This window comes from Lissotriton vulgaris, chromosome 7 (genome assembly GCF_964263255.1).
Source record: "Lissotriton vulgaris chromosome 7, aLisVul1.2, whole genome shotgun sequence".
NCBI lineage: Eukaryota > Metazoa > Chordata > Amphibia > Caudata > Salamandridae > Lissotriton > Lissotriton vulgaris.
Window position 1 is genome coordinate 767,418,481 of NC_141695.1, and position 72,089 is coordinate 767,490,569.

At 45.5% G+C, this 72,089-nt stretch overlaps 1 non-coding gene across 1 annotated transcript; it reads left to right on the forward strand.

The window, feature by feature from the left end:
- Nucleotides 1-25,432: 25,432 nt before the first annotated feature.
- Nucleotides 25,433-25,539, forward strand: LOC147702378 (U6 spliceosomal RNA). Its single transcript, XR_015298477.1, has one exon. It is a non-coding gene; the product is annotated as a U6 spliceosomal RNA (small nuclear RNA).
- Nucleotides 25,540-72,089: the final 46,550 nt, after the last annotated feature.

Genomic DNA, 72,089 nt, shown 5'->3' on the forward strand with positions numbered 1-72,089 from the left:
TTCTAATGGAGAGTCATAGCAGCATGCTGGTGTGATGAAAAATCCCTTTTTTTTAAATAAAAAATATTTTGTTGTTAGAAAAGTATGAATATTTAAGAAATATGCATCATAGAGTTTGAATATTAAGTTAAAATCATGATAAGGGCCAGAAGAATATATAAGCAAAGCATTCTGGGAATTTACTAAAGCCCACTTGGGCAGAAGGCACAGTGAAGATGTGGTTTATTAACATTTTTAAATATGGCCCCATGTACAAATAAATAAAATTATTAAAATCGGGTACCTAAATGTTAAAAAGTTTAAAGAAAAAAGACATTAGTGGAACACAGACATCAACATGAATATATTGTATAATAATGAATTATATGTAATTATATTTTCTTAAAGGAAATATTGAATTAATGACACAATGGTAGAAAAACAGCAATGTTACACTTTTGGTTGGCCACTACAAAGTGGTGACTGCAAAAACTATGTTTATTTATTTATAAAGTTTTTTCCCTTCTATTATCTCTCCAACATGTATTGTTAAAAAGAAGAATATACGGCATGGTGGGCATCATGCTCCAGTTGCGTGTGAGCACCGAAACGAGTAGATGTAATGTCTTTGCCTAGGAGTGAGCAAAATTGATATCAAACCTTACAACTTACTCCGGAGTACTAAATTTAGGAAACTGTAATTATTTATGTAAATCAATACGTGGTGGAGCACGGAAAATCGAGCACCATCGGTGATCGGGAAGCATGAGCGAAACCCACTGAACATAGAGGACACACACACACACACACACACACACATATATATATATTTATATATATATATATATATTTATATACGCTAGTCATGACACGGCATAAGAGAGACCACACCACACCCCCTTTTGTAACCATCACAGTTCACTCAATAGGTTGTAGCTTTTTTTGAGCAGAGGTGAACTATACTCACTACACTATGTCTTCAGTATCTCTGCACCCGCACTTTTTTCTGAAATCGCAAGGTGTACATAGTCTGTCATATAACATTTGTATAATGAATGTATAGGCACTGCCATAATACAGTCAGCCTGAAAAACAATATAACATCCAATCTTATCAATCAAAATAATTTATAATATTGGATATATGTGTATGGTTTTACAACTGCAAAATCTCTATTGAGGTGGTTTTAGGTACTTATACTGGGATGTTGTTTTAACTATATTCGCTTGTAATTTACAAATGCTTTAGACTATAAGCAGTGAGTTGTAAACAAATCTATATAGGGTTTTACAACAGAAGCTGTCTTTTAGATCTATGCAGCCTCTCTTTTAAAGAACACATTTTTTTAAAGGAACTCAATCAAACACTAAACACTAAATGGTGTTTTTAGTATCTTTACAAAGAGCATTGTTTCTGACCTCCAATCAGCTGCTTCTGTAACAGTATTTTTACTATGTTTATGTATCTTACATCAATTAGCACCTTCCACTTTAAAATGTAAGGAAAAAAATGGTTTAAAAGTTAGCCAAGAACTGTGAAACGCGTCATGTGATTAAGGCCTGACAGGGCTGAAGCGCGTCATGGCTGTCGTTTGTGAGAGCTGCCAATAAATTACTCACTGCACATACAGGTGGTCCGGGCTCCTGTTCATCGTTAGGATCGTCACCATGAGTGGAGTTGTTATATATATATATATATATATATATATGTTTGCAGCAAAAAGCCCTTGAGCTTTGGAAAGGCACACACCGCTCTCTCGTGCCATCCGGCTGTTTGTGCTTCGCCATTGCATGCCTTCTGTTTTCCGTGATGAGATTAAAAATCCGACGCGTTTCGAGGCAGAACGCCCCGTATTCATGGATGAGTGTGGGGGGAGTGATGTCTCCATGTTTGCATGCAGCGCATGCTGGTTATTGAAGTCCATTCACACGGAGTGTTGTGTTCAAACCTTGAGTAGGCTAGTCCCCCCTTTCTATTTGCTTCCGTTAGGATCCTTGAGTAGGAGTGGAAATACAGGCGGCAATAAAATCACCTGTCGAGAGTGCGGGCTTGAAAAGGAAAGGAAATGTTTGTCTCCCAAGCCGCTTGCCTTTTGACTGGGAAGTCTTTCAGGATGCTGGTGCTCTTTCCCACGGCCAGGGCAGCCGTGTAAAATTGTGTTTGCAGCAAAAAAGCCCTTGAGCTTTGGAAAGGCACACACTGCTCTCTCGTACCATCCGGCTGTTTGTGCCTCGCCGTTGCATGCCTTCTGAAATCCGACGCGTTTTGAGGCAGAACGCCCCGTATTCATGGATGAAACGGAAGCAAATAGAAATGGGGGACTGAGCCTACTCAAGGTTTGAACACAACACTCTGTGTGAATGGACTTCAATAACCAGCATGCGCTACATGCAATCAGAAGCCCACACCCACTTAGGGCGGTACGAATTCACCAATAAAATGATTGCAAACATGGAGACATCACTCCCCCCACACTCATCCATGAATTCGGGGCGTTCTGCCTCGAAACGCGTCGGATTTTTAATCTCATCACGGAAAACAGAAGGCATGCAACGGCGAGGCACAAACAGCCGGATGGCACGAGAGAGCGGTGTGTGCCTTTCCAAAGCTCAAGGGCTTTTTGCTGCAAATATATATATATATATATATATATATATATATATATATATATATATATATATATATAAGTGACAAAGGGAAGGCTATTCCCGAAACGCGTCGAGTGGGATGTGAAATAAATCCAGTTTGAAATACATTTGAGGCTTGGAAGTCGTTCTTTGAAACGTGGACGAAAGGTTGGAGTATTTTGGGACTGGCGATCCCGTCCAAAGCCCGCCGCTGTAAGGGGCCAACACAGCTTAGCGCCAAAAACTCGGCTGGAATATATATATATATATATATATATATATATATATATATATATATATATATATATATATTATATATATATATATATATATATATATATATATATATATATATATATATCCAAAAATTGCAGGGTTGCACTCGTTAGAAGAAGCCACTCGAGGAAAAATATTTTCACCAATTTATTCAGCAGTTTGTGCACACGAACAGTTCAGGTGCTGACAGCAAGCTGTTACCGCTGGACCAGTTTCGAGAGCAAAGCTCCCTTCTTCTGCAGCGTTCTCAGGCAGGTAGGTGAGCACAGTTCACAACGCACACACTTTATGATGTGTACCCGCCCCTGGGCGTGGTTACACACACGGCATCCTGGCTCTTGTAGTGCGGCGTCCATGTCTTTCCCTGGTGGGCTTGCATTCACTGTTCCGCATATGCCAACTATTCATCCCATGTGGGTAGATGTCTAGCACAAAAACTTCCGTGCCCCACTCTGTAACTGCCAAATGAAAATGGACGGGCGTTTCCTGCACACGCCAGTCCGCTCCTCGATCTTTGCAAGCAATTAAGTCTGAAAGGCTCCGCTCTTAACAAAAAGGGACGATGGGCTTCATTCCGCGACCGTGACAGGCCGCAAACATCCAAAAATTGCAGGGTTGCACTCGTTAGAAGAAGCCACTCGAGGAAAAATATTTTAACCAATTTATTCAGCAGTTTGTGCACACGAACAGTTCAGGTGCTGACAGCAAGCTGTTACCGCTGGACCGGTTTCGAGAGCAAAGCTCCCTTCTTCTGCAGCGTTCTCAGGCAGGTAGGTGAGCACAGTTCACAACGCACACACTTTATGATGTGTACCCACCCCTGGGCGTGGTTACACACACGGCATCCTGGCTCTTGTAGTGCGGCGTCCATGTCTTTCCCTGGTGGGCTTGCATTCACTGTTCCGCATATGCCAACTATTCATCCCATGTGGGTAGATGTCTAGCACAAAAACTTCCGTGCCCCACTCTGTAACTGCCAAATGAAAATGGACGGGCGTTTCCTGCACACGCCAGTCCGCTCCTCGATCCTTGCAAGCAATTAAGTCTGAAAGGCTCGCTGTTGTGTTGTGTGGCACGAGTCAGCGCGAGTACACGCTTGGTGCGAGGCTTCCCTCGTATATTCTCCACGTGGACTCGCGCCGACTCGTGCTATTGTTTCCATTCAACTTTGTCTCGAGTGTTATTATTGTTCAATTGTGCATCACTCGAGACCATCCTCAGTTGGTTGTACATGTACTGTTTGCTCTAACTGTAATAATGGTCAGTTACCCGCTATCTTCTTAGAGATTGGAGCTGTATGCAGGGAGTGCTTCATTTGTATGAATAAACTTGTTCCAACAACATTTACTTGTTGATATTTACTCAACAATTTGGCGACGAGGGACGGAGCATTGAACCTTTCCAGAAAGAAGCACTTCCTGTCCGATTTTATACCAATTTACGTATTTTTTCGGAACTTTAAAAAACGTTTAAAACGTCTTCACTGATGCTTGTACCTACATAGAAAGCGATGAACAGTCTCCTGAAGAGCTGATTTCTCTGATGAACAGCCCCCTGAAGAGCTGAATTTTCATCCGAAGAGCTGATTTCATTTCATCTGCGTGTGGATATGCGCGTCTTCATTTCTTGATCGCGCAAAATGAATCCTTTCTCTACACGCATTGGCTGATGATAAAGCGGAAACTATTGCTGCATTTCGCATGAAAGTTTGAGACGCCGCTTTTCATTGGATTCCTAGTTTTGGGTGAAACTAACAAGGTGACTTTGTTTCTTTTCTCTGACAACAAAAGAAAAAACGAGGAGTTTTATTCAAATAACGGAGTGGAAACTTGAAAGGCAGAGAAACGGATGGTGATTACCAGAGAAACGGATGGTGATGAACAAACACAGGGAAATGTTCTAATTTTCCCAGGATTCATTTGACTATTTTTTTTGTTCCTTCTTCTGCTACACTCAAGTATTTTTTTTTTACCCTTGTTACTAAGACTATTTTTTTTTGTTTATTCTACTTGCTAATGATATTCAGTGTAAAGTAACCTATATTTGCTTATTTCTATTACTATGTGTGCTCAAGGCTATACCCTTTCGCCTCCACAAAGTTATTGGTCAGCTGGTAGTTCTCCTTGTATGCCTTGGATTGAATGGAAAGCTTACTTCTTAAATTATATTGAGACTTTAGATGCAAATGGCAAAATGAAAGCCCCAGAAAAAAAAGGTATTTTTTTACACTGTTTGGGACCTGAAGGATTAAAAGCCTTCAATCAACTTCCTACTTCACAAGCAAGTGGTGACATGAATGTATTTGATACGGCTGTATATGATTTTGATAAGTACTGTTCTCCCAAAGTATGCATAGGAATTTCCAGGTTTAAGTTTTTTCAAAGAAAACAATTAAGTGAGGAGACTGTAGATAACTTTGTCTCATCACTGAAAACATTAGCCCTAGATTGTAAATTTGGAAATCTACAAGAAGATCTTATAAGAGATCAAGTAGTCATGCACTCTAAAAATGAGACCATACAGGAAAGACTTTGGATTAATGGTGATGAGAACTTAGATTTTGTATTGTCCATTGTTAGAAAAGCCGAACTTTCCTGTAGAAGTGCATTACAAGTTAAAGGGAAGGATGTTTCCGTCAGTAAAAATGTTGTTGCCAAAATTAATCCAAAGCATGATACTAAAAATAGGGTTACCCTCAAAAAGAAACAAATATTTTCTTCCAAAGCTAATTCTGAAGTTTCTAAGGGTAATCTTAAATGTTTTAGATGCAACAGCAAATCACATTTAGCAAATGATAAAACTTGCCCTGGCTTGAAGCAGAAGTGTTCCAATTGTGGGTTAAAAGGACATTTCACTTCTGCTTGCAGAAGGGGTAATGTCAACCAAAAGGTCAAGTGCATTGAATTAAATGAGAATAGTGATGAGGATGATTTCACAGATGATTCCAATGACTGTTCATTTGTTTTGAACATAAAAGATTCTGCAGTTTTAAATGTAAATGACCATTCCATTAAGAAGAAGCCATTGTGTGACATGGTTATTGGAGGGGTAAAGATCAACATGTATGCAGACTCTGGATCACCCTATTCTATAGTGTGTGAATCTGTCTGGAAAAAATTATTTGTACCTAGGCTATGGAGTCATCTGGAAGAAAGTGATATTAATCCTGAAGGATATTCTGGTGGAAGGATAGATATTTTAGGATTCAGAACTTTAGTTTTCAGATTTAAAAACAGAAAGTGTATTGCGAAATTGTATGTCTCAAAGAAGGGTCCTTCAGTCCTTAGTTGGTTTGACTTTGGTAAGCTTGACATTGTACTGGATCCTAATAGTCCTAATCCAGTGATGTTGATTGATGAGCAAAATGGCATTTCTTCATTGATGCTAAGTAAATTTCCAAATGTTTTTTCTAAAGGCATTGGAAGGTTAACCAACTTTAAACATGAAATTCGTTTAAAGGATAATGTTTGTCCCAAAATACATAAAGCTCGAAATATTCCCTTTGCTGTCAGAGAGGAGGTTAAGAATGAATTAAATGCTTTGGTAGAAGGAGGTATAATAGATAGAATAGAGTCCTCTGAATGGGTTTCGCCCATAGTGGTTGCTAGACGTGCTAATGGCAAGGTGAGATTATGCATTGACCTTCGTCATCTTAACAATAATATTGTTGTAGACCAATTTCCTCTTCCTCGCATCTCCGAAATGTTATCTGTGGTTGGGGGGTCAAATATTTTTTCAACAATCGACCTGTCTGCTGCGTATCACCAGATAGAGTTAAATGAGAAGAGTAAGGACTTGACAGCATTTATTACACCATTTGGGTGTTTCAGATTCAACAGGATGCCTTTTGGTTTGGCGTCTGAGGCAGCAATTTATCAGAGGGTCATGCAAGATATTTTAAAAGATTGTAAAAATGCCATCTGTTTTCAGGATGACATATTGGTTTTCAATGATGACAAAGACAAGCATATTATTGCTTTAGAAGAAGTCTTGAATGCACTTAATGTACATGGCCTTACCATTAAGCATGAGAAATGCAAATTTGGTGTCCATTCTGTAAATTATCTAGGCCATGAATTATGTGCAGAGGGTGTCAAACCTAAACCTTCACTTTTAGAAGCAATTAAATCGGCTCCTCACCCTTTATCTAAAGATGATGTAAGGTCCTTTTTAGGGTTAGTTGAGTTCTACGCTAGGTATGTACCTGACTTCTCGTGCAGAACATATAATATCAGGCAGCTAATTAAGAATAGAGTTGTTTTTGAATGGACTAGTGAATGTGAGAAAGAGTTCTGTGATGTGAAGAATGCTATCTGCTCAGCAAGTGCACTATCTTGCTTTGATCCTTCTCTGGAAAACATTATTACTACCGATGCTAGCGCAAAAGGACTGGGTGCTGTGTTTTCCCAAAAGAATAAGGAGGGAAAAGAAGTTATTATAGCGCATGCTTCAAGGGCCCTTACTCCTGCTGAGGAAAAGTATTCCACAATAGAAAGGGAGACTTTAGCGTGCATTTGGGCTTTGGAACATTTCAGAGTGTTTGTCTGGGGTAAAGAATGTACTCTTAGGAGTGATCATAAACCGTTGGTACGGCTGCTCACTACAGAAGGCATGTTAAGAGCTTCAGCCCGAATTGCACGCATGTCCATGCGTTTGCAGGATTTTATTTATAATATACAATATTTACCGGGGAGAGAAAACGTTTCTGCTGATTTTTTATCTAGGATGCCTTTACCTATTCAGGAGGATTTACATAATGAATGGGACAATTTCCAGATTGCCATGATTCATGATGAGGGTCCCATTTCCATTGACCAGACCTTGTGGAGAGAGAAATTTGAGGATGATGACATTTTAAAGAATGTTGCCAGTTATATAGTTGGTACTTGGCCTGAAAAAAAGTGTTTGGATTCAGAATTGAAAAGCTTCTGGGAAGTAAGGTCAGAACTTTCATGTTGTGAGAACATCATTAAAAGAGGTGAACGCATTGTGCCGCCAGTGGGTGTAAGGAAAATTATAGTTCTGCAGGGTCATGAAGGTCATAGTGGCATGGTTAGAACAAAGCAACAAGTTAAACATTTATTTTGGTGGCCAGGGATGGACATGTTTATTGAACGATTGGTCAGAAATTGTGTGGTTTGTGCCAACTCTGATAAGTCTTTAGTTACTTTGAAACCCAATATGGGTGCACATACTATTCCAAACAATCCTTGGGAAACCATTGGCATAGACATCATGGGTCCCATTGGCTGCGAATCCAAGTATGTTATAGCAGCCATTGATATTTTCTCAAAATGGCCAATTATCAAAATTGTCCAAAAGATAGATACCGATTCGGTTCTGTGTTTCCTAGATAAAGTTTTTATTGAAGAAGGTTTACCAGTAAGGATTATATCTGACAATGGTGTACAATTTATCTCCAAGAAAGCTAATGACTATTTTTCAAGGCTTGGGATTGCCCACTCCACTACTTCCTTATATAATCCTAGTGGAAATGGGGTAATAGAGAGATTTAATAGGGTTCTGAAAGGAGCTATACAGATTACTAGTAATGATGACAAAAAATGGGAGGTAGAGATTTTTAAGAAAGTGTGGATGTACAGGACAACCACAAATTCAATGACTGGGTATTCCCCTTTTGAGATCATGAGAGGGAGAATTCCTAGGACAAAGGTGAATCCCTCGTGGTTGGTGAAATCCACTCCTTCTGATGTGGATCTGAGTATAGTCAGGGAAAACCTTATTCGCACTCATTGCTCAAACAAAAAATACTTTGATGAGAAATGTGGTTCGAAAAAGGATCCCGAAGTAGAAGTTGGGATGATGGTAAAGGTCAAGAAACCATGGAAGGTCAAGAAAGGTGAGAGTTCATTTATGGGTCCTTTTGAAGTTTTAGAGGTCTTGAAAAATTCTGTGAGATTATCCAACAATAAGGTTTGGAATCTGAGTAGAATTGCTATCCTCAAGGCTGACAAGGATGTTTACTGTAAAGAACCTGTTCCTGAACATCCTGATTTTTCCTTTTTGGATGAGGATTCCTGTGTTACAGATACTTTACCTTGTTGCTCAAATAGTTGTTATGCCAATCAGGATTCTGCTCCTACTGTAACTCCTTGTTCAGATAACAGTACCACCGATCAAGATGTTACTGTCCAGTATGGTGTTCCCTTACCCAAAAGAGTCACTAAGAAACCAAAGTGGTTGTCTGATTTTGTTGCTTTCATAACCAGAAAAATGTAATTCACAGTGTTTTTTTTTGTTTTTTTTTCATAAGGGGGGAAGGTGTGTTGTGTTGTGTTGCACAAGTCAGCGCGAGTACACGCTTGGTGCGAGGCTTCCCTCGTATATTCTCCACGTGGACTCGCGCCGACTCGTGCTATTGTTTCCATTCAACTTTGTCTCGAGTGTTATTATTGTTCAATTGTGCATCACTCGAGACCATCCTCAGTTGGTTGTACATGTACTGTTTGCTCTAACTGTAATAATGGTCAGTTACCCGCTATCTTCTTAGAGATTGGAGCTGTATGCAGGGAGTGCTTCATTTGTATGAATAAACTTGTTCCAACAACATTTACTTGTTGATATTTACTCAACACTCGCTCTTAACAAAAAGGGACGGTGGGCTTCATTCCGCGACCGTGACAGGCCGCAAACATCCAAAAATTGCAGGGTTGCACTCATTAGAAGAAGCCACTCGAGGAAAAATATTTTCACCAATTTATTCAGCAGTTTGTGCACACGAACAGTTCAGGTGCTGACAGCAAGCTGTTACCGCTGGACCGGTTTCGAGAGCAAAGCTCCCTTCTTCTGCAGCTTTCTCAGGCAGGTAGGAGAGCACAGTTCACAACGCACACACTTTATGATGTGTACCCGCCCCTGGGCGTGGTTACACACACGGCATCCTGGCTCTTGTAGTGCGGCGTCCATGTCTTTCCCTGGTGGGCTTGCATTCACTGTTCCGCATATGCCAACTATTCATACCATGTGGGTAGATGTCTAGCACAAAAACTTCCGTGCCCCACTCTGTAACTGCCAAATGAAAATGGACGGGCGTTTCCTGCACACGCCAGTCCGCTCCTCGATCCTTGCAAGCAATTAAGTCTGAAAGGCTCCGCTCTTAACAAAAAGGGACGGTGGGCTTCATTCCGCGACCATGACAGGCCGCAAACATCCAAAAATTGCAGGGTTGCACTCGTTAGAAGAAGCCACTCGAGGAAAAATATTTTCACCAATTTATTCAGCAGTTTGTGCACACGAACAGTTCAGGTGCTGACAGCAAGCTGTTACCGCTGGACCGGTTTCGAGAGCAAAGCTCCCTTCTTCTGCAGCGTTCTCAGGCAGGTAGGTGAGCACAGGTCACAACGCACACACTTTATGATGTGTACCCGCCCCTGGGCGTGGTTACACACACGGCATCCTGGCTCTTGTAGTGCGGCGTCCATGTCTTTCCCTGGTGGGCTTGCATTCACTGTTCCGCATATGCCAACTATTCATCCCATGTGGGTAGATGTCTAGCACAAAAACTTCCGTGCCCCACTCTGTAACTGCCAAATGAAAATGGACGGGCGTTTCCTGCACACGCCAGTCCGCTCCTCGATCCTTGCAAGCAATTAAGTCTGAAAGGCTCCGCTCTTAACAAAAAGGGACGGTGGGCTTCATTCCGCGACCGTGACAGGCCGCAAACATCCAAAAATTGCAGGATTGCACTCGTTAGAAGAAGCCACTCGAGGAAAAATATTTTCACCAATTTATTCAGCAGTTTGTGCACACGAACAGTTCAGGTGCTGACAGCAAGCTGTTACCGCTGGACCGGTTTCGAGAGCAAAGCTCCCTTCTTCTGCAGCGTTCTCAGGCAGGTAGGTGAGCACAGTTCACAACGCACACACTTTATGATGTGTACCCGCCCCTGGGCGTGGTACACACACAGCATCCTGGCTCTTGTAGTGTGGCGTCCATGTCTTTCCCTGGTGGGCTTGCATTCACTGTTCCGCATATGCCAACTATTCATCCCATGTGGGTAGATGTCTAGCACAAAAACTTCCGTGCCCCACTCTGTAACTGACCAAATGAAAATGTACGGGCGTTTCCTGCACACGCCAGTCCGCTCCTCGACCCACCAGTGTATATATATATATATATATATATATATATATATATATATATATATATATATGACACCACATACATCTCTCCCAGCGAAGAAATCAGAGGCCAGAGGGGATTCCAGGAAGGAAACACGCTTTATTCGGAACAACACAGTGGCAGCATAAAACCTTCTTCAGCGCCCTGCACTGCATGGAGTCCTGCTTCATGTTTGCCCAATCCTGTTGCTTCGTATATGCTTGCACGCCCTGAATTCTCCTCCCCCAATCAAGGAAAGGAGTCAGCATACCTGTTGTTCGTTGCGCTGAATGTCCCAACTACAACTTCCAGAATACATCATGATTATGTAGCTGGGTTGGCGGCATGGGTAGCAGCAAAACACGTTGGTGCGGGCGTGTTGTTCCTCTGCAGGTAGGTAATGCAGGTATCCCCCATATGAAGTCCAACATCCATGGCCACCTCACTGGGTCCCCTCGGACTGCTGCTACCAAATGAAATAAAACCGCAGTAGAGTAGGGGCCGTCATTACGGCAATAATGCACCCTAATGGAAGTGAAATACCTTGATTCTCACACATTGGCCTTTTCCAAAATTAGTGGTCTCCGGACATCTCGGTCCCCCAAGTCATTAAATGCTGTCAAACAACATGATGACAGTGAAAAGTCTGGGTCGCTTATGCAGCAGGGCATTCTGTTCTGCACCCCTGACCGGCACAGCAAATATGACACAACATCTCTCCCAGCGAAAAAATCAGAGGCCAGAGGGGATTCCAGGAAGGAAACACTCTTTATTCGGAACAACACAGTGGCGGCGAATGCATTTCAGCAGAAAGCCTTCTTCAGCGCCCTGCACTGCATGGAGTCCTGCTTCATGTTTGCCCAATCCTGCTGCTTTGTATATGCTTGCACGCCCTGAATTCTCCTCCCCCAATCAAGGAAATGAGTCAGCACACCTGTTGCTTGTTGCGCTGAATGTCCCAACTACAACTCCCAGAATACATCATGATTATGTATCTGGGTTGGTGGCTTGGGGAGCATCAAAACACGCTGGTGTGGGCGTGTTGTTACTCTGCAGGTAGGTAACGAAGGTATCCCCCATATGAAGTCCAACATCCATGGCCACCTCACTGGGTCTCCTCGGACTGCTGCTACCAAATGAAATAAAACCGCAGTAGAGTAGGGGCCATTATTATGACAATAATGCACACTAATGGAAGTGAAATACCTCGATTCTCACACATTGACCTTTTCCAAAATTGGTGGTCTCCGGACATCTCGGTCCCCCAAGTCATTAAATTCTGTCAAACAACATGATACCAGTGAAAAGTCTGGGTCGCTTATGCAGCAGGGCCTTCTGTTCTGCACCCCTGGCCGGTGCAGCAAATATGACACAATATCTCTCCCAGCGAAGAAATCAGAGGCCAGAGGGGATTCCAGGAAGGAAACATGCTTTATACGGAACAACACAGTGGCGGCGAATGCATTTCAGCATAAAGCCTACTTCAGCGCCCTGCACTGCATGGAGTCCTGCTTCATGTTTGCCCAATCCTACTGCTTCGTATATGCTTGCACACCATGAATTCTCCTCCCCCAATCAATATTTATATAAATTACAAAATGCTTGATGTGGTTGTTTTAGAACACAAATGGAGCCAACAACAATTGCGATCAGTTTATCCTTCTTTTAATTCAAATGCATGTCAGCCATGACGCATTTCAGCCGACACAGCAGCCTTGTTCACAAGGTGTTACAGAGTAATCCTCTAGTGGACTTTACATACCATGTGTGTGACTGGCCTGGAAAACATACTTAAGTTGCATCACTGCTGTTTTCCATGTCAGTGTCTACTACAAAAGAAAATACATCTTTTTTAATAGAAAATACTGTTAAGCTAGTACATTCAAAATCTACTTTTTTCACAGTTACACATTCTCGCTGTGTTTTTCATAAGCCTAAATAGTAAACAGACTTTCTTAATTTGCCACTTGGGAGGATTATATCCTACCAACACTATCTTTATGCAAAGAAAAAATAAATAGATATAGTTGCTATGGACAAGTGTCTACATGTGTCTTGGACTTTCTAGGCTGTAATACAAAAGACAAGTGCCTAAATTACAAACACACAGTTATATAGCTGGAAATCCACAATTGCGTTATAGAATCCTCGGCAAGTGCCCTTTTAGTAGGTCATTTAATTCATGGTATTGGCCAATTCTACACAGAAATTTTCGTTAGTGCGTTCTATGAAAGCACATTTTCAATAGTACACAATCTTTCAGATAATATTTACTCCACATTAAGTAGTTGTCATGTTAGTTAATTCCTCCAATTAATGAGCATAGCAGTTCAAATTACAGGCAAGAGTGAAAATCTTCATCATGATTGAGACCATTTGGTGTTTAGCTGTCCAGTAGAAGAATATAGCATGTCTCTAGGGCGCGCAGCGCTCCCACCTGGTCCCCCCTCTTTTGGTGGGTGGAATTGCATCTATCACAAAATTTTGAGTGGGGTCTCTATTGTGGGTTACTTTGCAATGTCGGGCCACCAGATATGATCTATCCCTATTGGATATCGCCCTCATGTGCTGTAGAATCCTCTTGTGCACCTGTAGCGTAGTACTTCCCACGTTCTGGAGGCCACAGGTGCATGTCAGCACATAAATTGCGAAGTCAGTTTTACAATTGCAGGAGCTTCTAATCTTGATCTCTCTTTTGCTAAAAGGATTGAAGCATTTGATTGTGTTTTTACCAATACTGCAAGCTCGGCACTTGCTGCATCGTTTGAATCCCAGAGATGGTTTCAACCACTCTTCAGTCCTCTCACTTTGAGGGCTTGATTTCACTACAGCATCTTTTAATGAGGGTGCTCTACGAAACGTCAATGGTTGAAATTTGGGAAGATGTCACCCTATAACTGGGTCGGCTTTCAAAATATGCCAGTTCTTAATTAGCAACTCACGAAATTCTCTATTCTGACGAGTGTAAGTAGTCAGAAAATGCATCTGGGGTTCCACTCTCTTATTTTTAGTACTTCTTTTAGCAAATAGAAGTTCCCCACTTTTTTTCTTATTTGCTGCCTCTCCTGCAGTTTTTATGGTGACCTCATTATATCCTCTTTCGAGAAATCTTGCGCTCATTTCTATTTGGCATTTGGACAATTCCTCTTTTGTACTTCAACATCTCGAAAAGGCACCTTTTCAGTACTGACTACATGTGTGAATCTGAGATTCAGATCATTGCAATTAAGACGATTTGCAAACTGTTCAGCAGATTCAATTGTGCACTTCCAGATAACAAATACATCGTCAATCAATCTGGTTCATACAATAATGTTGATATCCCATTCCTGTGCAAAGTCCTTGTGGAGCACCTGCTCCTCCCACCAGCCTATGTGCAAGCACGCATAACTGGGGGTGAAGCAGGTCCCCTTCGCTGTTCCCCTCATTTGTTTGTATAGTGTCTCATCAAACAGGAAGTAGTTATCCTCCAGACATCTTTTTGCCATCTTCAGTACCATCCGAGTATTGATCTATAGACTGACCGGTCTGTCATTCAGATAGAATTCGATCGCTCTTAAACTGTCAATGTGGGCAATGCTGGTGTACAGGGTAGCAATGGCAAGTGCCATCAAGACATAATCCTTTTCCATTGATATATCATATACCATCTTAAGGCAATAGCCACTGTCTTTAACATACGACTGGAGTTTCTCAACATATGGCTTGAGGAAAAAGTCAATTTTCCAACATACTGCAATTAGCTGAGATGACCGGACGAGCAGGCGGACAGGATGCATTTTTGTGCACTTTGGGTATTAAATACTGTACCGGTGTTCAAGGCGTCTCATTCATTAGGAACTTGTATTCATCATGTGACAGTAAGTTCAAATCAAGCCATTGTTCTAGATCCACCTTGAAATCAATCCATGCTTTAACCATGGTTTCCTACTTGCACTTTCAGTAGCATTCCTTTGATTAAGCTGACTATTGGCTTCCAGCATGTACATTTCCATTGGCCATAGCACCACGTTTCCACCTTTATCTGCGTTGCATACCACTATTTGTTTATTGTTCTGAAGTTTATTCACCAGTTCGTGGTACTTCCATTCTATCTTGCATATTGGTTGCTTTATTCATGATTTTCAATCCATCTGCTACTAACTCGTGAAAAATATTAATATTGTCCTTGACATAAAAAATTCAACTTATCCGAAAGGGTGATCTTTCTTTCTGGTGCTGTCGTACCTCCATCGCCTGGTTCACGACTGAGGTCCTCATTGCTAGTGCCCGCTTCAGTGCCTAGTTCATTTTCTGATTTGTTTACTTGGGTGCTGCCAGCTATTTTTGTCCCTTGCTGTTGTCTTTGTTGCCTGTTATCCAAAGGTAAATATCTGGCCAGTATATATATATATATATATATATATATATATATATATATATATATATATATATATATATATATATATATATATATATATATTACCTACTGACAGTCACCAGTAAGTACTTAAACTTAAGACCTTTTTTTCCATAGGAAGAGCGTTTGTTCATTTGCCAATAACTTCAGCGTCGTTTGAAGAATCCATGCAATAAAAAAAACTAGTGTGACGCTCACGTCAGCAACTGTCTTGAAAGTTTCCTGGTGATCTGTCAAGTGGGGGCTGAGAGAAATGAAAGTCCCTAAATGCATTTTCCCCATGTAAATTCTTGCCTGAACCACTGAACGGAATTACACCAAATTTGGCAGAAAGGTAGCTGTTGGTCCAGAAAGCGACATTTTTGTAAATTGGCATACATTTTTTCAGTATTTTTAGGATATTAGGAAAAAAAACAATTAGTATATAAAGGGACATGGAGGCTTCACGAACCCACCCTATCTCGTGCTGAGATCTAATTGGCTGTCAAAACTTCAGCCACAAATTGTTGGCAGCAATCTTTGGATTCGGTTTAAGCCAAGTCCCTGAAAAAAGTTATAAAAGAGAGAAGGGGACAGGATAGGAATAACCTGACCCTCAGGCCTCTTGTGCGGTCCCACAAGGACCCACATGCACAAAAAATGATTTTTTAGGTCAAAATTTCAGTGGGAGCCGCACTGGATCCACAGCTCCAGCTGAAAATGAAGAACAAAAAGAAGCACGGGCTCCTGTGCTTCTGTAATGTTTAGCCCCAGGGTGTGCCAGGTCCTGGGGGCATACACAAATATATGCAGAATGGGGCACACGGGGACCCCATCCTAGGGCTCATAAAATCCCCGGGGACCCTCATCTCCCCAAAACAAATGTCAAATAAATGCCAGGGGCCAGTGCAGCCTTGGGGATCACCACCTCCCTGGGGCTAAACTTAGAATGAAAGCAGGGGGAGTCCGTATAGCCTCTCCCACAGCCTAGGAGACCACCATCCCCTCGGAGCTATATAAAACATTAATGTGTGGGGGCATGTATGGCCTCCTCTGCAACCTCTGGGACCGACACCTCCATGGGGATTATCATAACATTATTGGGGGGGCATGTGCCCCCCTGCAGCTCCAGGGACCACCAATTCCCAATGGGAAATTATTTAAAAATAAGGGGGGCCATGCAGCCCCCCTGCAATCCCAGACACCGCCACCTCCTCTAGGCTGAAATAAATTAATGTGGCGGTTCCGTCACAGACCCCACGCCTGGGGACCAACACATCCCTGGAGCTAACCTCTATGATGGAAGGCCATTTATGGCCCAGGGGATTGACTCCCCAAGGCTGGCTCCTGCTACCTCCCGAGGTGCCCATCCTCAGGAGGTAGCTGTTTGCTTTTTCCTGGTGTGAACTGACAGCTCCCACCAAGTAAAAGCAAACATAACTTTGCTGTATGAAAGCCAGAGCTGTCAAACAGCTCCAGCTTGCAGAAGGCAGAGTTTCCCTGCACACAAATATGCGTATTGGGAAACAGATGAAAACATTTGCTCTGACAGACAGGGGGGAGCTGACGGGAGCTGCCTGTCAGCACCCCCCTGTCTGTCAGAGCAATGCTGGTTCCTGCAGGACTCGAAGAGCCAGCTGGGACTTGCGGGGCCTTGAGGCTCCCCCCATGGTCTCATTGCACACAGGGTGCCCTGGGGGTGCTCAAATGACATGGCAGGTTCTGTGAATTGGGTATCTGGGACTCAAATGGGCCTGGAGAGGAGGCCCCCCCCTGCCATATAATTATGGCTGCGCCCCAGGGGATTGGGTCCCTAGGGCAAAAATCAGCCAGGAGAGGGGGGCCATGTGGCCCCCCTCCCCATAGTATAATGGCTGTACTCCAGGTGATGGGGTTGCCGGGGCCGAAATCGGCCCAAGGAGGGGGGACAAGCGGTCCCATCCCCTAATTTAAAATTAAGGTAAATGAAAGCCAGGCCCCAGGGGATAGGGTCTCCAGGGGCTGAAATCGCCCGGGGAGGGGAGCCACACGCCCATCCTCCTCATAGTACAATAGCTGGACTTCGGGGGATATGGTTCTTTGGGCTGAAATTGGCCTGGGAAGGGGAGCCATGTGGCCCCCCTCCCCTAATTTAAATTAATTTTGTTAAAGGCCTGGCCCCGGGGGATGGGGTTCCCGGGGCTACATTTGTCCTAGGGTGTGCCATGAAGTCCTTCTCCCTCATTCAATTGTGGCTGAGCCCCGGAGAATGGGGTCCATGGGTCCACAATTGGCCCAGGGAGTGGGGCTACGTGACTCCCCTCCCCATTCAAATATGGCCTGGCCACTCATACACCCAAACACAGACCCACTTACCCACTCATAAATCCACTCACAGGCCCACACAGACACACACACACACACCCAAGCACTAATTCACCCTCTCGCAGACCCACTCAGATTCATACATCCACTTACAGACCCACTCATAGACTCTCACATCCACTCATACACCCAGTGAGATGCTTATACAGTCACTCCTAGACCCATTAAGACACTCACACACCCACTGTCAGAAACTGTGTGACTACTACTGGGAGGATTTCTCTGGGAGAGTTTTGAAACTATTGTCAAAAGTGCAGTTGTTTTTAGGTCACGCCTGAGCCAATGCGCTTGCACATTGCTCCGGCGAGATTATAGTAAGGGGAAAAGAACAGTCTACCAAAACGGCTGCCGCTCCCCCCAATCGGACTTCAAAGGCTGCCGCTCCTCTGCCCCCGCATCAGACTTCAAAGGAATGCGCTCCCGCGCCCCGCCGCCACAGCAATGCCGAGAGTTTGTTTTGCTTGTGTGCTTGCATCTTCCTTCCTTGGCCCTGGGTGTTTTCCGTGTTCTCCCATTCAGTGCCTTCTCGACCCCGTACTTGATTGCTGTCCAAACCCCAGCCCTCGCTGCCTCTATCATTATACACTCTCTCTGTGTTGTCCTGTTTCCCCTTGGTTTTTCCCAGCTCCATTATTCTGTGCTTTGAAACTGATCGCGCTTTGTAGCACTCAACCCTGCGTGTTCTTAGCTTCAGTCTCTGTGCTGCTGCACCACATCACTCAGGGGCACCGCCACATCACTCAGGGGCACCACCACATCACTCAGGGGCACCACTCACGGGCACCACCACATCACTCAGGGACACCACCACATCACTCAGGGGCACCACCACATCACTCAGGGACACCACCACTTCACTCAGGGACACCACCACATCACTCACAGACACCACCACATCACTCAGGGACATCACCACATCACTCAGGGGCACCACTCAGGGGCACCACCACATCACTCAGGGACACCACCACATCACTCAGGGACACCACCACATAACTCAGGGACACCACCACATCATTCAGCAACACCACCAGATCACTCAGGGACACCACCATATCACTCAGGGGCACCACTCAGGGGCACCACCACATCACTCAGGGACACCACCACATCACTCAGGGACACCACCACATCACTCAGGGACACCACCACATCACTCAGGAACACCACCACATCACTCAAGGACACCACCACATCACTCAGGGACACCACCACATCACTCAGGGCCACCCCATATCACTCAGGAACACCACCACATCACTCAAGGACACCACCACATCACTCAGGGACACCACCACATCACTCAGGGCCACCCCATATCACTCAGGAACACCACCACATAACTCAGGGACACCACCACATCACTCAGCAACACCACCAGATCACTCAGGGACACCACCATATCACTCAGGGGCACCACTCAGGGGCACCACCACATCACTCAGGGACACCACCACATCACTCAGGGACACCACCACATCACTCAGGGACACCACCACATCACTCAGGGCCACCCCATATCACTCAGGAACACCACCACATCACTCAAGGACACCACCACATCACTCAGGGACACCACCACATCACTCAGGGCCACCCCATATCACTCAGGAACACCACCACATAACTCAGGGACACCACCACATCACTCAGCAACACCACCAGATCACTCAGGGACACCACCATATCACTCAGGGGCACCACTCAGGGGCACCACCACATCACTCAGGGACACCACCACATCACTCAGGGACACCACCACATCACTCAGGGACACCACCACATCACTCAGGAACAACACCACATCACTCAAGGACACCCCCACATCACTCAGGGACACCACCACATCACTCAGGGCCACCCCATATCACTCAGGAACACCACCACATCACTCAGGAACACCACCATATCACTCAGGTACACCACCACATCACTCAGGGGCACCACTCAGGGGCACCACCACATCACTCAGGGACACCACCACATCACTCAGGAACACCACCACATCACTCAGGAACACCACCACATCACTCGGGGACACCACCACATCACTCATGGACACCACCACATCACTCAGGGCCACCCCATATCACTCAGGAACACCACCACATCACTCGGGACACCACCACATCACTTGGGGACACCACCACATCACTCAGGAACACCACCACATCACTCGGGGACACCACCACATCACTCAGGGACACCACCACATCACTCAGGGCCACCCCATATCACTCAGGAGCACCACCACATCACTCTGGGACACCACCACATCACTAAGGGATACCACCACATCACTCAGGGACACCACTACATCACTCAGGGACACCACTATCATCACTCAGGAACACCACCATATCACTCAGGTACACCACCACATCACTCAGGGGCACCACTCAGGGGCACCACCACATCACTCAGGGACACCACCACATCACTCAGGAACACCACCACATCACTCAGAAACACCCCCTTATCACTCAGGGACACCACCACATCACTCAGGAACACCACCACATCACTCTGGGACACCACCACGTCACTCAGGGACACCACCACATCACTCAGGGCCACCCCATATCACTCAGGAACACCACCACATCACTCAGGGACACCACCACATCACTAAGGGATACCACCACATCACTCAGGGACACCACTACATCACTCAGGGACACCACTATTATTACTCAGGAACACCACCATATCACTCAGGGACACCACCATATCACTCAGGGGCACCACTGAGGGGCACCACCACATCACTCAGGGACACCACCACATCACTCAGGAACACCGCCGCATCACTCAGGGACACCACCACATCACTCTGGAACACCACCACATCACTTAGTGACACCACCACATCACTCGGGGACACCACCACATCACTCAGGGCACCACCACATCACTCAGGGACACCACCACATCACTCAGGGACACACCACGTCATTCGGGGACACCACCACTTCACTGAGGAACACCACCACATCACTAAGGAATACCACCCCATCACTCAGGGGCACCACCACATCACTCAGGGACACCACCCATTCACTCGGGGACACCACCACATCACTCGGGGACACAACCACATCACTCGGGGACACCACCACATCACTCAGGGACACCACCACATCACTCAGGGGCACCACTCAGAGGTACCACCACATCACTCAGGGACACCAGCACATTACTCAGGGACACCACCACATCACTCAGGAACACCACCACATCACTCAGGGACACCACCACATCACTCAGGGACACCACCACATAACTCAGGGGCACCACCACATCACTCAGGAACACCACCACATCACTCAGGGACAACACCACCACATCACTCAGGGACACCACCACATCACTCGGGGACACCACCACATCACTCAGGGACACCAGCACATCACTCGGGGGGACCACCACATCTCTCGGGTGCACCACCACATCACTCAGGGACACTACCACATCAATTCAGGGACACCGCCACATCCCTCAGGAACCCCACCACATCACTCAGGAACACCACCAAATCACTCAGGGCCACCACCACATCACTCAGGGGCACCACCACATTACTTAGGGACACCACCACACCACTCAGGAACACCAACTCATTACTCAGGAACACCACCACATCACTCAGGAACACCACCACATCACTCAGGGACACCACCACATCACTCAGGAACACCACCACATCACTCGGGGACACCACCACATCACACAGGGACACCACCACATCACTCGGGGGCACCACCACATCTCTCGGGGGCACCACCACATCACTCAGGGACACTACCACATCAACTCAGGGACACCACCACATCACTCAGGGGCACCACCACATCACTCAGGAGCACCACCACATCACTCACGGACACCACCACACCACTCAGGAACACTAACTCATTACCTCCTCGTTAGTCTTCCTCGCCACATGATTAACATAGTGAGCTTTAGCTCCACAACAGAACCCTCCAAAGCAAAAAGAAAACACCTCCCACCCCCTCCCAACATGGCCGACCAGTCCCACCTGACCTCTATAAGAGGCGGACCGGCCCAACCAACAGCCTGTTTTTTTTGTTCTGCGCGATTCTCTCCAGAGGCGCTGTTCAGGTAAGATGGGCCGGCGTAAGCTGGCCCTTGGGGTTTAGGGTGGAGGACCTGCTCTAGCGGTCCCTGGTGCCTTATGCCTAAAAATCCCCCCCCCTCTTCCTTCCCCCGGTTCTATGGGGCCGGTTAGGTGCTGCTCTAGCGTGCCAGGGGTTTACAGGGGGGGGGGGGGGGGCGGCCGGGGATGTGGGGTGTTTGGCATTCCCTTGTATCCCCAGGTCGTTACTAATGGGCCCTGGCCACTAAGTGGGCTTGGGGTCCGGCGCTGGGGGGTCTCCTGTATGTATGCTGGGGCCCCGGTTACCTTTGAAACGCCTGGGGTGGGTCCTTGGGGCTCACGCTGTCTAGCAGTGGACTATACCAACGGACCTGATATTCTCGTCCCGGCGCCTATTCCAATGATAGAGTCACTTTTTACGACTCCACTACGCATTTGGATCCACTTTATCCCTGCACGCGTTGGTGCGGCGCGTTTCCCTGGTGGTCCTGTCTGCTGAAGAATTGCTCAGTGGTGGTGCGCATACTTTGCATGTAGGCGGCGCCGGGTTCAATCCCCGGCGTCTCCAGTCTTTTGCCATACACGCGTCACAGTGTGTGGCCCCAGGCCATGCCCCCGTGATTTGGCCTGCCTACGTGTAACATGCCTCGCACGAGGCTAGCTATTTTTTACCCGGGTGTTGGCACACCTTAGTCACTCTTACCATTACACGTGGGAGATGTTCTTGGCTATGCCCCAAACCGCTCTGTCTTTCTATGCGCTGCTAAATCCGCGCGCCCTGCCCCTCGCAGGGCGCCTGCGGCGGAAATCAGAGCCGGAGTGACGCGCTACATTTAATTTGCTTCGGCGCTTGCCTATCACGTTGTTCTTCGGTACTACGAAGCCTAGCTGCGGACTGCACCTACCTCGTCGGTCGGCGGGTCCTCGGGGGCTCTGCTGGTCGGACCCGGGTGTTTGGTCTGCAGCCTCGGGTCACGGCGCTGGTCGCTTCCGCCTCCTGACGGGGCTTTCTAGCATTTCCTGGGTCCCGCGGCTGGTTGCAGCGCGGGGGTTGGCTACGGGTGCCTCCCGCCTCTTGGGGGCGGGGCATCGCTCGACCAGGTGCGGCCTCTGTAGCGGCCAGGGCTGTAGGTTCACTTGCAGGCGGCAGGCGCGGCGGCACGCGGAGCGGTGCTGACGCCCTGAGGGTGCAGCGTCCGAGGCGCTGGAGCTCACAGGTGAGGCTTATGCCGTTGGTGGGTCTGCCCCCACGAAGGACACCGTTCCGGCATGGGCAGTGATGTTTGTTTTGTTGGCCACCCACTCCGCTAGTGTCTGCCGTCCTCGGGCGGCTCTGCTGATGCGGGGAATTGTCCCCGGCGCCTGGGGCGCGTTCAGGAACGGCTGTTCCGGTTGTCATCCGGGGGGCCCGTGTTTCCCCCGCGGACTGTGCGGTCTGGGGCGTGGAGCCGGATTGCTGGCTCAATGGACTGATGCGTCCTCTTCAGGGGGCCATGCTCGACCTCATAAAGTCCTGGCCCCTCTTCCGTCACCATTGACGGAGCCTCCCCTTTCCGGAGGGGCTCGCTGCGGCTGCATTTTTTACTCCATGGGATGGGGTACTGAGGTGCTATGGCTCACAGGTAGGTCTTGTACCTTTGGTGCGGACAGCCCTCACAGGCCAGGGTTCGAATCCTGCCAGGGCTGCAGAGCTATCCCATGGTGGTTTGGCCCGGGTGCCGGGGTCGGTCCCCTGCCGCGGGGGGTCGTCAGTTCATGGGGTGCCAGGGCCCGGTTTTTTTCCTGGCCTCGGTACCTTTCCCACTCGTGGCCTCCCATTCTGCTTCTCTGGGCAATGGCGTGTGTTTGTCGCTTGCACGACCCCCACGAGGCTTAGGTTGCCTTGCCTCCACCTGATTGTGCCAGAGGGTACCACTGCGGCATTGGGCCGTTCCACCCGGTAAGCGCCTGGTCTCGTACGCTCTCAGTAGAGGAGCAGGGTCGGGCCTGGTTGGTCCCTGGATGGGAGTCGGCCTGGGAATACCGGGTGCGGTAGGCTTTAGGCATTCATTCCGGCGCCTTGAGACCCTTAGGGGGTGTTGTGCGCTTTTCTTGGGTCGCTTACGCGACGGAAGTTTTGGCGTGGCCCCGGTGCTGGGTGATCACGCGCCAGGTTGTGGAGAAGTGTGGCTCTATGATTGGAGCAGCAGACCCTGATGCCGAGGTCTAGCCCGGGACCAGTGTTCAATTCCCCGCCTCGTCGGGGCTTGGGCTCGAAATTTCCACCGACCTGATTGTCCTCGCCTCGGGGCCTATTCCTACCATGGAGTCCCGCTCTGCAACTCGGGGCTGTTGCTTGCTTAATCTCCAGGAGGGCCCCCACAACGCTATGTATGCCTGGCCTCCACCTGGTGGGTGCCCAGGGGTGGACGCCTCACAGGGAGAGCCTGGAGGGGTTCCACAGCGGTATTTTACGTCCCTAGGGGTGAGGGCGTCTCGCCTTCTCTTGGGATGGGGCCCTTCGACATTTCCCCCGGATTTCGGGGTGTCAGCCTTCACGTGGGGTGTTCTGGGCTTCCGGGCCCGGGTTTTCGAGTGCTCGCTTCAGCAGCACTATTACTAAGATTGGCTTTTCCCGGTCTCGTGCTGGTACGGCCGCTCCCATTTTGTTCGCCCCTTGATCCTGGCTTTCGGCCATCTCCCTCCCTGGGTATCCCGGGGGGGGGGCTGTCGCCTCCGTTGCGTCCCTTCTTGGGACGTTGCTGTCAGGGTTCTTGGGCTCTTTGGGCTGACTGGCCGGTGTCCAGTCTTGCGGTTTTCCGCGGGATCCGCCTTCTCGGAAGGTTAGGGTACCTTCTCCTTCCCTTGTCTCGCCTGTGCATTTTTTCTGGGCCCGTGGGTAGGGACTGTGCTCCTGGCCCGCCTGGTGGAGCTTCTTCGCCGGGTGGGGGTCTGGGTGTTCCCTGTATGGATGTATGGTTCTTCTCGGCCTCATCATTTTCGTGGGTGAGGCGTCTCGTCAGGCGGTGTCTCGCCTCCGTCGGCTCCCTGCACTTTGTGCGGTGGTCCCTTCGGCCCCCGTCTCGGGCTTGTCCTCCTTCGGGGGTCGTGTGCCTGGTCCCGGTTCTTCCCTCTGGTTCTTTTGGGGGGGGTTTGGCCGGGGCGTTTGGGGGTCGTTGGGATCTCCTGAGTCTCGCAGCTCCTCGTGCTGCGGGGGTGGCTGGCAGTCCTCCTGGCCTGCCGTCTTTTGCACCAGTGCTTCGGGGGTCGGTCGGCCTGGCGCCTGTCCTGTCCCTTTGGGCGGTCTTTCACCCGGGGTCCGCCTTGATGGGGCCGGTTCGACTGTGTCGGTTCTGGCCTTCGTTGCCTGGTCTCGCCCTGACCCCGGTGGTGTTTCGGCGCCTGGGGCATCGACTCGGTCTGCCTCCGGTGGCTCTGTTCACGGAGGGGGTCTCGGTCCTCCTGCCCATGTTCTGGTCTCTCCGCCCGGGTCATTGTGGTTGCCCTGTCTTTCGCTTGACCTTTTCGGTCTACTGTACGCGTTTCCCCCGTACCCTCTGTTATCGCGGGTCCTCTGCTGGATTCGCTTGGGTGCTCGCTTCGGCAGCGCATACACTAAAATTGGAACGATACAGAGATGATTTGCATGGCCCCTGCGCAAGGATGACACGCGTATTCGTGCTGCGTTCCATAAAACCCGGGCCGGGGTGCTCCGGGGTGCTCGCTTCGGCTGAGAGTGGACTACTGTTGGAACGTTACGGTGCAAGGGGCGGAGCCCGGTTCTTCCCATTCCGTGATCCGGTGTCGGTGCTGGCCGGCTCCTTCGGCTGGCCTGACTCCGTCTGCAGGCCTGATTCTGGCGCGTTGTGTTGCCCGCGCCTCCGTGGACCCCTTGCGGGTCTTGTATTTCCCGGCTGAGGGGTTTTTCTTGGGCGTGGCTCCTTCTTCCCGGGGGGCCCGAGGGGCTGCCTTGCGGGCCTTCCGCAGTCTGGTGTTCAACGGGCTGGTTTCCCTGGTGGCTCGCTTGGCTCCGGAGTTTGTTTCTCTGTCGCCCTCGGACGCTATACCTGTCTCCCCCTTGGGTTCTCTCTCTCGTTCTACGAGCTCTTCAGGGTCCGCCCTTGGTGCCCCTGGCCTCGGTGGCTTTGCGGTTCCTCGCCTTTTAGGGGGTTTATTCCTGGTGGCAGTGGTGTCTGCTGGGCGGAGGGGCGTGCGGGGGTCGTGCCTCCGCGCCCCTCCCTTCGTGCGGGTTTTGCCGGACAGGTTGTCCCTCCGGCGTGTCCCCCGTTTCCTTCCCGGGGTTCCTTCCCTGGTGTACCGGGCTCGGGTGGTGTCTTTACCGCCTTTTCCCTGCCGACGAGGTTCCTCTCTTGTCCGTGCTGGTTGTCCGGTGTGCGGTTTTGGTTCCTCTTGACCGCTCGTCGTCCCTTTCCCGGTGGGAGGGCCTATTGGTGTCTTTTGGGTCCGGTTCGTTCGGGCCACTAGCCCTCTCTTTCCGCCTTGGTTCGCTGGCTTGCACAGGCTAGCATCCTTCCCTGCGCTTCGCTGGGTTCGGTGGATCCGGCGGGGGTCCAGGGTCGGTCCGCGGGGTGTGGCTCTGTTCCCTGGGCCCCCTTCATGGGTGTCTCCTCTGTGGAGTTTTATCAGGCTTCGGCGTGGTCGTCCCCCGCCTTGTAGGTGGGTCTCTAGCAGTCCCGGGGGGACTTCGCTGGGGCCGTTCTGAGTGCTGGAGCTGCGACTCCTGGTTGGCCTTCTTTTCCTGGAGGTCTTGATTTCAGGTTTCCTATGATCCCTGTTTTCTTTTCATTTCTTCTACATCAACCTTGTGTTGGTTTCTCTGCATCACCGTGTGGTGTTGTTCTTAGGGTGGTCAATGAAGCCTTGTTGGCTTGGGTATTGGCTCACTATGTTAATCATGTGGCGAGGAAGACTAACGAGGAGGTAATGCCCCGGTTACTTACCGGTAATCTTCATTACTCCGAGTATAGTCTTCCTCGCCACATGAGTTCCCTCCCCCCCTCCCTGTCTGGCTATCGGTTTCATTGTTTGCTTGGTAGATCAGGCTGTTGGTTGGGCCGGTCTGCCTCTTATAGAGGTCAGGTGGGACTGGTCGGCCATGTTGGGAGGGGGTGGGAGGTGTTTTCTTTTTGCTTTGGAGGGTTCTGTTGTGGAGCTAAAGCTCACTATGTTAATCATGTGGCGAGGAAGACTATACTCGGAGTAATGAAGATTACCGGTAAGTAACCAGGGCATTACTCAGGGACACCACCACATCACTCAGGGACGCCACCACATCACTCAGGGACACCTGTATGTAGTAGATGGATAATGGCATGCTCATATATTTCGTCAGATGTACTTCTATCCACTTTTTCAAAATGTTCACTTGAAGGCAACATTTCCTCCATCATGCAACTTCCATGTTAGACAACATCCACATCTTTATAGTACACATTATTGTGATTAAGACATAATGTAGCTTTCTTCACCTTAGTTACATCCACTAATTCCTGTCAGATTTTGTTGTTTTTGTTGTGGGCACATCTTTCACTAGAATAACAAGTGGGTCTTCCAAATCTGTCCCAGCACGCGCAGTTTCAATAGTGTTCCGCATCTAAAGGAGAATACACAACGGTACCTTAATGCCCTTTCAGAAGTTCAGTGGATGATACCTTTAATGTTAGAGTTTGCTTCTCTCAGAGAGTACTGCAAGTGATCTCATGAATCTTCTGAACAACTCATGGTTAGAAACCAAGCCAGTTTTCCAATGATACCAGTACTCATTCATCCCAATATTTGCACATGTAAAGTAAATAAACAGCAGCACTGCAAGCACATGGGTGAGGTCCTACTGTAGCAATGTATTCCTGGCAAAAAATACAAATACATCTACACTCCCATTTATGTACAGGAGCATGTCTACACCTCCGTTGTACCTCTTCACCTATTTCTTCTTCTACATTTCTAAGAACCATCTCTTCTTTTCCAATGGTGTTACTTTTTGTTGCAAAAGTTAAAGTTTCAGTGTGTTTCTTTATTTGTAAATAGTTAAATAAATTTTGTTGAGTTTGTCTGTCAATTGTTAGGTTAGGTGACGAGCCGCATTCGCTTTAAATCCTTAGTTTTGGCATACAGAGCTTTGCGGGGTCAGGGGCCGGCTTACCTTAGAGCTAGACTCAAACATGCTCAGGCTTCCCGCTCCCTCAGATCCAACCATCTTCTTCTCATATGTACTCCCCGGTTCCGCCGTTCAAGAATAAGGGGAAGAGCGTTTGCAGTCATCACAGCCAGTGTCCCCAGCAAAGTGTGCGGCCGAGCGCGGGCGCACGTCTGTTCCTCCAAGCGCGCAGTGCTTCATGTGGAGCGCCCACCCACAGCATATCCCGGAAGATCATTCGCGCCACCGTTTTTATAACGTGAGCTGCGCGAAAAAGGATAATTTCCTGGTTGTGGTGGCTCCTGCACTTGCTGTATTTCCTCCTTAATGAAGTGCGGCTGGGGCCTGTTGATGGGCCATTGTGAAAATATTTGTTAATGGCAGCACCATAATGCGCTGCAATTAATATCACTATTTTCACAATGGCCCGCAATCAGCCCGCAGCCATGCTCCTTTAAGAGAAGAAATGCAGCAAGTCCAAAAGCACAACGTGTGATGCATTTCTTCTCTGAAAGGCGCACAGCTGCGGGCTGATTGCGGGCAATTGTGAAAATATTGATGTTAATTGCAGCGCATTACGGTGCTGCCATTAACAAATATTTTCACAATGGCCCGCAATCAGCCCGCTAATAAGGTACTGGGTAAGCTTTTAACCTTGAATGGAAAGTTTCACTGTCACACAGCACTACGTGACGCATGCTTTATTGTACTGATGTGTACATCTACTCTGTTGCTTCTCATCCATATTCTAATGGATCACCTGTGACTGCTTGGCTTCCGAGAGAATATTGAGTTTGCAGTTTTTCCAAAGTAAAGCGGAAAAATACGAGCGCTATAGAAAGAATACTATTTTTTTTTTTTTTTTTAAGAGTAAGGAAACTGGGGTGAATATTTTAAACTAATGTCTTAAGGAAGAGGTTTGTTACTGTAACAAATATTGTTTTTTTTACCTTTTTTAAAAATTGTTTTCATTTAGCCCCATAAAAGGTGTCCAAATCAAGATGGTTCGATTCTTAGGGTGAACCAACTTTCTTTGCACACTTTAAACACGCACAGTTTTGGTTGCTAGCTTTCAGCGTCACACCGGTAGGCAGCCCAAAAATATGCATTGTTCCATATTCTATTAGGTTATCACCGTATTCACCTGTATACAGTCCTTATAAGAATCAATCTCAGTGCTGTAGAGGCACTTTTAATCATTGATTGATTCTGCGCAGTGATGTATGGGCATTGAAATTTGACCAGGTGCACGCCACGTTGTAGTATGAGAGAGATAAAGCAATGTATTTCGGCTTCCGAACTGGGTTTCTGGAGAGTGAAACACTTTATTGGGCCACAATGAACAGTCTATGCTCAGATCGTTTCACCAGCCTTTAACTCTTGTATTTGCTGGGAGGTAGCTGATATGACAAGCAGTTAAGGTAAAATGCGGTGACTCGTTGTGGTTATGAAACAGACATTTAAGGACACTCCATATACCAGAGATGTCCTTATCAGTGCAGCGCTACACAGGGCAGGTCTGGCATATTGAGGCGGTGTTTTAATTCACACCCAGAAAGCACACGCCCCAATCTCCCGCTCCTTTAGGCTGCTGCTGCTGCTGCTGCTGCTGCTGTTGCTGTTGCTGTTGTGCACTCATGATAGTTTAAGATAGGAGGTTCCTTACGAAATCAGGGAACCGTTTCACCCCACCCCCTCCTGCACTGGAAAAATAAAGCCTGTCTTTTCCACTTTAGAGAAGTGCGCACAGCATGTACAAGGCTGAGTCTTGTATAAGTTTACAAAAAACAATAGAGCTGCCAACCTTCACTTCTGTTCTTTCATATGATAGGTCTGAGAGCGGAAACGTATCTGGTGTATTGGAATAATGACAAACAGGATTGGGACCGTATAGGCCTGGAGACTATTTTAGGGAAATTTTGAGGATGAATGCTAGAGAACAATGGAATGGGACATGGAAGGAGGGCAAAAGAGACCCAAGGGAAGTGTATAGCACGTCACATGACTGACATACACCTAAAATCAGCCAAGACGTCTGGCTGGTTGAAGATAAATTAGTAATAGCAATTATTTTGTTCTCAATAACTAATATTGGAAATATTTTAATCCTGAAATTGTGAGACTGAATTAAACATTACTGAGGACTGTGGAAGAGGTAGTGGTCTTCAGAGTGACTCAGTCTCTTCTGTTCTGTTCACTGTGTGTTGGAGGTGTACACCCTTTTTCCACCACATCTCCTTCATCTGCATATCTTACTCCCCATCTATTTCCTCTTCACCACCCTCTTTTTACTCTTTACTAAAGGCACTTCTAACGCATTTTCTTCAATTCACCACCCCAAACACAACGCAACCACTCAACTGGAAATACTACCATTTCTTTTACTTTTACCATATGCAATATTTTAACAACTGTATACCTCCATCACACACATTTGGACTGAATCACAATTGCAATTAAAATAAGTGACATTTGCCTGTGTGCCTTGCAAAGGGGCCAAGGATTGGATGACCACGCATTCTGAACACATGTTTAACCCACAGACGAGCACAGTCAGCCTCCAATCCAGACTTATCAATTGTTACCCATTATGAGCACATGGAGAACTTTGTTCAAAGCAGGGTTCTCCAACCTTTTCTGTAGTGAGAGCTAATTCGGCTCAAGGAAAGTCCTGCTGATTACTACCATATTTTATCACTTCAAATGCTGATATGTATTAACATTACACTATGACCACCCTAAGCACAATTATCAATAGTAACCACCAAAAAATTACAGGTGAAGTTATCAGCAGAAGGCTAGGAAAACTTTTATTAATATTAAATGCTTGTAATCAAGTGAAATTCAAATCATCACACACAGTGCCAAAAACGGTATTACCATAGCAGTAGGCCCCCCCCAACTCCGATTTAAAGTGGATAATCATGTTTCATGTGGCAGACCCATAGGCCAACGCTGCAGCTTCCACATGCCTCAACATCCTCCACATACTCAGAAAGACCTTCAAATGGACCCACCCCCCGAATCAAGGAAGACCGTCACCCATGCACTCATCACCAGCAGGCTGGACTAAGGGAACACCCTCTATGCCGCAATCAACCAATCTCTAATCCACAAACTTCAGACTGTCCAGAACGCCGCAGCCAGACTCATCCTCTGCATTCTTCGACAAGACCACATTACCCAGCATAAACGAGTACTCCACTTGCTCCCCGCCGAAAAAAGTGACCTTCAAGCTGCTCACACACACCTATAAAACCTACCACAACACCAGACCCGAATACCTTAATCTCATTCTACACCCCCAAAAGAAACCTCCACTCCACTGACCAGGCCTTGGCCGAAATCCTCTCCATCCTCAGAACCAGACAGGATGCACACCCTTCTCCTACATCATGGCCAAGACCTGGAATTAAATCCCCCTCAGCATCAGATGAAGCCCCACACTGAAAGCATTCAGGAAGAGCCATAAGACATGGCTTTTCGAATGACCAAAGTTGCACAAATCCCTCCCACACACTCCCCCAGTGCCTGGAAATATTCATAGGTGAGTAGTGCGCTCTACAGTTCCCTGATTGATTGATTGATTGATTGATTGATTGATTGATAGGCCACCACAGTGTGTTTTTGAGTGGTATCAACAGGCCCTGCCATTGATTTGGCTATTTGTAACTCTTAAGGTAGTGAAATAAGCAGTGCTGGCTTCTTTAATATACACAGAATCTCTGAGATTGGCTTGGTTTGGCTTCACCTCTGAGAGCTACTTTGAAGGTGCTGGTGAGCTACCAGTAGCTCCCGAGCTACTGGTTGGCGACCCCTGGTTTAAAGTATGAACTATAGAAGAGTAATCTGCTACACTGAAACAATACAAAAAAACAACACCCTGGAATTAGGTAGCACTCTTGCGGAATGCAAGATTCTGTAAAATACAGAAAATAAAACAAGCATTGGCATAGCTAAAAGGTCTCGCCTTTGGAACCTTATAAGTATTTAGTTATGCAGTACAATATCCTTGGTGTAACAACATCAACTGTTGCATGACTAAACACGTATAAGGTCCCAAAGGCAAGACCTATTGGCTATGCCAATGCTTGTTCTCTAGGCAGTTGTGTCCCCGCGGTGGGCATTTCTTTTCATCACCTGGTGGTTTCTGGGAGCTGTAGTTCTAGGTCACCTCATTGGATTTGCTTCGGATGAATTAGTTGGTGATGCTTTGTATGTAGAAACATAGAATAGAGGGGACAGTAGAGAAACTCTTAAGAGGCATGACTGTAAAGGGACACGTTAACATGTTATGGCTGGGGAGCTGGACAAAGGGCATTGGAGGGGAATGAGCTGAGTGGTATGTAGGAAAAGACATAAGGTAGCTCGGAGAGGAAGAAAAGTGTACCATGTGTAGTGAGCCAGAAGGGTGGCAGGGGTGGCCCTTAAAGGAAGCACTGAAAGAGTATAGCAGGTGGGTAAAGATGATCATGAGGAGGAAACTTAAGAAGAGATTATAAAAGCCGGGGTAATAGGTGGAGCAGTGTCGACTGGAGCCGTCTGAAAAAAATGGATGTCAGCAAGAAAGTTGAGTTACGAGAAAGCGGAGATTTGAGCATAATGCCCTAGTGGCCTTAGTGGGGATCGTGAGCGGATTGTGTTAAGCGTTTGACACTGGGATGAAGACGGGGGAGAAAAGTGGAGGATAAATAAATGAGTGATAAGGGGAGAGATAGATTTACCAGGGGCATTAAAGACGGTATAGGTTTTGGAGAGTGGAGAGAGAGTTCCGAAGAGGAATAGGTAAGGAAGTGAGGTGAGGGTGTATGGAGGAGGTGTGGTGGTCTTAGAAGTGAAGAGGACAGTAGATAACCACAGCAAGAGTTACTAGGCTTCCACAAAAATGAGCATTTACCATATTGTAAGAACCCTTCATTATGAAGCAACACTCAGAGTTAAGGGGGAGGGGATTTTCTGACTTGTCACTTGACAAAGGGTGCATAATGCTGCCACCATAGAAGAAGTATGGCAGGATGTTTCTCCCAGTACGTACTATCAAGGAAGCAAGCATCAATTACTAGAGAGACATTAGTCTAAGTTTTGTTATTGATCTCTGGGTATGGCGCTTCCTTCCAGTCTCTTGCTGTGGAGCTTCAACATGTGGGCTGTTGGCAAAAGGATAGGAGAGAGGCTTGTAATAGCATTCACACGTTTAGGGCCTCATTGTGAGTGTTCCACTATTTTAACTGTTAATACCACACCTCGAAAAACACTGATGGTAGGAAGCCATGGGGTTCTCAGTTATAGCCCTACAAGATTTACCATGAAATTATTATTATTGTGTCTGCCATTTGTTTTTAATACTCTGTAAATAATGCACAACAAGATAGATAATGTATTTAGTTGTAGGGGACTCATTAATCTGGCCCTCTTCATCCATTCAAATTTCATATTCCACTATATTAATTCACCACTAATCCTTTATGTGCCGAAGACAGCACACTCAGCTTCCAGAAAGGCATGAAAGACGTTGCAGCTGGGATGAGCAACAGCTGCCTAAAGCTCAACTTGGAGAGGACAGACGTTCTCGCCCATGGACCATCCCCCACCGCTTGGGTCAACACATGGTGGCCCTCCACCCTCGGAAACCAACCCACCCTGACAGACCACGCACGGAACCTCTGCATCATTCTAGACTCCCCCCTCACCATGTCTCGCCAGATCAACGCCGTCACCTCCACCTGCTTCAACTCCCTCTGGATCACACATAAGTCCTTCAAGTGGATCCCTCCTGAACCCAGAAATACCGTCACCCACACACTCATCACCAGCAGACTGGACTACGGCAACGCACTCTATGCTGGAAACAACAAATCCATGCTACACAACCTCCAGACCATCAAGAACACCGCAGCCAGACTAGTCTTCAGCACCCCACAACATTAGCACATGACACATCAAATGTGAGAACTCCACTGGCTTCCTGTCGAGAAGAGAGTAACTTTCAAGCTACTCACCCACGCCTACAAATCCCTCCAAAACATCTGACCCAAATACCTCAAAAAACGAGTCTCTTTCCACGTACCCAAAAGACACCTCCGCTCCACCGACCTCACCCTAGCAGAGACCCTGAGGATCCGCAGAACCAGACTGATGAAAGAGGCTTCTCCTACATCGCAGCCAAGGCCTGGAACGAGCTCCACGTCAACCTCAGACGCACCCCTATCCTACCTTACACACCTTCAGGAAGTACCTCAAGACCTGGCTTTTCAGGTGACCCAGAGCTGCAGACCCTCGTGGGTGAGTAGCATGTTATAAAAGACCCCTGATTGATTGATTGATTGATTGATTGTTTGATTGATTGATTGATTGACTGTCAAAGCCTAGAAGCAGGAATCTCAGATCACAATCCGGTGCAGTTAGAGTTGGAAAAGGGACATGTTGCGCCAACCTCTGGCTCCTTAATGCATTACACAATAAAGCACATCAAGCTAAGACACAACTGACTGTACATTTGTATTGGTATTTAGATGACAATAAGGAGTCAGTATCATTCCCCAAACTCTTGTGGGTGGCCTGCAAAGCCACGGTGAGGGGTGAATTGATGAGAAATTCTGCTCAATGGAAATGGCAGACCAGAGACTATCAAACGCAACTAGAGGTGAAGATTAATTTGTGACCTGACTAGTGCACATAACACCCGCCCATCACCACAATTACTGAGACAGGTAGAGCAGGAGACACTATGAGCAGCGGGAAAAGTCTAGCTGGCTCCTCGCAGCTTATCTGCAACAGAGTGAACCTTGTCTAACTATAGCTGCCATTCATACTGCAGACAGTCTCCCATAACTACCCAGACATTGCTGACGCTGTCATATGTTTTCTCGAGCACTTTTATAGCTCTAACGCGCAAGCTTGTCACCGGGAACAGTCGGTGATCTTTGCAAATGATTGCCTCCCCTTTCTGTCAGAGCGGGGTAGACAACTATTACATAAGGAAATTACAGAAAAGGAGTTATGTGATGCCATATTGGCTATGTCTTTAGCAAAGCACATGGTGAGGATAGATTTCCCATGGAATTCTAAAGGGCCAATAAGCTGTTAATAGTTATGCTGTTGCACGGAGTCTGAAGCATGAGTTGGTTTTGACCCAAATATAATAAAGCCATTATCAGTCTTAGTCTGCAGTTGGACAAGGACCCCATTCTCTGTTCCAGCTTCTGCAAATGTCATTACCAAACACAGATGTGAACATTTTGGTCCAGGTGCTGGCTACTCAGACGTGTTATACCGAACCTCATACACAACTCTCAACTCGGATTCGTGAAAGGCCAAAGTCCAGTGGCCATATGTGAGCACTGTTGAATATATTGGTGCAGGTGAGCCCCAATAAAGTTGACAAGATCTTCCTCTCCTTAGACACTGAAAAGGCCTTTGATCATGTAGATTGGGGGTATCTATGCCATTCCATAGAACGGGTGGGGATCGCACCAGATTTTCTAGCTGAGGTCAAATGGCTATACTTGATCACGTTGCCCAAATGGATAGCTGGGTGCACATGCCTGAGTCTTTGATATTCACACAGTTAAACGGTAGGGCGCCTAATTGTCGTCGTCCTATTCCTCATTTCCCTAGCAATTATAACAATTGACACAAAAATGGAGCTATGCAAAGACGTTCTCGCACTACGCGAGCTTCGGGAGCGTGCATAGTAGTAGCTTGCTGGTCCCGTTCGCGAGCCGTTTTTCTTGCTCGGGAGCGCGTTGTGCGTGTTCGGGGCGCTGTCTGCATGTTCGGGGGATTGTAGCGTGCAACCTTACCCATGTGGTGGGCTATGGGCACGGCATCTTGTTTTTTCAATTGTCCCGTCCGCCCGCGTCCCCTATTTCCTCGTCCGGGTCGCGTATAATGTGTTCGCGCGGTGCACGTCTTGTTCGGGAACACAACTACTTGTTCACGCTGACAAGGTGCGTGCTCCCAAGAGCCGGCTGCCTTGCGTCAGAATGCGACCTGCAGGGGTGCAGGCCCGTAATCTTTTCGGGGAGGCAGAGGTGGCCGCCCTGGTTTTTTTCATCCAGCACCACCTCCCCTTGACCTTGGCAGCAGGCGTGAGGCCAGGCTCCGGTTACCTCCCAGAGGAGCGTCACCGCCGGTGGGCTAAGGTACGCTGGGCAGTCTACCGTCGCTCGGATATCCGGCGCACCCACCAGCAGCTGGCCCACCGGTGGGCAGACATTCTGGACAGTGAGCAGGACCTGTTGGAGCTGCTAGGTGTCGAAGTCGTGGGGCTTGGTGAGTAGCTAATAATATTAATAATTTAATATATATTATAGTAGTATAAGTATTGTGTATAATTCTTAGACGAATAAGTAACACGGTTACTGGTGTGCTTAGTTACAATTCCGTCTCAAAATCTTCTGTTATTGTATGACACAGGTGCTGCTCGCCACTTCTCTTACAGGTTTGTAACTTAGCGCTAGCTTGGGCTGCTGATTATTGATGTTAGAGTTTTTAGAGAACTGAAGTTAGTTAATGCTATTGCTAGAGTCTAGTCCTTACATTGTCCTTTAGTAAAATAGTGGTGGATGGATAGTATTAGTTCATATTTTTTTAACGGTCTGCATGACGCCTCCTCTGTCACTGAATGCTTAGTTAGTTCTTATTTACCCCACCCCTCCATAGAACCGGTTTGAAGTTTGTTTACTGAGTGGTAGGCTTTGCAGCAATAGCATGGTCAGGTGAGTCAGTAGCAGTTCATATGACGCAAGCAACCAACAATTCCGTGTATGCACAAATTTATGCATGTGTCCTCCATCTCATCATCTATGCATGTTTGCGGGCAATAATAGAATTGAAATGCCGACTTACTGAACAATTGGCCTGTCTGGATTCTTGAATACGTGGTGTAGGTCAGGTGGTACTGGCTTTGTTAGTATATTCTGCAATTAGAATGTTTATGGAACATTTGATTAGTGTTCTATAAGTAGACGGTCTGTGGATCCTTCAAGCCAGTAGTCATTTATACTTCGAAGTCAATTCTATTGGAATTGTTGTTCCCTAAAATGTTTGAGAGGATTTTTAAATGAGGTCTTTGTTTCACAGCACTTAATGTTTCTCTTTCTTTATTATTTCTTACATGATCAGCACCACCCAAGGGCAAGAAGACGGGGTCTGAGTTGGCGGGACAACCACAAGAGGAGCGCTCCTCTAACGAGGATCCTGCTACTTGCCCCAATAATTCCTACAGTGCTTATATTATTAACAATTATATTTCCCTAACTTTCTAACGCACCTTATTTTTTCCAACCTATTAAGCCTCCTTCCTAATTCAATGTTAGCAAAACCTTCTTTGGTCCTAAATTTGTTTTCCAATTTTTGGGTATCCAATGCCATCCCTGACTTTCAGTTCCTTCAAACTGCCTCTGCCCTAACACTCTCTGTGCTACTACTATTAGACTGTGTGTAGCTAAGCTTGCCCTGTTGGCCACTCTTTAGTTAAGGTATTCTTTTGAATAAAGCTGTGATAGAATAGATGTAGCCACTGGGTCCACTCCTGTATTTTGCGTTGTCCTCTGTAATCTCCAGTCTTTGTCAATTCCCACCAACAAAATGCACAACCAGATGTTTGCCTACTAATTTCTGTTCAGTTAGTATACTACTACTACTGTTGTGGTTATTATTCTCTGCACATACACATACAGAACTATGCACAAGAAAATAGGATGTTGAAGGTTGGTGATAGGGAGGTTGAACCTTACACCTTACATCCTAGTCACAGAACTCAGTCAGAAGAACCCACAATCCAATGACCGTCTACCTACCTAAGCGTCTCGGTCATAGTCATTTGTCCCACTCCCGACCCACACATGAAGATAGTTAGATATATATATATATATACCCAATGATTTTGTTACACAACCCAGGCCAGAACAGAAGAAGACCCTTTCGCTCACTCACTCGTTTCAGTCCACAACACCCCAGACACTCAAAGTATACCACAGAGTCTATGTGCAAGTTCAAAAACTTTGTATTGTTGTAACTTGTAAGTATTTCCATGAAAAACATCCTGCTCCACCATGCAAAATGAAGAAGATTAAATACTATACATTTTGTACATCTAGTGCACGATAGAGAAATGTGTGAATTGTGGGAGACCCCTCACCGTTGAACGTATACTGGTTACACATGCATCTTTCGAAAGCTCTGCAAATCCCTTGTTTCGTAGAAGGCAATCTTTTCTTCTCATCTGCCTATGAGAAAAATGATGCACGTTAGACAGTGAATACAACTATGCCAGTTTTTAGCAGTCATGGCAAAAAGTGCAACATTATGGATAAGCAAAAGGGACTAACAATACTGGTTTTTCAACCTCTTTAGTTGTATGCAACACTCACGTGGCCTCAAAGGTGTCTTTCTTACTGTGCAATAAGCTGCGAGGTAACATGGGCAAATCACTAGACCCGGATCTAAAATGGTTATATGGCTCAGGCTAACTTTCCAAATACTAGAGTAGGAGTAGAGATTAGATGACCCTAGGGACCATATAATAAATTAAAACTAAACTCTGTCTAATGTGACTGCTGTACATTAGGACGCAATTTGGACTAGTTACACAACGATTCATGTTGTACGTAACTGTTTTTTCAATCTTCCTTCCTGGTGAAAAAAGTACAGCTAGTAAAATAGGGGGAGTTGTGCAGGCATCTAAAAAGGTGTACTTGCTTTTGTAGGTGCACAATCACTACCAACCACCAGTGCCGATGGGGCTAGCGGCGATGCGATTGCCATCCAGGAGGGGACAGAGGCTGCGGCACCTGCAGGAACATCAGTGGGGGAAGAAACTTCAGCGGTGGGCGGTGGTAAGTTATATTCATTACTTATTTTATGACTAGGTGGAAGGGGGACATTTTTTCCATCACTGTGCTATGAGACTTATTAAGAAAGTATGAATTTGAAGTTGTACTGGACAATATACAATGGTTGAAGAAGTCACCCTTTGTAGCATTACCAGTGTGAGTTGAGTAAACAAGGCCTCTTCCATCAGACTCCAACTCAGCTGTGAAAGTTATGGAGAAGACTAAAAGTCAGATCAGAAGACCTTGCGGGATGTGTTGAACAAAAAGGGAAAGAAGTGAACTAGGGTGGAAGGAGGAAGGACTAAAGAGATGTAATAATAAGACTAACTACCACAGAAGGATACTTTGGAAGGTTCATTCACGTGGCTGATATGAATCCGATGCATGGGTTGTTGAAGGATGGGTAGAACTGGAAGGTCAAAGAAAATGCAGGCCTGGTTGGGCAAAACAATATGGGTGCATGGAAACAGTGGATAGCAAGAATCATGAGCGGAGTTTGTGTCAATGAAACCCGAAGCAAGGAAGGAGTGGACGCATTGGTGGTTGCTGGTGAAAGTGAAACCAGCTAAGCCGATAATAAAGAATGATAGACATTTCTTTTAATGGGTGGATGCCCCCTAAATGTATTGTATTCATCATAGGTGAACACTGTCACTGGAAGCAGAGTCTTACTTTGAAAAAATAAAAGGAGATACAAAAAACACTTTTGTTCTTATGTGTACTCAAGGCCGCCCAGTACTAGGGCAAGTATAATGCCGGAAAAAACTTCAACAAATGCTACAGGCAGGGGAAGCAGGAGGATAGATCAGATAGATACTAAAAGTTGACACCAATTGTATGTACTGCGCTTGGTAGTGCTACTATGCCACAATGTACTGTTGAATTAATTTTGAAGAGTTTCAGTTACAGTTCTGTTTCTTTTTTTATAGATACTCATACTCCTTTCCCAAAACCATCACGGAAGGAGTTGGCAGCCATGGCCCGGCAAAGGAAACTGCAGGCCATTGTGGAGGAGTACTGCAAGCTGGTGGCTGAGGCTGAGGAGGAGGAGGAAGAGGCGGCAGCAGCAGCTGCTGCCTCTTCCAATGCGTCTGGCCCCGGCAAGGCCCCACCTGCAGGAGTACGGCGCCGCGGCCAGGCAGCCGCTCACCGCCGGCAATTACCATCTGCCACCCCCACACAGCATGGATGCAAATGCAAATGTAGGTGCCGTGCATTTCGGCAACAACTTCTCCTCCGGGTGGCCAACCTGGAGGACCAATTAGAGGAGCGCGTCAAGATTATAGTGGACAAACACCTCAAAGCCCACCAATTGTAATGGACCCTGTTGATTTGCCCCTTTTTTAATACTTTTGTTGGTGGGTGGGAATTGGGTGTTGGGGTTATTTTTGTGGGACATTCTTTGGACTTGTAGATTGGTTGGGGTTAGAGTGGGGATAGTGGTGGGATAGAAGGACTAGGAGGATATTTTTTTGTACATGAATAAATGTTATTTATTTTCAACTTACACATATGATATGATGTTGTTTTGTGGGGGGGTTACTGTTGTACGTCACAAGGTTTACTCTAGATGCAGGGCAGTGGCAAGTGTTTGATTGAAATACTTTATTAATTGACCACATTTGTAACATGCAAACAGATAGATGCTGTACCCCTCACTCAGTTATATTTGTCCTATTAGTACTACCAGCCTCTCCTCCATTATACCTCCCAGCAAACTTCTCTTCTCACCTGTGATTGATGATGATTACGTTTGGCACCGCAAGGGCTGCATGGTTTCCCAAGACAACGGAGAATGTGCCGTGGTTGTGTAATAGTAGTAGTAGACTAGACTGGCACTAGCATTGGCAAACAAAAACAAAGAAGTCATTTGCCTGAGAGAGAATGTGAGAGAAGTAGAAAATTATAGTACATAATACGGACTAAAATATACAAACAATATTGCAACTGCTAAACGAACTCAAAGAAATCAATGGTGTCGGGTACTGTGTCAAGTAGAAGAAGATAACTGTAGTTGCGATGGAGTCATTAAAACACAATACAAATCGTAAACTTAAATGCTCTAAAATTAAATTCAAACAATGCCAGCAATTATTTACATTTATTTGTTGGGTCACTTTGGGAAATTAATTGCCTTGTACACTAGTACATAAAGTGAGCTTGGGTGGGCAAGCAGAAGAAGATCCTCGCCCTGCCTCGTTGATATTTGATTTCATTAGTGTTGCTTTCACCACATCTGCCGCAGCAAGCGTGTGATCAATTGTTGGTGTAGATTTAATGTAGTAATATCACACCTCAATATAAAACCACACAGCCCGGGGGAAGAGGGTTAGGGTTTGATGAATGGATGGGAACGGGGGTTTGGGGAAAGGTTTGACAAAGAAAAACAGTACGCATGGAGACAACAAAAGCAAAACAATGAAGACGATGATTGTTGATCCACAACTACCCAATAAATGTAAATTCAAGTAAGAACAACAAAATGGATGCATGATGAAGGTTTATTATTAACTTGATGGTTAATAATAGGTGGTAATTACTTAACTACTACTACACAATTCAAAGGAAGTATTTCTTATATATGATATGAATATGACTTTTGCCTAGGCTGTATGCCGTCTGAGAAACCGTAATACCTGATGTAGCGGGCTGAAAGCTAGCAAAGAAAATTAAGAGATAGTTTAAGTGAACAATCAATTACCAAACACAAGCGTAAATAAATGAAGAGGAAAAAGGAATCAAAGAAAAATATGAAAATGATACTAAAGTTAATGTATTATCCAGGGCCAAATGTGTAGTTGTTTCTCGTCATTCATTTTTTTCCTCCCTTCCATGGACACTGTGACTGATTATATCATTCTTGGGCGCCTCTGGCTGGATGATGATGAGGAGGATTGGTAAGGTAAGTGGGAGTTGTTGCTCCACGTATAATAGCGCTGGGTGAAAGGCCGGCCTGTAAGTGTTGATGAAAGAAGAAATGGGGTATTACAAAATAAGTTAACGGAATGAAAACATAAAAATCAATTATGGTGTAGTGCAAAAAAGACAAGACTCGTGAGCGAGAAGATTTTCAGACTGAGGCTGCTTGGATACATTGATTAACTCTACTCTTCTAGTTGCACAGCAGTCATCGAACAGAACAACAAGATAGGAGCCAGCACAGAACAGTTACAGGGCCACACCACAACACCGGGCCGTGAGTCTGTGGCCCAAACTCCATTTACCTACATTTTGCACAGTTTCAGACAAAAGGCAAATACATCAACCTAGCATTTTCCAAAGCAAGTGATTAATTTACATCAATGCGCCAATGTCAGTCAATCATACCACTATTCTATTCCACCACTGCACACACATGTAGCCTAGGTCTACTGTGGTTCTTGTTGATTGGTTGTGTGTTTACCTTGTATTCCACTTCCTGAACATATTCCATCAATTATCTCTGATCAAATTGACTGACAGCGTGCAAAGATGGTATGGTGGTCATCATCATCATCATCCGGTGTGGCACGTGTACGTGTTCTCCAACAGACCACCAACAGCAACTCAGTCTGTAGTGAGTGGCTACGATTAAGTCCAGACTGCACCTGCAGTAGTAGGAGTACAATTGGATACATATTATTAAACAACATGGAAACATTGACCATCACTTGAGACACAAGTACTTTGTTATTATATTAAACTACTAGTATATTTCTACTTCATGTACATTTGCTCTGAGTCAGCAAGCAGCCAATGCAATGTATGGCATCATTCATTTCATATACCTGTCTTTCTCTTCTTTGTGGCTGTCAGATCACAGATGCAGCAGAGTCTTCTGAAAGTGATGATGACTTTACTTTAATTTTGGAGCCCTGCTCAAGTTCTGACATTGAAGAGTTGTGTATGCCTGCAGACAGAGGCGTAGCCTTAAGACAGTGAGGCATTTCAGATTGGAAACAAAACAGAAGATGGCTATAGTCACGTACGTTTCACTTGTTATGGAGGGACTGTTAGAGGCTACATTATTGCACTATTGTCCATCTCCATCTAAAGTATGGCAAGATGGAAATGTATTTAGGGTGAGTCAGGAAGATGGAGCAGGACTCTGATGAGTGGAGTGCACAGTAAATGCTCAGATGTGCAACTCCAATAGGTAATTAAAAGAGAAAGGAAGATGGTGTTGGTTTTGAAGTTTGAGTCAGAAAGACACATACACACAAATAAGGAAGGGAGAAATAAAGGAAGGGAGAATGTAACAATTTCAAAGCCTAGTTGTCAGGGAAGAGGAGCATGTCCTCAAACCCTGATGGTTCTTTTGACAGAAGTAGGTCCTGTAACCCACTACTTATTTCTTCCGACTCACTCTCCTCTTGCAGCTCTGATTCACGTACTTTGTAGTCTGGTGGTATCAAGTGCTGATTAATTTTTATCATGGTTAACCCGTCCACGCTTTTGGGCGAGAGATTAGTCCTTTTAACAGTCACAATGGCACCAGCAGCACTGAAAACACGCTCAGAAAAGACACTTGCAACAGGGCAAGCTAGATACTTTATCGCCAGCCTGCTGAGCACTGGCCATTGGCTTCTTGTCCTATACCAATACACCAATGGCCTTTGCTCCATGAACACCTCTGTTGTGTCATCCAGATAGGCCTGGACCATTCGCTCAATGTTCATTGGTGCTCAGGTTTGCTCGTCCTCTTTTTGCTTTGCGACAGCAACGGACTTACCCATCCCTTTCTGTAGAAACCAAGCAGCTATTTTTTTGCTTGTGTCTGATGAATCAGATCCTGTTGGTGCAGTTGTTGTTATTGTTTGTGTTGGTGACTGCTGGGAAGCAAACACACTGCTCGCATGCTGTGAAGAAGAACTTGACTCTGTAGGATGCTCAGTAGTACTTGCACTGTCCTGGGCTGGCACTGGCCGGCCCCTAATTGAGAGCCGTTCATTTTCTAAATCAGTGGCTTCCTCGGCTATTACAGTTTTGTACATGGAAACATCCCCTTCTGAAAAAGGAATTACTGCATTACTGTTCACAAATAATTTGTACCGGGGATCAAAAATTGTGGCAGTAATGTAATGTTGATGTGACACAATCTTATTTTGAATCCTTGTATTCTCAGATAAGCAGCCGGCTAAGGACTTCGCCAAAATACATGCTTCAAGTTTTCCTTCAACACCTTCGTATGTTTCAGACACCTCCTTCAGCTCTTGCTCTCGCATGTACAACAATGGGATAGCTTGGCTCATAGTACAGTCCTCCCTGCTGACTGCACGTGTGAAGACCTCAAAAGGAAGTAGCATCTCTGTCAGGCATTTAATGAGGTCCCATTGCGACATCTCAACTGCCATGGCTTTAATAACAGTTGGATCCCCTGATCTTCTTGACATTGTCATGACATAAGCATTAAGTGGTATGTACTGCTCAAACAGCCGATCAAGCATGTAATAAGTAGAGTTCCAACGTGTTGGTACCTCCTGGATGAGTGCTTTGACTGGCATTTTATACTCACGTTGAATGACCCGTAGCTGCTTCCGGGCTTTAAAAGAATGATTGAAATGTGTGCAGATTCTTCTGCAAATGATCAGTAAGTTGTTGACTTTGCTTTCATTTTTCAGAAAGTCTTGAACCAGAATGTTAATGCAGTGTGCCAAACACGGGACCCTGAAATAGCGATCATCTTCCATGGCCTTAACTACATTACTGCCATTGTCGGTGGCAACCAAACCAATATTGAGGCCTCTTGGTCGCAGCCATTCAAAGACCTTGCTATTGAACTCATCCAAAATGTTTGCAGCAGTATGCGATTTCTCCATAGCAAACATGGCTACAGTAGCATGCCTGCAAGTATCATTAAAAATCTCAGTAGTGTCAATGCCTGTAGATATCTTGTCTCTAACACCTGAAAAAGAGATCCAGTGTGCAGTGATACACATGTAATCAGTGGCTTGGCAACTGATCCACATGTCTGTTGTCAGGTGGATACTATGCACAGCACTCTGCTACAAGGCTTTTCCAAGCAATTCCAGCACGTCGTGGTGTAGTGCTGGAACAGCAACTCTGGCAAAATAGTAGCGGCTGGGAACATTCCATTTTGGGCAGAGGGTTGTCACAAATTTCAGGAAACCCACCCCTTCAACAAAAGAAAAAGGGAGAAGGTCCAGAGCTAACATTTTAGCAAGCTTAGCATTGTACAAACGTGCTATTGGGTGGTTGCGTTCATACTTTTCCTCCCGCCTAAACATGCTAACAATGGTACGCTGCTTGGTATTTCTTTCAATTATGCCCGATGCTGTCATTCGCGTCGCAGACTTCGCAGCCGTACTCCTTGGTGTCTCCAGGTTACTACTCTTACTCTGGTGCCACAGAGATGTTGCTGATGCGGAGGATGTGGGATCTACCACTGCAGTGCTGGGGAGTGGGACAGGGGTACTTAGTGTACCACTACCAGATAGAATGTCTCCCTCTTCTTCCTGTTCGACCCGTGGACCTTCTACTGCTTCCCCACCAGCAATAATGGTTCCTGCTTTTATGATACGTAGGTGGTCCTCCCACTTGATTGTGTGGTGTTTTTTCATATGGGTCATTTGGCCTCCGGTACCATAGTTTGTACCAAGCTTACCACGACTAACAGAGGAATGACAAATGGAGCATATAGCAATGTTCTCCTCATTTGCGCTAACTATAAAGAATTCCCACACTGGGGAGCTTAACTTTTGTCTCCTGCTAGAGGTGCCACTTCCAATGCCGGATGAACTGGAGGTTGTGTGGTGAATTTCACTATGTGGCTGCGCAGTAGTACCACTACCTACTTCTGCTGAGGTGGAACTTGTGCTGGATGTAGGACGCTGCCGGCTGCGTGCAAATGTAAAAATGGAAGCTGGAGGTAGTTTTGGTGTGGCTTGTGTTGGTGGTATGCGTGCTACATCCCTAGTCGCAGCCATTCTTGATAGGGTTAAAATGTTGGTCTCCATGTCCTCAGGGCCAGGAATAATGCTTGTGATGACTGGGTCTGACTCATCATCACCATCATTATCCGGCTGCTCAACATCGCACTCCATAAGTGGTAGGCTTCCTGGAACCTTCCTTTTCCCTAGCCTGGTCTTCTTGGGATGTCTCTCCCTCTCATGCTCAGATTGTTGTGGCTCCCAATTGAGGTCAAGATCATCAGAAGGGATGGTTGGCGAAGAACTCGATGGACTAACCCTCCTTTTCCTTGGTGGGGATTTGGAAAACAATAGATCTCCTGCATGAGGTGCTGCCTCTTCTTGCTCTGCATCAGGCTCAATTTCCTGAACTGCCCCAACTTTGGGAGGAACAACAACTACCATTGTGAGGTTCCGTGACGGTTCCGTGACGACTTGAACCCGTGTTTTCAAGTTTGTCGGAAATACCTAATATTGGTATCAGTGAACCGCAAATGATCCATTTAGTATATCCTAGTGTTTTCGCTACGCTACGAGCAAGAGCACTCCTTCCATTGACACATTTCTGATATACCCACGGCATCCATCTTAGACCATGGCCGCCGCCATTTTGTGTTTCCTTGCCCTCACATATGCAATAGCCTCGGATCACTTCATTCACTCCACTTTGATTAAGGACACGTAGCCTTAGCCGGAGATTCACCTCTTACATGACACGTGCACCTTAAACCAGATCACGCTGTAGCTGCATGACTCGACAAAGGCTGCCTCCTCTGCCCGAGGCCAGCCCTGCCAAACTGGTCTTCGTGTCCATTGTACCTGATCATGATTAGGCGGCCGAAGCCGGTAGCCTTGCCCATTTACAACCCACAAACATCCCTTATCCCACTTTTCTATCTCCCACACCTGGCTCTGTTTCTTTCTTTCTGAATCTTTATTAGGGGGAGGTAACGAACTTTACGATGAGGCGGTCCGGGTCCTGAATGCAATATTGACAGGGAATTGTGACAAACTAGTGGGAACCCCTCTCTTCGCAATGTTTGGCCCCAGATATTATCGACGGTTCCTGTGTAACACCAAATATTTATTGTTTTAGACACGAAGGTTTTGGGAATGTATTACATGTAAAGAATTTGCCCCTAGCATAAAAAACCGTATATAAGGAGCAACCCACTTTGTACAAATCGAACAGGCTCCTAGTCTCTGCCCGTGTGTAGATTCTGTGACTTCTGTGTCCCTGCAGTAATAAACCTTTGGTCTTTGACGCCACCATCGAGAAGCCCGTGTTTCTGTTCATTTGTGCACCAAGGCAGGTGGAACTCCGGGGTCTTTGGGTGTTGTACCCTGACACCTCTGGACGGAACCAAAAAGTCCAGAACTCCAATTGGCGCCCAACGTGGGGCGACGTCATTCGGTACCGGTCCAAAAGCCTGAAGAGTTCGAGAAGCTTCGTGTGAAGATTCCTGAGGGAGGCGCCCCACTTCATCGATCCCGGCATATCGCAAAAGTGGCCCGAAGTTCTCTTCCACGAGGGTTTCCCGTTCAGGACGGCTGCAGTGGGCCGTTGCCTTGACCGTCGCCCTGTCCTGGACCCGAAGTGGTGCAGTCCTTAGTACGGCGAAACGTGACGGGTTTCTCCTTGGTGACGTCTTCAGTGACTCAGTTAAGTATTTAGTGATAGCTAGCTGGTTACTTTTGTGAGGATTGTTAAAATCCTTGATCGGTTCTTGGTTTGGTTTGGTTTTGTTAGATTATCACTGGTTGTTCTAGTTACGATAATCTATTTGGTTTAGTTTTGGGTATCGATACATCAGTTCGTTTTGGTAGGCCTAAGTTCTTGGTTCGAGTGCACATATTTGTTCCGTGTTTTGTTTGTTTTGTGTTCCGGACTGAAAATGGTAAGTCGGAAAATGTTGTCTTGTTTTAGTTGCAACAGTGACTCACGATTGGAGGACTCTTGTCTGGTTCCTCCGATTGGGACTCCCCTATATGATTTATATTGTAAGTATGGCGTGGGTCCTATAACTTATAATGAGATATGGGTTCGCTATTGTAAGAAGGATGGTGTCCTTAGTTGGCCACTGCATGGTAGTTTTGAGCAAGAGATTCTCGACAATTTGGAAGCGAAATTGTTCAAGAAGAAAGCCCGGCCGGCTATGTTTGATTCCTTCCGTTATTGGCGGAAAGAATCCAAACAGAGAGAAATGAGAAGGTTGAAGAAAGAGCAGAAAGAACAAGAAGAGTTAACTCTAGAGCAAGTGACTAAACAGTTGCAAGCTAACGAGTGTGAGAAGATCATAGATGTAGCCATTAGAGAACATAACTTAGCGATTGACAAGTGCTATCCTGCCTTGCCATCGAAAATGGCTAAGATACTGGAGGACTCCGAAAACGATCCTCTGCTATCTTATCTGTTACGGTCACCTCCACCGTATGCACAAGGTGCTACGACTCCACTAGTCCCGAATGTTCAATTGCCGGTTGCTGGACAACCTGGTGCTCCTGCTCCTATCCCTCAGAATCAAGTTCCTGTACTTCCTGTGATGAATGTAAATGTTCCTACAGCTCCTCCTCTTCCTACACTGCCAGCCACTATACCTACCTCTGTACCTACTGCTCCAGAAATTATTTTCCTCGATTCTCCTACTGCTTCCTCATCTATTCCTACCTCCACTGCATTCTCTATGTCTGCGAGTGTACTAACTCCACTTTCTGTTCGTCGAAGAATCACTGATTCGGTTACTAATATGCTGTCTCCTATATATAAAACTTTGATTAAGACTCCTACTCCTGACTCTGTACAGAGACGGAGTCAGCTTCCGAGTACTGAAGAACGGGGAGTTTTAGACTCCACGGCTCTCAGATGGATTTCGAAGGGTAGAAGATATAGTACGAGAGATGTGCTAGACACATTTATGCAGTGGGGGGAACCAACACAGCGATACGTCTTTGATGAGATGTGCTCGTTGTTACGTGAAGAGATGGAAGAAGACGATGTCGAATCAGATTTGGAAGATTTAATTAGGGTTCAAAAGGAGTTTGCTGCTGGAATGATAGTGGGTGAGAAAATAAAACAAGCGATGGAACTCATTTTAAGTTTTAGGAATGAACCATCTCTTCGTTCACCAAGAGATTTAGAGAAAAGTAAAATGAAGCTAAGTCGCCAATATCCTATGAGGGAAGTTCCTCCAATCTGGCGCGAAGCAGTGGCACGTGATGATAATGCTGGTATTGCAGGTGCTCCAGCGCAGTTCCAACGAGTGTGGATACACATTCCATGGAAGCGAGCAGAAGTATTAGCAGTGAAACAGGCCTTGCCAGATCCGCGTAAGAATCCAGCCGGATATTACAAAGAATTAACACAGACAGTTGAGGCTTGTATAATGAACTTAGCCGACATTGATATGTTGTTTGGTAATGTAGTTCCGCAACCAGTGTGGGCTAAAATTCGTAGAGAAGATCATCAAGTTGCTTTAGGTGGTGATTGGGCAGCTATCACTGCAGCAGATGGTCAACAAATAGGTGGTGCGAAACCTGAACCTTTGATCGCTAATCTGCCAGGTAGAATAATTGATCTAATGAAGACTCTGATGCCAGCATTGCGTGTTAATTGGGACAAGTTGTCAGCATGTAAGCAAAAGAAAGACGAAAGTGTCTCGGACTTCTTCACGAGGTTCGAAGAAACTTTTGTGGATCATAGTGGTCAGGACATGAGTACAGAAGGAGGACAAAGATTGTTTGTCGATAAATTTGTGCATAATTTGTTACCTGAATTATGCAATAAATTAAAAGACTCAGAAAGTGCGTGGGCTGTATCTACGACAGCGCAAATACTTGCGACTGCGCAGTACTACGAAAATAGGGATAAAGAGGAAAAGGAAAAATCAGAAAAGAAAACGAAAGATTTAAAAACTAAAGTTCTTTTGCAGCAGGCGTATCCGCCTCGCACGAACCAGACTAATACGCAGCAAAACTCATACCAAAGGACAGATTATAGTACATCAAGACCTCAATATCAGTGGAATCAATGCGCGTACTGCAAGAAAGAGGGTCACTATAAAAATGAATGTCCGATCTTAGCGCAGAATAATGCAGCAGCAGCTCAAAGAGGTCGTGGTGGTTTTGTGCAGAATTCTAGAGGACGAGGACGAGGTGCTATGCCTCCACAAACGAATGATCGTCCCTCCAATCACTTTGATCAACGAAATGGACAATCTGTTCAGCAAAATAGATCTCAGCAATATCTTGTTGAAGATTATTGTGAAGTAGAAGAGGGTTTTCAACAAAATGGGTACTAGGACAGCCATGGACAGAGAGAGGGAGTAGTATCAGTTCCAGTGGATCAGAGTGGGCCTTATGTCGCAGTAGCAACATCAGGTGTGGTCGAACCGTTTCTGTTGGATACTGGTGCCGCAAAAAGTTCTATCATGCATGCGAAACTCCCTGGCGCACCTTTGTCTGGCTCAACAAATGTTTCCGTAGGTTTTTCAGGCGCCCCTGTGTACAACCCGATATCTGGTCCTTTGTCTATTTCTGTTGGACCGTGCCAATTGAAAGCACCCCTGATTTTGACGACAGGTTGTAATGAAAATCTGCTTGGTTTAGATTTGTTAAAACGACTATATGCGACATTGTACTGTTCTCCGGAAGGGGTACAGCTTACACTGGGTAAAAATATCACCTCTCCGATGTACTTGTCAATGGACGCACTCCCGCCGGAGCTACGTTCACTCCCTGATTCTCTTTGGGCGACTGGTCCTAATGATGTAGGTCTCCTAGAAATTCCACCGTATGTAGTAACTTTGAAAGCAAATGTGAAATTTCCAAGAATTCCCCAGTATAAAATATCGAGTGAAGGTGAGCGTGCACTTTTATTGATTGTGCAAGATTTGATCAAGAAGGGTGTGGTTGAGGAAACTAGAGGAAATGTCTGTAACAGTCCTGTATTACCGATTCTGAAGCGAACTGACCCTACAAAACCTCCAGTTTATAGATTTGTCATAGACCTTAGAGAAGTTAATAAGATTGTAATTCCGCAGTTTCCTGTAGTGCCAGACATTACTGCCTTGTTAACATTGATACCTGCTACAGCTACATGGTTCTCAGTTATAGACCTAAAGAATGCTTTCTTTAGCATTCCGATAGCCGAAGAAAGTAGGGATATTTTCGGCTTCTGTCTAGGAGGTCGCAGTTTCAGATTTAAACGCGCTCCACAAGGCTATTGTGAAAGTCCATCCATTTACAGTCAAGCTTTAAAAAGTCAGTTAGATTCTTTTGTCCTTCCTCCAGGTTCGGCTCTAGTGCAGTATGTAGACGATCTTTTAGTGGCTGCAGATGACAAGGAAACTTGCAAAGCAGCTACAATTTCCCTATTGCATCATTTGTCTAATTTGAATCATAAGGTGTCACCTTCAAAAATGCAATACTGCTGCCAAGAAGTGACCTACCTAGGTCATCTCTTGTCAAAGGAGGGAAGGAAGTTGACCCCAGAAAGAATAAAAGCAATTACGCAGATGAGTGTTCCACGCACACAGAGAGAAGTACGTGCCTTCCTAGGTATTACCTCTTACTGTAGGCAGTGGATCCCAAATTTTTCTCTTTTAGCAAAACCGTTGGTAGCTTTGACTGGGAAAAATGTTCCGAGTCCGGTGCCATGGTCTGATGAATGTCAAGAGAGTTTTACTGAATTGCGAAAAGCATTGTGTTCAGCTCCTGTATTGGGTACACCTGATTACAGCAAGCCATTCACGCTCTACGTTCACGAAAGAGAAGGTTGCGCGTTGAGTGTTCTGACACAGAAATTTGGTGATAAACAACGCCCTTGTGCGTATTTTTCATCAACATTAGATCCGGTAGCCAGAGCGTTACCTAGTTGTTTGAGGGCTACAGCGGCAGCTGCAGCTTCCATTCGACAATCTGCTGGTTTGGTGATGAACAAAATGTTAGTGGTCATGGTTCCTCATGCAGTTGATACACTCATGAACCGAACGAAGACACAACACCTTACTAGTGCGAGATTATCTGGTTACGAGCTGACATTATTAGCGAGTCATATTCAGATCAAAAGATGCAATGTATTGAATCCAGCAACATTGTTGCCGACTGATCAAGAGTCGAGTGATTCTGAGCCACATGACTGTTATTTCAAAACGGAGGAAGAGACAAAAGGACGTATCGATTTAAAAGATACTCCTCTATCCAACCCAGATGGTACGCTGTATGTGGACGGGTCATGTTTTAAATTGGAGAATGGTGATGTGACTGCTGCTTATGCGGTAACGACTTTGAAGACGATTGTGGAGACTGCGAGAGTGAGTCAGAATTCTGCCCAAGCTGCAGAATTAATAGCTCTAACGAGAGCGTGTGTTTTAGCTGAGGGAAAGAGAGTGAATGTGTTTACAGACAGTCAGTACGCATTTGGCGTGGCCCATAGTTTTGGCCGGTTGTGGAGAGAAAGAGGTTTCATTACGTCCCATGGGACTAAGATCCAACATGGTCAGCTAGTTAACGACTTGTTGGAATCTCTAACCTTGCCGACTGAAGTTGCGATTGTGAAGTGCAGTGCTCATAAAGCAATCACGGATGATGTTGGTCGTGGGAATGCCTTTGCTGATGAAACTGCTAAGCAGACAGCTAGAGACACGATGAGTAGAATGTACGTTGCTACGTCTGCAAGATGGATTGCTGAGTCTGGAATGTGTGAGGACACTATGGAAAGTGTGAAAGAGATTCAGAAAGAAGCGACTGAGGAAGAGAAACGTATATGGAGAGAAAGTACGGGCAAATTGGACTCAAATGGATGTTGGATTGATTTAACAGAACAGCAGCGTTGGATGTTGCCTGATGCATATGTGCTTGCAGTAGTGACGATGGCACATGGAGTTGCGCATATAAGTTCTAAAGGGATATGTAAGATGTTAGCTCCGGTCTGGAAGAATGAGGGAATCAGTAAGTGTGCAGAGAGAGTGGTGAAAAACTGCATGGTGTGCTTGATGCATAATCCTGGCAAGGGAACTCCAACTCCAGCTGGCCATTTCGCTCCTCCTTCCTGCCCCTTCGAAGTGATTCAGTTAGACTTCATTCACATGGAACGCTGCAACAATTTAAAGTACGTCCTGGTGGTAGTTTGTGCTTTTTCCAGGTGGATAGAAGCATACCCACTAAAAGACAACACTGCCCTATCAACTGCCAAAATTCTTCTCAAGGAATTTTTCCCTAGGTTTGGAATGCCACGGATCGTATGGTCAGATAACGGAAGTGAGTTTATAGGGAAAGTTATGCAGAGTGTGTGTGCTGGTCTAGGAGTGAAACAAAAATTCCACAGTGCAAACCATCCCCAGTCTGCTGGTTTAGTCGAGGGTTATAATGGCACTCTGAAGCTTAAGATAGCCAAAATACAAGCATCCACAGGTTTAGCCTGGCCAGACGCACTTCCTTTGGCCTTGTTATCAACAAGAGCAACAGTGCATTCTAGAATAGGGCTTTCTCCATATGAGATTGTGTTTGGCCGCCCGGCAAATATCTGGGGTGTGCCAAGGCCTAAACAATTGTGCTCCATTGAATATCCTATGTTGATAGACTACCTTTACGACTTGACTGCTAAATTGAGTCTTATTCATCAACAGGTCTTCGATGCTTTGCCAAAACCTCCGGAGAGTCCAGGGCATCAGCTGAAACCCGGCGACCACGTGGTGGTCAGAAATTTTGCGAGGACAAAGAATCTTCAACCTCGCTACATCGGCCCCTTCCAGGTCCTACTGGCAACGAGGACAGCCGTACGTGTCGCTGGCCGTAAGCATTGGATTCACGCCTCTCACGTAAAGCGTGTTCCTTTGCCGCTGCCCTACGACGACTGGGTGAAGAAGGGAATTGGTGCCTCCGAATCTGAAATCATTCCGAAATGTATCCCTTTCAGCGATGCCGATTTGATTACTGACACTTTGAAACCTGACTCTCCTCCTGAAAAGACTCCTTTGAACACTGAACATTTGACTCCGGCATCAGAAGAAACTTTGCTATCTGCGAACTTAAACTCTGCAACAACTGCTAGTAATACACTATTTTCCGATCAGACAGTACCAGCGAAGAAGAGATACAACCTTAGAAGCCATAAAAAGGACAAATAAAGCAGGCAACTGCATATTGTGATTTTTGATATATTGAACCTTTTGCCTTCAGCCAGGAAGTTTGCTATTGTTTATTGTTTTTTAAAATTGCCTTGCCGTCTGGGTAGCCGTAGGGTCGTGGCTGTGTGCCTAGTTTGAATTTGCAGGGGTCTGACACAAGGTCGATCTTTCTGTTAGTTCTGGGAACTCCCAGGGCTGATAGAGGCATTTTCATCTACGTACACATCATCAGTGGTCGCGAGCGGATTGTAGAAGATGGAGCTTCCTGCGCTGCAACGAAAGAATGTGATTTACGTTCGCAGAAACAGACTTAATAGAATTCTTCACAGCAAATGTTTCTTGATGCAATGTGCTGTTACATTTTTGATTGTTTTAGCAACATTGGTGGGTGGAATCGTCTTTAGCATAAATTTGATTTTTGTTCCAGTTTCTACAGTACCTCCCCTTGACCCTGTTATTTCTACTGTTTCCTCTATACACTCTTTTCACCCGTTTCCGGAACATGAGCAAGCCAGACGCTCAGAATTCACCAACAACACTTTTGTACAGCTCTTGCACCAACACCAACTGGTAGTTAACACTACAGACTGCTGGGTATGTGGCTTGATACCTCACACTATGGATAAAGGTATTCCATATCTGGTTTTGCCTTACAGCTATAATGGATCATTTCAGGCCTTCCAAACCATCTTTGCTTATGCCCTTGAAACCTATCCTCCACGTCCACCACGTTCCACTAAATATAACTCTGCTAACAAAGCTTTAGTCCAGGGAATTATTGACATGGTCAAGGACGTCAATAATACTCCATCATACCCTAGAGACGAATTGCGAGTATATTTAAGTTGGAATACTTCAGAGTATCGCCTTAGTTTAGGAGAAAGCAAGCGTAAAAGCTCAACTCCAATCTGGGTCGTACCTCACCGAGGTCAGGTCTGTTTGCAAGGTAATGGGAGAAATCCGAGAGCTCAGCTAGGGAGGAGTGAGTGCGTAGAGACTTATGTGTTTCCGGCTAACTCTTCCCCTGCCTTTCTTACTGCTAGGGGTACCTATTTCATTTGTCGAGACAGAGCTTATACATGGTTGCCTGCCGACTTCTCAGGATCATGTTATATTGCTCGATTATTGCCTCCGACATACACTGCTTCACCCGATTACCACAGAACAAGAGTAGCGAGAGGTGTCTTCAGCAAGGAAGATACCGCTGGTCAGGAAGCCGGAGACTTCTTCAAAGGCTTCCTTCCGTTCTGGGGACCTATGGCCAATAGTAGAAACATACGTCAGCTAACACGGGTAGTTGAATCTACTATTACTGAAACTGCTGGTGCCCTTAGCAATCTGACAGCTGAGCTTCAGGCGGATAGGCTCATGACGTTGCAGAACCGTATGGTTCTAGACGTTATACTTGCAGATCGAGGTGGGGTATGCAGAATGATCCAATCGAGCTGCTGTGTCTTTATTCCTAATAATGCTCCAACAGTCTATGAGGCGATCTCTAAGTTACACAAGATTTCAGACTCCATACATGTAGACAAGGGAAACTGGTCCTTCATGGAGTGGTTTTGGACTCTGATCTCAGCGTGGGGATGGAAGGTTCTAATGGTCATTGGTGTCATCCTAGTATTCCTATTCTCATGTTGTCTGATTATCCAGTGTGGTCCTGCTCTGTGTAGTCTTTGTGCTGCGACTTGTCTCAGAAAACCACCTGCGTTTGGAGAAAAGACACGAGAAAGGATGATGATACAACAACATGTCACTGACCTGATGAGCATAGAACTAGATTCTGACATAGACTGAGTAATTGCCTATGTAAGGGCAAAAGGAGGGTCTGAGGTTCCGTGACGGTTCCGTGACGACTTGAACCCGTGTTTTCAAGTTTGTCGGAAATACCTAATATTGGTATCAGTGAACCGCAAATGATCCATTTAGTATATCCTAGTGTTTTCGCTACGCTACGAGCAAGAGCACTCCTTCCATTGACACATTTCTGATATACCCACGGCATCCATCTTAGACCATGGCCGCCGCCATTTTGTGTTTCCTTGCCCTCACATATGCAATAGCCTCGGATCACTTCATTCACTCCACTTTGATTAAGGACACGTAGCCTTAGCCGGAGATTCACCTCTTACATGACACGTGCACCTTAAACCAGATCACGCTGTAGCTGCATGACTCGACAAAGGCTGCCTCCTCTGCCCGAGGCCAGCCCTGCCAAACTGGTCTTCGTGTCCATTGTACCTGATCATGATTAGGCGGCCGAAGCCGGTAGCCTTGCCCATTTACAACCCACAAACATCCCTTATCCCACTTTTCTATCTCCCACACCTGGCTCTGTTTCTTTCTTTCTGAATCTTTATTAGGGGGAGGTAACGAACTTTACGATGAGGCGGTCCGGGTCCTGAATGCAATATTGACAGGGAATTGTGACAAACTAGTGGGAACCCCTCTCTTCGCAATGTTTGGCCCCAGATATTATCGACGGTTCCTGTGTAACACCAAATATTTATTGTTTTAGACACGAAGGTTTTGGGAATGTATTACATGTAAAGAATTTGCCCCTAGCATAAAAAACCGTATATAAGGAGCAACCCACTTTGTACAAATCGAACAGGCTCCTAGTCTCTGCCCGTGTGTAGATTCTGTGACTTCTGTGTCCCTGCAGTAATAAACCTTTGGTCTTTGACGCCACCATCGAGAAGCCCGTGTTTCTGTTCATTTGTGCACCAAGGCAGGTGGAACTCCGGGGTCTTTGGGTGTTGTACCCTGACACCTCTGGACGGAACCAAAAAGTCCAGAACTCCAATTGCCGGTGGTGGTTCTTGAACAACAACTATTGCAGGCGGTGGTTGTAGTTGTTGTTTTCGTTGAACATCTACTATTGCGGGCGGTGGTTGTGGAACAACTACTATTGCAGGCGGTGGTTGTGGTTGTTCTTTTCGTTGAGCATCTACTATTGCGGGCGGGCGGTGGTTGTTGAACAACTACTATTGCGGACGGTGGCTTAGGTTGAACATCTACTATTGCGGGCGCTGGTTGTTGTTCACCACTTTTATGCTGTGTTCCCTCTTGCGTGGAATGTGTACTACTTTGAGATAGCAATAAGTTCAGGTCAGGCTCAGGGGCTAGAGGCGGCAGACCCGAATCTGAGATCGGTCCTGGACCAGGGTTCAATTCCCCGGCGGGTCTTGGGCTAAAAATTCCACGGACTCGATAATTCTCGTCCCGGTGCCTCCTCGACTCACGGGTTCACACTCTGCGACTCTGGGCAATAGCTTGCTTAATCTCCACAACGGCCCCTCGCGGCGGGATGCCTGACTTTCACCCTGTGGACACCCTGTCAGGGCTTCTCACAGGGGAATACCAGGACGGGTTCCCTAGGCAAGCGCCAGGATGCCCTTTGTGGTGACAGGTTGCGCTATATAAGTATACCTACATTTACATTTACATCACTGCTTTCCACCATTAGGCTGGCTACCTCTTCCCCACTCATCTGCTTGGGCCTGGTTTGGTGGGTTGGGCCCACTGATGCGGAGGTGCTGGCCCCAGCTTGGACCCCGGTCACTGCTGCTGCAGGCGTACTTTTTTTTTCCCAAAAAAGGTTTTCGGGTCAACACCAGACTTAAGTGTCACTTCCTTCTACTGTTCTTCCTTCTTCTCAGCAACTTTCTTGGTCTTGGAGGACCTGGTACCTGCTTTCTTTGGGCGCATCTTCTTCAGATGTCAGCACCAGCACTCAGTTGCACAAGTTGCTGAGAATGATGTCTGGTCAGGTTAGTCACACCACACGTGACGTAGTACAGAAGGACGTCCGTCTGGCAGTAGAACAGGCGATGAATGATGACAGACACCTCCTCTTCAGCCTTTTGTGCACCTACAAGCAAAGAAGGCAGAACAACATCAGTCGAATGTGGTTTTTGTTAGCTTTAATTTTAATTACTACTAGAAGTATTAGTACAACCAGTAAGAGTAAGGATAGCAAAGAACTAAAATGCAAATGTAGTGGAAGTGGAACTTGTTTATCCTTAATTTGTGCATCATTTCGGATGGATGCAGCATCAGTGACCTGCAGCAGTTAGCAATGGGGATGTGAACAGTAGTAAGCCAACAGGAACAATGGCAAGACACAGGCCAATTTGTCAAAAACAAAATAGCGCACCCGTATTACCACCACAGCTCCACATGGGCACTCTCATCACAGGTACATGGGTAAAGGCCAGAAAACAAAAAACTCAAGCAGGCCAATATCCCTCCCTATATGGCCAGAAATAGGAGGATGCCTGCATCACAGCTTAATGCAAAAAAGAAAATCCCCATGGCTACAAGGTTTGAAAGTTACACAACAACACATACAACAAAGGCATTTGGAGTTTTCACCCAAACAGTTAACTACACCCCAAACACCACATTTGAAAATTCAATGCATTGCCACCCATGCCCTAAATGATGTTAAATTCAACAAACAAAATGGAAACCGCTACATCAAGCATCCCCGCTGACTATCTCTGGGACTCTAGGCCTACTGGCCGAAAAAATCACACAAGTTTGTAGGCCTGTGACAAAAAAACTAAACCAGGATGGAAGGTCACACAAAATGGCCGCCCCCACATTGCCTGGCCACCCCTAAAACATGAAAAGAAAGAGGAGACAGACAATATATTCCTATGGCAAAAGGACAATGCTTGGCTTGACAAAATGGCCTCCAAGCCGCCCACATGGTCAGGCCACCCTCAAACAACAAAGTACATAGAGGACAGAAACAGTAAGTGGTCCATGCCCCAAAAAGTACAAGCAAATGACAACCTGAGGAGTTTCTTTTAGCAAAATGAACAGCATCTACATTATCGGGAACGTTTTAGGCAACTCGAGAGATATTGTTCGCGAGAATGCAAATTCGGCGTGTTCGGCAGCGCAAACTGTACAAAATGTCGTAATCGCGTGCCCAAGCAGGCACATTGAGCGCGCGAAGAAGACAAAAACTGTAAGGTCGCATTGTAGCACTGTGCAAAGTTACCAAAACTACGCGAGCTGAATTCTAGGGTTCCCTAGTGCGCAGAAAAAGACATATTGTTCAACACACACCCAAAACCTGCAATTCAACACCAAACACACATTTTGCTAATTAATCCAAAGCCATCCATGACCTACATGATGTTACACTTACAACTTAAACACCCCTATAACAGTTGAACAACTTTTATGCACCCATGATGAGGACTCTAGTAGTACCCTTGGGCCTACTGGCAGAGTAGGCCACAAGCTTGGAGGCCTATGGCAAAAACACAGAGGCTACTACTAGTACCAGGAAATGGCCGCCACGACATGGACAGGCCACCCCCAAAAACATGAAAAGAAAGAGAAGACAGACAATACATTCCTATGGCAAAAGGACAATGCTTGGCTTGACAAAATGGCCGCCAAGCCGACCACATGGTCAGGCCAACCTCAAACAACAAAGTACATAGAGGACAGAAACAGTAAGTGGTCCATGCTCCAAAAAGTACAAGCAAATGACAACCTGAGGAGTTTCTTTTAGCAAAATGAACAGCATCTACATTTTCGGGAACGTTTTAGGCAACTCGAGAGATATTGCTCGCAAGAATGCAAATTCGGCGTGTTCAGCAGTGCGAACTGTACAAAACGTTGTGATCGCGTGCCCGAGCACGCACATTGAGCGCAAGAAGAAGACACAAACTGTAAGGTCGCGTTGTAGCACTGTGCAAAGTTACCAAAACTATGCGAGCTGAATTCTAGGGTTACCTAGTGTGCAGAAAAAGCCATATTATTCAACACACACCCAAAACCTGCAACTCAACACCAAACACACATTTTGCTAATTAATCCAAAGCCATCCATGACTTACATGATGTTTCACTTACAACTTAAACACCCCTATAACAGTTGAACAACTTTCATGCACCAATGATGAGGACTCTAGTAGTACCCTTGGGCCTACTGGCACAGTAGGCCAGAAGCTTGGAGGCCTATGGAAAAAACAGAGAGGCTACTACTAGTACCAGGAAATGGCCGCCACGACATGGACAGGCCACCCCCAAAAACATGAAAAGAAAGAGAAGACAGACAATACATTCCTATGGCAAAAGGACAATGCTTGGCTTGACAAAATGGCCGCCAAGCTGCCCACATGGTCAGGCCACCCTCAAACAACAAAGTACATAGAGGACAGAAACAGTAAGTGGTCCATGCTCCAAAAAGTACAAGCAAATGGCAACCTGAGGAGTTTCTTTTAGCAAAATGAACAGCATCTACATTTTCGGGAACGTTTTAGGCAACTCAAGAGATATTGCTCAAGAGATATTCTGTGCCAGATTGCAGTTTCTGCGTGTTCGGAAATGCGATCTTACCAACATGGCGCTGCAAGGAAGATCGCGCGTCCCATTACATGTTCGCGCGTCCAAATGACATAATCGCGTTCTCAAAGTCGCATGGGATTGTGCGGCCAGATTCCAAACATCGTAGCGAACGCGACTGGGAGAGAAAAGCGAGAAAGCGAACGCAGAACCACGGTAAGTCATTACCGCGCACGCGAGAATGCTATTGAGCGTGCGAGGAAGAAAAACTACTACGCTACGCTGTAGATTGCAAAGTAGTCGACAGCTTCACGCTCGCCGCGAAGTTGCCGAAAATTCGCAAACTCTGCGAACGGAGCGTAGTTCTCCACCCAGGGTTAGTAACATCCTGCTTTATGCGAATGATTAAGCTTTGACTTTCAGAGACACAGATGTATCCATCCCCTTACAGATCTCTACTATTGACTCTTTCTCGATGTTCTCAGGTTACCAAATAAATTGGGGGAAGTGTGAAGCCATGTTAATATCCTATTGTTTGATATGTCATGCTCCGATTGACAACAGCTTCACTTGGAAAGCTTAGGCATCTTGGTTAATCGAGGACTCAGTAAACTGATATGGACTATCTGCAATCTCTTAGCGCAAAAACTGCAACACATTTCCTATGTTGGTTTGACCTTGTCTGATCTTGGCTCCTGAAAATGTACGTTTTTCAACCAGCAAGTGTAGTACTTAAGACAATCAATTTCAGCTCAAAGTTTGATACCAAAATCATCCCTTGTTAGGGATATCCAGGATTCCAAGCGACAAAGAGATTGTGATGTAATTCATGCAGTTGTCTGAGTATTACTCCAAATTAGTCCAAAACTTTACCTCTCATAGAACCCTTGGGCAAACTACTGAGAAAAAGTGAAGGTTTTAGTGGGGTAGGTTCAGCAAGAGGTCTTTGAATCCGTAAAGGGTATGATCACCCAGGCACAATTTATAACCGCTTTGTCTTGAAAGCCAATACACATTCTCAGTGGATGTCAGTTTTTGGCTTATGAACTGCCTTGTCCTTAAAACATGAGTGAAGATTGGTAGTAGCTTTTGTCTCCAGGACTCTTTCCTTTGATAGAACTGAGATATGTGGTCATCGAGGGGGAACTTTTGTCTCTGGGCCATCAATCATATCCACCATGTCATCTGAGGAAAGAAGTTGAAGTTGTGTACATTTTATCTCCAGGCGGAGTTGTAACAACCGCTGCACGGATTGCCAGACTGAGCTTTAATCTACAGGAGTATTGTTTCGAAGCTCATTATGTCCATGGAAGGAACAAACAACCTGCAGACTTTTCTATCTTACATGCCATGTCAATATGGAGAAAAACAGGCCAAGGAGGATGAGGTGAGGTGAGATAAATGTGGTGGTAAATTGGAGTGATGTTTGGACCCTCCCAAGTGTTCAGTGATGGGGAACTGAGGATGATAGGCTGAGTTTGGTGAAGATATACGCTGGAAGGTTCCTCCCTTTAAACCTCTGCTCCCATGAGTGCAGAATGAAATGGATTTGTCTTTCGTACGAATGTATGTCTTCCTCCCAAGGTTATTCGCTTAAACATTCTTTCTTATTTCCACAAGGGACACATGAATGTGAGCCCTTAAGGGTTTGTATATGATGTATTACTGGTGGCTCACAATGAACATGGACTCTGATTGATACACCAGAGAGTGTCTGGCTTGCATGCTGAATGTTAAAAATCTGACGACATCATGTACCCCTTTCAGAAGCAGTTTACTGACCTGAATTTTCACGGCAAAAGTTGGGGTTGGCTATTGCAGAATCCTTTTACAAATGTCTCTCTCCCATGCAATATGCTTGGTCCCTCATTGATTATCATTCTTAAGTTGGTTGAGAGAGCAACCCCTACTGAAGTTTTAGAATTCCTCAAGGAATTCTTTCACAGTGATCGCTTCCTTGAGACAACTGTTACAGATGATGGGTGCTACTTGCTTCAGCCGAAATGACATGATTTCTCATGGTATAACCCACCTTTAAGACTCACAGTAAAGGTTACTTGTTATCTTTAGAACAGTGCACAGCTATCCTGCCAACATCACATTCCCTTTTCTGTAGGAACAACAGCAACAGCCGATATCCCAAGCACCAAAGAAAGCTGCAACTATATAGCTGAATTCTTCTCCAACTAAGTTACTAAAATATACAAGACCTTTCCGGAAGAGGCACGGCTAGGGACTACCATGCACACTGGTGAAATAATAACCTCAGTTAAAGTAACTCTAGAGAGCTTTCCAATACCAGAAAGCATGGAACTACAAACCATAATAAAAGGAATAAAATCAGGTTCACCAGAGACCCGGCGCGACCTGATAAAATGATGGAGGGTATGAAAGCAATCCTACCATACATCAAGGATCTAATTTTGCGCTCCTTCCAGACGGGTATAGTCCCTAGGAAATGGAAGCAAGCCATTGTGAGACCAGTATTTCACCAGACTAGACAATCTGCGCCCAATTTCGCTTCTTCCATTTGTGGCAAAAATTGCAGAAAAAAATCATCAACAAACAACTAGTGGACCACATCAACATGAACGACCTATTACACCCCTCACAATCAGGTTTTAGAATGGCACACTCAACAGAATCAGCACTGCTAATGGCGACAGAGGATCTGAGGAAACATGTGGATGAGGGACACACAGCCGCGCTGATCCTATTGGACCTCAGCGCGGCATTTGACACCGTCTCACATCCACTACTACTTCAGAGATTAGAATCCGGTGGCATTAGGAACACAGCCCTGAAGTGGCTGACTCGATCTTAGAGGAATGGAGCTTCCGAGTGGCCCAAGATAAAACACCTGTCTGATAGCTACCCTCTGCCTCAAGGAGTACCACAGGGGTCAACTTTAAGCCCCACTCTATTTAACCTATATGTGGAACCACTGTCAGAGTGTGTAGAGAAACACGAAGTGACAATAGTATCTTATGCTGACCACACTCAGCTAATTGTAAAGCTATCCCAAAACACAGACCACGCAGCAACTAGCTTTGTCAACTGTCTTAAAGAAGTGGCTGACTGGATGTCAAACCACTTCGTCTGGTTAAATTGCAACAAAATGGAGGTATTAGTGGTAGGGAAGACACCCACCATCTGGTCATCTGCATGGTGGCCAGAAGAATTGGGTCAAGCCCCCCTCCCCAAAGCTGATGTGAAAAACCTTGGAATCTGGTTAGACCAGAAACTATCCTTCGACAATCAAATCCAGAAGGTAACCGGGAAATGCTATGGTGCCATGAAAACCCCCAGGAAAGTCATAGGCCTACTTCCAGCCAAAACCAGAAAGACCATAGTCCACGCGGTTATCACCTCGCAACTGGACTATGGGAATGTACTGTACCTCGGAGCCTCAAAGAAAGGCCTAGCCAAATTACAATGGGTACAAAATGCTGCGGCACATTTGGTTCTCAGTCTCCCTAGGTGAACAAACACTAGGAAGGCCCTTGACACCCTACACTGGCTGCCAGTGGAGAAAAGAGCTATGTTTAAGGCAATGTGCTATTGCCACCGCATGCTCTCTCATAAGGGTCCTAGTTACCTGCAACCACTACTGACCAAATATATTCCTGGTCGTAACCTAAGGTCCATGGACTTAGCTTTTGTAAAAGTCCCAAGAATTTTCAAAGCCCGCACGTGAGCCCATTCTTTCAGGTACCTGGCGGCCAAAATCTGGAAAACCCTACCAATCACGACAAAGTTGGAACCCAGCGAAAGAGTTTTCAGGAAACAGCTAAAGCTGTGGCTTTTCTCCAATACTTTTGAGGGAAGAGTGTAAGACATTCTCCGCAACAGCAGTAACTCACCTAATTGTGTCTTAGCGCGGGGACACACCGTTGGTGTAACCAAGCGCTCTACAAATGAATAAATAAATAAATAAATAAATAAATAAATAAAGTAGCCATCTGCGTGAGGTTGTGGCTTACAGAATCGCCCCCAGTAAGCAGTCCCACAGGTACCAGCTCATTCTTCCTATTGAGAGGCAGACACTCCACCTCTGATGTATGTCCATAGTGGCTCATGGGTAGGCCATTCTAGGACAAATCTCATGTTTCTAAACCCGACTTCTATGAGGCAGAAGGTGTGTAGAGTCCAAACAGACGCACTACGGAACACTTTGAAAATTCCAACGGAGACAATGTAATGCAAAGATGAATGCACAGCAGATGGTCAAATAGAGGTTTATTGAGACCCAACAGGGAGGCAAGTTGATCAAACACCGACCAGGGAATAACTGACTTAACTTCCTCACAACACATTCTACAGCAATGACATAGGCACATTCCAGACAGGGAATGTGCATTATTAAAGGAGAAACTACAACACATCTTCCTTATTATAATAACAAAAACAAAGAAAAGAAACAAAGAAAAACAAAGAGTGCAAAACAAGAAAAATGCAAAAAGTACAAAGCAAAAAGATGGTATGACAGAACAATTAACTTAGGACAGTAATCTTGTAGATACAGGGGAGACCTTCTAACTCTAGTACTTGGCGCTGCAGAAGGAAACATTCTGAGGTAAGAGATTGGAGGAAACATTCTGGGGAGAGTGACAGGAAGAGGAACTTTTGGAAGGAACAGATCCGCCAGCAGATCCACCAGAACCAGATTCCACAATACCATCCCCCTCTGCACACCTCGATAAACGAGACATGCTCCAAACATCTCCACCAGCAAGCATAACAACATTTTTCATGACCTTAACAATACATCTAGGCCCAAAATACTTTGATTCACCCTTGGGTGACCAAACCGCTTTTTTGATGTAAACAAAATCACACACTTTCCAGGAAACACTCTTTGCACCTTTTAAGGAATCAAATCTTTGTTTGTATTTCTCCTGGTAACTCTCCACTCTTTCATCCTTAAGCACACAACCTCTGTCCTTAACCGAAAGCCACAAAGGATTCAGTTTAGAACCAGCAATTCTACCTTTCAGTTTCTTGAAAGGCGAAACACCAGTCACGCTATTAGGAGTGTTCCTGTGCGCCCATGGTTTTTCCCTGAGGATAGGTTTCAGTGGAAGCCTTCTCTCCAAGGCAGTCTGAGCACAAGCTCTAATAAGCCTATTCATGCTCTCTACAAGACCATTAGCCTGCGGAGAATAAAGAGCAGTCCTATGATGAGTGATAGATAAATCCTTTAGGAAATCGGACATTTCCTGAGAGGTGAACTGAACACCGTTATCCGAAACTAAAATGTCGGGAGCACCTTCACAGGTAAAAGCATCTTTTAAGAATTCGATAACATTCCTACTCAAAACAGAACTCATGCACGAAGCAGATAACCATTTCGATGTGTAATCAACCAGAACAACCACAAACCTTTCTGAAGGAGCCAAATTCTCAAAAGGTCCAATGATGTCCACAGCCACTTTGGACCAAGGACGTTCAGGTATAGCAACAGGGGAGAGAGGAGCAGCGCTCACTTTCCTAGACTTATCATTACCAGCACAAATACTACAGTCCTTCACAACCGTTTCAACCTCTCGGTCTAACTCAGGCCACCAATACGTTTCTCTAACTCTAGCCTTGGTGAGGCTACGACCAAGATGTCCCTCATGTGCCAAATTTATAATCTTCTCCCTCATTCCAAGCGGAGGAACCAACCTGTCACCTCTGAACAACTCACTATGGACAATATTTATTTCATCCCTTACATTCCAGTACCCCTTGGCAGTTTCAGGAACCTCCTTCAAAGTAGGCCAACCATTGACCGTGAATTCCATTACAAAATCTCTGGCCGGGTCACACAAAAAACTCTCCTTCCATTCTGCTTCGTTCAACGCAGATTCCCTCACCCATGAAACAACAGGTGGCTCAGGATCATACAAAGCTAACTTATCAAGGGGTGACCTAGAAAGGAAATCAGCAGGGATGTTTTTGAGTCCAGGTAAATACTCCACACAAAAATTGTATTCCAAAAGTCCTTCAACCCATCTCCTAATCCTTGGAGTGGTACACTCTACATTCCTACAAGAGAATAACTGCACGAGAGGTTTGTGGTCAGACCTGACAACAAAAGGTAAACCCCATAAGTAGAACCTGAAATGCCTGATAGCCCAAAAGCAAGCAAGGGCTTCACGTTCTATAACAGAATAGCGTTCCTCAGCGCCCTTCAGAGAACGGGAGGCAAAACCAATGACCTTCTCTGAACCATCCACCAGTTGAGAATGGACAGCCCCCAAACCACGTAAGCTCGCATCAGTGGACAGAATCGTTTTCCTGTGTACATCAAAATGCCCCAAAGTTGGCATCTTTGCAATCCGAGACTTAACTGTTTCAAAAGCTAATGAGCATTCTTTGTCCCAATTGAAACTGCGCCCTTCTTTAAAAGCAGTCTAATAGGCTGCATAACACTAGCAAAGTTAGGGATACATTTAGAGTAATACTCAGACAAACCATTAAAAGACTTTACTTGAACTTTGTTAGAGGGGTTTTGAGCTTCAAGAATGGCCTCTGCCAAATCAATTTTAGGACTTATACCTTCCCCCGATATATTGTGTCCTAAGTAGGATACAGATTTGACCCTGAACTTACATTTTTCACGTTTGAAAGTCAGGCCTGATTTCTTGAGCCTTGTTAAAACACAAAATAGAACATCATCATGCCTGTCAATATCACTACCATATACAAGAATGTCATCCTGGAAGAATAAAACAGAATCAATACCCGACAAGACATTCTTCATGACCCTCTGAAAGCAAGCAGCAGCACTGGCTAACCCAAAAGGCATCCTGATAAATCTATAAGCACCAATAGGAGTAACAAACGACGTTAGATGCCTGGATTCTTCATCTAACAAAACTTGGTGATACGCCGCAGACAAGTCCATTACACTAAAAATAGTAGCACCACCCAACCTAGTCAAAATCTCATTAATGTTTGGCAAAGGCTGCCTGTCCACCCAAATTGAACCATTTAGACTCCTGAGGTCCACACACATCCTAATCTTGGTACCCTTGTCCTTAGGTGCCAAAACAATTGGTGCGCCATTCTGAGCATTCAATTTCCTCCACCACGCCCAACTTCAACAACCTATGAATTTCATCTTGGACAGGTTTTATCCTGAGATTCGGCACCTTCCTAACTTTGTGCACAACAGGTTTTGCATTCCCTTTCAAAATAATCTTATGCTTGAAACCTTTCAGAAGACCCAAATCATCACTGAACACTTCTGGAAATTTTTCGAAAATGTCAGAAAAATCTCCAAGGTGAGATACCAACATAACTTGTTCTGGAGAATTGGGATTTAAGGTAATACCCAGGTTCCTTTGATGACGCCAGCCCAAAAGATTATCCCCCCTCTTTGCAACATAGACTTTACCAACTGTTTCTCTACCCTTAAAAGCAATGGTCTGGATGGAGTAACCAATCAACTCAATCTTTTGTTTAGCATACCCCACAGGATTAATGTTGGGGGTCAAAAGCTTGATCTTGTTCCCATCAAAATTAGAGAATCAGAATTTATCACTTATAAGGGTGTACAAAGAACCAAAATCAGCCAGCACAGGAACAACCTTGTTGGCAATGTGAATGTCACAAGAGGGCATGACCACAATATCATCATCAACTAGATTCACTCCGTTAACAACATCATCTTGTGAATCAGTAATACAATAAATAGAATCCTGAGAGTATTCTTCATCTTCATCTACAAAATTGACTTTGCTGTTCTTACACATCCTAGCATATGGATGTATGACGTTACAACGCATACTTTTACAACACCTACCTTTACAACGTGGTTTTTACCACGCATACCATTACAATGCATAATGCTTTTAGGCGCTGGATAGTGAATAGTTTAATTTACTATTCCAACTACAGTCCCTGTGGATAGTAGGGAAGGTTATTGGATAGTAAATTAACCTATTCCCTATCCTAGAGCGCCCCCCAGCGCAATGCATTGTAATAGTTTGCGTTGTAAAAGTTGCGTTGTAATGGTAGGTCGTTGTAAAAGTTGCGTTGTAACGGTTGTATACCTAGCATATTGACCTTTCTTACCACAATTTCTACAAACAGTACTTTTAGCGAAACAGTTTGGGTAATTAGGTCCATGTCTCTCACTTCCACATCTGGGACATCTAAATTTATTTTCTCTATTAGAATTGAAGTTTTGTCTGGGTTTCTCAGTCTTAAAAGAAGGTTTCTCCAGCTTTGAAGGAGTTTTACTTACAGCAGCCACAATCATTTCAGGTTGAAGAATTTGTCGATTTTCATTATTAATATTAGAAACAGGATCAGACTGAGTGAGACCTTTTCTAATCTCTTTGACCCAAGTGGAAGTGTGCTCAACACTTTCAACGATAAGTATGGCCTCCTTCAAATTTGGATTTTTAGACAAAAGTTTTTCCTGAATCTTCAAATTATTGGTGCAACGAACCAGTTGGTCACGAATGAGAGAGTCAGTTAACAATTCAAATTCACAAGTTTGTGCAAGAGATTTAAGAGCTGCAACGCAATTTCCTACTCTTTCAGTCTTTCCTTGAATGCGCATAAAAAACTTGTGTCTCTCCATGACAACATTAATTCGAGCACCAAAATGGTTTTTCAAAAGTAGTACACTCATTTCATATACATCAGACGGTTCACCAGCACCTCCACCTATAGGTATGGGATCCAAACTATCATAGATATTCCTTCCTTCAATACCTAAATTGTTCAACAAAACAGCTTGTTTTCTGACTGCGGAAAACTTTTCACCTCCAATAGCTAGTAGATAAGAGTCAAAAATTGGCTTCCATTTTTTCCATGGCAAAATTGGTTCACCCTGTTCACTCAAAAACCGAGGTGGTTGGTTCATCCCACTTGCAGAAGACGACATCCTGAAAAGGAAAAGTTAACTAAACAAGCTAACACAACAAATCAAAATAATGAAGGAAAAAAAATAGATAGAAAATAAAGAAATGAAGTCTGCTTTTATCAATTTCAAAATAAATAGTCACAGAATCCGCAGTACTTCTTTTCCTGGCACACAGTACTGATTCCTTCAATATTTAAAAAAAATAATTTGTATTCCTTTCCTTCTTTATGTTCTGCATACCTCAAAAGAGTTAATCTTTACCACACTTTCCATTTCGCTGGTCGAAATTGCACGGGAACATCCAGAAACTTGCCTCCGAAAAAAAAAAGACGAGAGAACATTAAGAAATACGCGCTGAATGCGTGTAAAACGGCATGCGCGTCACTGTTGGACATGCGCGTGGAGACAGGAACGTCGTTGCGTGTGGCCAGCTTCCAGCGTGTCATAAACAAAGATTGGGCATGCGCGCTACGTTCAGGAGACGTCGTTTCACAAGCTACGTGTGCGTCACAATTCAGCACGTCAGCAAAACAAAGGTACAGTTCAATCAGCTCATGGAAATGCACCCGCTTCCAAAGACGTCACACAGCGCTCGAGGTTCAAGACGTCACACAGCGCTCGAGGTACAGTACAAGTAGCTCGTGGGGTATTTAAAAGATGCAGCGAGACACTCACTGGGCAGAAATAAAACTTGTCAAAAAGAAAATACTTGCCGAGGAGTGGTTTGTCGAGGAGTGGTTTTGTTGCTTAGTTGCTACTCTTACTTCTCTCGTTGCACTCGCACAGTAGTCAAATCCATTTAAAATAAGGTTTTTGATCGTTTGGATATAATTCTCCACAAAAGAAGTTCTTAAAAAAAAAATCATGCAGGGTTCTTCAATACCTGTTGGGTCCATCGTCGCTAGTAATGCAAAGATGAATGCACAGCAGATGGTCAAATAGAGGTTTATTGAGACCCAACAGGGAGGAAAGTTGATCAAACAGCGACCAGGGAATAACTGACTTAACTCCCTCACAACACATTCTACAGCAATGACATAGGCACATTCCAGACAGGGAATGTGCATTGTTAAAGGAGAAACTACAAAACAATGCTCTCAATTTTACTGTGGGTGACTACGTCAGGATTCACCAACCAGGTTGGAAAGGGAATTACAGGATCTCCCGCCTCTTACAGAATTGTTAAACTCAATATGAGTAGTTTTGTTATTCAAGGTGTGAAGTGTTGTAATGTTAAAAGTATTTCCAAATGCGTACATGCTACTGAAACTGAATGTGATGGTGAAGTCCCCCTATCCTGAGATCTAGATTTTCGAATTTCCTTCTCCTACCACAGAAATATTAGCTGACCTCTAGCAAGGGTTCAGATTTGGAGGTGAATTGCTCACAGAAAACATTTCAGGAGAGCCTTGTGGTACTTCTGAAGGTGAATGATTTTAAGTGAAAGATTTTTATTGCTAGAAGAGTGAAAGGGTTTGCAATGATTAGGACTCCATGTTGGAGAATCATCCAAACATTATTTTTGTTGTCCTATGCAGAAGAGGGGCGTGATACATCCTAATCTTCCCTCTTCCCTTTGTCCCCCTCATCCACCTCCTTTTCATGTTCTTCTTTGGTCGCGCTCATAGAACCTTATGAACATTCTTGTTGTCCGTTTGTCGGTTCTCAATGTTTTTTACTTGATGAGACTTTGTGTGTATTGGTACGTATTTATTCTCTTTAATAAATGTTGATGAATCACTCTGCTTTTTAGCCTTTAGTGTAACAGGGAGTTAGCTCTCTGCATTAAGGCACCCATTGCTAGCCTCGGGTCCTGATACATGCAAACTAACTTTGATGATATACTCATTCCCGGCATTGAAATGTGGCAAATCTTCATAGATTTGAATTCTAGAAGACTGCTCAGTGGGTTCATGCGTACATTGTGGAGAAGCAGGTGTGAACTTGAGGTCTGCATGTAATGCAGAGAACAGCATGTGAGGCACGGGGCACATGTTTGATACCCTGCAAAGTTAACTCAAGCTTTCACTAAATGAGTACCATTGATTCATCTAATAATAATAAACACTTATCAGTGAGCTCCAAAAAACACTTACATACCTCTTTTTCAGCTGTGCATTAGGCATTAGTCTGTGCTCCAGCCTATGACTTCGTACACCTCCTCGAAGATATGGTACTGAACGATCCAAAACAAAACTGGTAAAGAGTTTTAAGTGATTGACAGCATGTCAACTATTAAAGCCTATACCCTTCCTACATGAGTAACATGATCATCCACATTGTTCAAATATAAGACAAACATATGCCTAAAACGTTCCCTACCTCTGCACAAAACAAAGTAAAACCAAGTCAGTTTCCATTGCAAAAACCAATGTAGAACTCATGTCACTTCTTTTACACAGTGGTGTAGGTGTCTAGGAGTAGGGTGCTTTTTTATGTGTCCACAGCACAGCATGTCTTGCCACATTAGTTTGAGAATAATTTCAGTCTCTCAGAATAGGCAGTGAAACCACATTTGGCAGGCCCATTGATAGTTAGGTCAGAGGTGGACCAAACATTCTTGCAAACTCATTAAAACAGCCCAATATTACCCAATGTAATCCCTTCTTAGCCATGACATTCTACAGCCAAGGGTGCCATTGGACATGCTTCAATTTAAATGCCAGTGCCACTTTGGCCACCCCCAAGCAGTTCCATACAAATGTTTTATCAGCATTTAACTGGAGTCTTGTGTTCAGGGAGACCATACTCAACAGAACATACCTCATTAGTCATGGAATATCCTAGCCTATTCTCTTCACTGAAAATATATCTCCAATAGGTTTTATATGATTCCAATCCCACAATAAGTGGAAGAATACTACCAAATGGCTACAGCCTGTCTAGAATAACAAGGGTACCTCAGGGTAGAATTAGGCTGAGGTAATATAATAATTTTGGAAAACGTTTTATTTTTTTATTTTTACAGAGTTTTATATAGCGCGTACTTGACCCGAATCGGGTATCACAGCGCTTTACATAGCACCAGTTGCATTACATGAGGAC